Source organism: Rhagoletis zephyria, unplaced genomic scaffold, assembly GCF_001687245.7.
Source record: "Rhagoletis zephyria isolate East Lansing unplaced genomic scaffold, Rhagoletis_zephyria_1.1 Rzeph_scaffold_03854, whole genome shotgun sequence".
Classification (NCBI taxonomy): Eukaryota; Metazoa; Arthropoda; class Insecta; order Diptera; family Tephritidae; genus Rhagoletis; species Rhagoletis zephyria.
The window spans coordinates 1-57,311 of record NW_016160937.1 but is presented as its reverse complement, the minus strand read 5'-3'; the positions used below and the strand labels follow the sequence as shown (position 1 = coordinate 57,311).

The following is a 57,311-nucleotide window of genomic DNA, read 5'->3' as shown; positions in this document are numbered from 1 at the left end:
TGGTTAAAATATCAGGGATAATTCTGAAAATCGTAAAATAAGAAAAAATACATTCATACAATTTGTACGCGCATTTGAGTAAATTTTCGTATCTAATTATTTGTTTTGTTTTTGCCTTTTAGGTTAAATGCCAGACTCTGAATCATAGAGATTTTTGCTGATAATAAAGCCTGTAGTCATAAGCAATAACCGAGAAAAAACATTTTAAACATTTGAATTTTAATGTTAACCTTATGGCGAAACCAAAAAATGGTAATCTATAACTTCTTGAATAGCCTTAGGCGGTCACCGCTTATGATCACAGAAATTTTGTTTAAAGGTGGTTATTATTAATTATATTATTAATACGAAATTTATGAATATTATGAATGATTTAGGAATGAAGTCAAATTCACGGGTGCTGTGGCTGTTTTGTTGTTTCTGCTTCGTGGCACAGATTTTTTTTTATTACGTTAGTGACATGGAAGTTTTGCCTGAGAGAGAAATTTCCTCAATGCCCATTCTCTTGAACAGTTTTATCCTTTCACGACCTTCAATTTCGCTCAGACATTTAGTTTACCCATTTTTTCATATTTTTTTAAACGACTTAGGCAGGCACATAACTACCTTAGTAGGTCATGAAATAAAAATACGAATTATTTTTTGTCCGTCGAGTATTTGTCTTAGCAACGCACAGTTGAGTAGGTTCGCTCAGCTCAACAGTTCGCAACATTCCGCCATTTTTTCCATCGCAAAATTTTTTTGCTACCTGAACTCAGCTACCTGAACTGAGCTACCCAACTCAGCGTTGAATTGGAAGAATTATCGGCGCAACTATCTCTATTTATTGCAACTTCATTTGTTTACATTTAAGAGCTGTTCATTTGACAGCATATTTAACAAGCCGGTTCTAAGACGTAATTGTTGATAGCAGTTGAGCTAAACAGCTACGTCCTATGAACGCGCCCATTGAAAAGTGAATGAAAAAAATATAAGGGTTTAATTTTGATTTGTTTACTTATAGAAAAAGCGTGACTAATGAAATTTTGCCTTCGGTGTTATCAAGACAAAGTTTTAATAAATTATGTAGCAAGAAGTTGTGCTAGCAATAAAAATAGTTAGTTGGAGGTGTCCCAAGAAATTTTTCTTTAGGCATTTCCCGGCATTCTTTTAACCTTACTACAATAGTATCTAATTGAAAATACCCATAAACCTTTTGCAATATACTTACCTCGCAGTCCACCCTTGTGTATAGAAATTTCTTAAACTAAGTTCCTTTGCCTTTTTGCCTATCTGCAATCATAAAAATCACACCAATATATTATATCTACTACACAAGCGTCATCGGCCATAACAAACAGAAGTGACACAATTTGCAGCCAAGCAATTACGTCAAAACAAAAGTAATACTCGTAACATAAACAACGGTGAATATACATATTTATGTACGCGCTTTAGGGTGCATCACTTTACATAAAAAAAAAAAATCGTTACTGTTTTCCCATTCGAAATATAAAACTGATTATGTTTTAAGACGTTTGCCAAAATATTTCGTAAAAATATTAAGATTGTTGTTTATGAATAAAATTTGTTTTTAAAATATTTTAAAAAGAGATCATCTCAAATGATAGAAGAAGTTACTCTTAAAAGGTCTGTATAAAAATGCTTAAAAACTTTTTCGATATAATAAAAATATTGCGATTTTTAGATGTATTTTCAAATCGGTCTAGCTCACGTAAGCTTTAATGTTTTTCTAAAATACTTGGGGGAAGTTTTAAAATAAAATATAGATATTTTATAATTTCGTTGGAAAAACTGCAACAACTTTTTGGTGATGTACCCCAATATACCTACATTACGGTGGTCAAAAAAATACATGTGAAAGGATTGTTATAAATTGAAAAAAAAAATACTCTTGTTTTTTTTTAAATATCGTTGCCCTAAGTTTTTCATGTACTTTATATGGAAAAAACCATTTTTCAAGGAAATCAATATTTTTCGATTGGAATCCTTTGCTCTCCTCCAATAATAATACCCAATCATTTATTTTACCATTTTTTAAAACTAGCGCTTTTTTATGGGTCCCCTCATTGCATTTTTTTGGGGTTTTTAGGGGACGTATAAAAAACAGTTAATACCAAAAAATGGTTAAATAAATTAGCGGGTGTTATTATTGAAAGTCCCCTGAAGAGAAAGAAAGTTTTGCCATCAAAAATATTGATCTCTAAGAATTCAACACCGCAAAAAATATAGAAAAAAGGTTTTTTATAAACTGCGGTCGTCCCTCGGCAGGCAATGGCAAACCTCCGAGTGTATTTCTGCCATGAACAGCTTCTCATAAAAATACAATCGCCGTTCGGAGTCGGCGTAAAATTGTAGGTCCCTCCGCTTCGTGTGACAACATCAAGGCGCACGGCACAAGTCGGAGAAGAAGCTCGGCCAAACACTAACATATGTGTAAGCGCCAATCTATTATTATTATTAAGAGTTCTATACCATTTCTACGAAAAATTGGTTTTTCCCTTTGGGCGCTTTGAGCACCCTCTAAATATTTTTTGCTTTAAAAAAGGTGTAATTCGTTTCGGCATAGAAAAATCTTAGGGGCTGAACGCATTAAAATTCGGACTTCACTTATTTTGAACCGCCCTAATGCACCTAAGTAATTGTTCATTGAATAAATACGTATCTACATCAGTAAAATGTTCGTATGTGTGTTTGTATGTAAACAAGTATACTTACATACATATTTATATTTACTCAATAAATTTTATAATTACGTATTGTATTTGATAAATGCCATAAAAGCGATTTATGTCGTAAAAATATATTTTATCAAAAGTAAACATTTTACTTTATAAATGTTTATAACATTTTTATACATGTTTACACATACCTGCGCTTTACAAAAAACATACTCGTAATTATCTATGTGCATTCGAGTATTTGTGTAATAGTAATCAAATAAAGTACTATATTGATTTTAAAGTAGGTGAAGGTGATTAAAAACAAATGATCTTATAGCTCAATGAAAGGAAAATTAATCTAGAAACATTTATGAAATAGATAAAGTGGTAATTAAATATGGCTGTACTGTATTCGCATAGATATTAACAAGGGGAAGTCATTTATTAATTAGCTGCATACTAAATATTGACACTAGAAAGCAGGGCGCGTTAGTTATTATTATTTTTTTTTGTATTAAAACACAGGTGATAGGTAGGTAATCATTGTTAAATCATTATGAGACAATGAAAGTGTTTAGTTGCCGCTCGTTAATCATACTTTTTAATAAGTAATTATAATTTAAGCTTAAGCTTAGTCAGATTAAATTGAAACTCCCTTTACTATTGCTTGTTTTCTTTTTTCTATTGTAATTAATTAATCTGTGTTAGCGAGTGTGTAAGTAATACAAACATTAAACTAGATCACCAGAACAAAAATAAATACTACTCATCAACCGATATACAAACATAGATACTAACAACAAAGCTTTGAAATATATATTGTACACAAATATTAAATGATAATTCTTTAATTACAACAGCAAAAATAATTACAGTTAATTATCTGCTATATATATACTATACGAACACGCCACAATAAAATTTTGAAATACCTTTTTTGTGAAAAAAACGGTTAACTGCGATATATGTATGTGGCGCGTGGAATCTGACAAACAGACTAAAATGTGAAAACTAATATCTCTTAAACCAATTACGCTGGGGAACTAAAACGTTTGCCAAAAAGGTACAGGTATTGGGAAAGGATGATGCGGCATCCCCCATTCAATTAAAAAAAAAATGTCCATATCGATACGTACATACATTTAAATAGGGCAGCATCATTTATTTGGGAACCGTTTTCTCCTAGAATTCTAAATCGAATTTAATGGTTGTTGTTTTTTTGCAAATCCTCGCAAAAAATCGAAAATAATATACGGGCAGGTTCTGCAATTCACTTCCGAGTGAATTTCAACCAAAGCCACTTTGAATTCAAATTGAATGAGGTTGAAATTCACTCACAAGTGGACTGCAGAACAGACCACCTGATGACATGGAAAAATCCCCAAATTTCCCGAAAAGCGTAATACGAAACATTCCGCAAAAATCACATAAAGACCGAAGAAAACCTTGAAAAGGTTGGAAAAGTAAGCATTCCATTTTTTTGCCACTCTCTAAAATCCAAAAGCGAAAGGGTAATTTCAGCGAAGACGACGCCATAGGTACGGTGACCATCCGTCCTGTATTATGCGCGACAGTCGTCTTTTTTTGACCAATTCTCCTGGTAATCATTTTTTTTTAATACGGGACGCCAAATGTTCTGTATTTCTTTTAATGTCCTGTATTTGTCCGGTATTCGGGGTTCGGTATTTCGACGCCTTGAATGCTTATTAAAATGGCATGCTTTTGAACCAGTCTGGGTGCCTGTGCTTCGAATCGAAGATCACATACAGTGACCAAAATAAAAATTAGGATTCTACATTTTAGCAAGGTTCGGCTATTTTTCTTAAACTTACTTAATGTTTATTATATTTTTTTTAGTAAAGATCTTTTCCTAACAAAAACCATATAAATCAAAATTTCCGACTTTGTGCAAAAAGTGTGAGAATTAATTCTACGAATTGTCACCAAAATTTCAAACTTTTTAATCAGAACTTTTAGAAAAAAAATTTGGTTGCAGTTTTGTACCTCAATTAAAATTGAGTATAATAAAGTGCAAGTGCAACGTGCTGTTAATTTGCTTCCCCATCAACAAATTGTCGAACTTTGTATGAAAAAATGCGTAGCATCGTTGACAAAAAAATTGTCAAAAATTGACGATGAGTCCTAGCTACTTAAACATGCATTTTATAGTACTAAAATCAAAAAAAACTTTTGTAAAGAATTTTGGGGAGTAAAAAGCTCGAGGAAGATGTCTTACGAATTTGTGATGTTACTGTAAGCATGCTGTTTCAGGGTTAATACATACATCTAAGATCATTAAAGAAGGTGTTAAGATCTGTTAGCTTTTAGGGAAAAAATTAGCAAAATTATTTTTTGTCCCGTATTCGGATCGCATAAATATGGTCACCGTAACCATAGGTCAACAAACAAATTACATAGATTGCATTTAAATTTATGACAATAGTAAAGCATGTGAAATAGTTCTTTAGAAATCGATTTTCACTGTTATAAACAGAGCTGTAGTGCGACTATCTCTGATATGGTATTTTCTCATTAAGTTTTAAGCGCATTTCTCGTGCGTTGGATGAAAGTGACAATGCAAGTAATTTGTAAATATCTAAAATGAAAGTAAAACTCATGGATTTTAAGATAGTGCTGAGTTATTACAATACATTTATGAAAAGAAGTTGTTAGCTGTCCCACACGTCACAGCAGTTTTTTTTTTGACGTAGAATTCGTCCTATGTTTCGGTATGGATGCCTTGCTCACATGTTGTAGTTGTAAATTTTGGAGCTTCACAAAAATGCTATTTCACGAACTAATTAGCAATTTCAAAGAAAAGTGCGGCATTTCAAAGACAAGATCCCTAGTCTATCGACAGATTCATTCCTGTAAGTGATTATTTCGATTTCTGTCAAAGAAACAACAATAAATATTGGGAAGTACTGGTTGATATTTTATAAGGTGGTCATATGTTGGTGCATTTTTAAACAGCTTTAGCATAATCCAAAAAACAACCGTAAAATAACCAGAAAAAATGCGCTATTTGGAGAAGATTAAGGTTTACGCTTCTAAGCATAGTCCCATCAGCAGGGGGGGGAGGGGGGTGGACGCGAACCTTGGTTGATGTAAACATTCATTAATAGCGTAGTGTAGCAAGTGTAGTACTTTTAATAGTATTTTTCTTTGTTGCTCTTTGTTTTCTGAAACCATAATTTTTTTAATTTGAAAAAAAGAAATTAACTCGAAATAAATAGATAATGTTGGCAAATGGGTTAATACAATGACAAAACTGGTGCCAAATAAGCTTATCGAAAACAGATATGTCATATATTGATTTCACTTTGTTTATTACACTATGCATAAACAAAAATTAACTTCCTGTGTCGACACTGCGTATGAGTAACCAATAACTTTTTTTTACTTCGTTTTGGACTTTGATTTGCACGCGACTTGCTTGTGGGTTTAAAATGAGTGCAATAATTATATATATGTAGTTATTTATCTATCCTAATATACACTTTGAAAGCCGCTAGCGGCTCTGCCGACTTTTTTGAAATATCTAATAACTTCTTAAGACTTTCCCACGATGGTTATAGGCTAAAAAAAAATTGATATATCTTTGAATATGTTCATGATAAGTTACCATACTCATGGAAAAAACTTTGGTTTTTAGGAGTACAACAATGCTCGCTAATAATAAACTTGCGCAAGAAACTATTATCTATTACCATCCATAAGTAAAGCTTAAATGCACGATGTGTTTTGTAAGTCATTTTTCCTTCTGTTTAAAAAAGTGTGTAGGCAAATGTTATAATAACTGCGCGGTTGGTGTATTTTTTACCAATACCATATTTTGCATTTCCTTTTAATCACTTTTTAGTAAAATCGAAAGTGTGATAATTTTTTCAAATGATTCCCTACTGACGCATTTTGGAACAAATTGACTGGTGATAAGATAGGTCTTCAGCTACTCAAAAATGAAGTACTTCAAACCGTCAAAAATCGCGGAAATTCCAACTCGAGATAGTGGTTTGCCGATAAAGCGCTCAAACGGCTGATAAATAGTATATGAAAATATACTTGAATGTAAATATTTTGAGTAGCAAAACAATGTGTTTTTTGTCAGTAAGTGAAAAAGTAATGATAATCATCTCAAACTTTTGATTACAGTGCAAGATATGCAAATGTGTATTTATTTTTACGTATGACCTGTGTTTTGCTTGAACACACACGTGCCACCAGTACTCGTACAGAGTAAATAAAAGTTTAAATTTTTTTGGAAAACTTGCAGTGGGACTAAGTACTTACAAATATTTGATTTAAAGGAAAACTTACAGTTATGGTATGTGTATCTTTTTAAATCCTTTGATAACTGACACTTAATTAAAAATTATATGTTGATCCGACGCGCGACAGAAGTGAAAGTTCTTCTTCCGATTACCCGTATAGATTACCGTCACATTAATATGAAGAAGACAAACCGGTTTCGGCGTTGTACCTTCTTCAGTGTAATTTTTCTAGAAATCGTTAATTTTCATCTCAATTCTTATTTTAGTCTTAATATAAATTTTATTCTTTGTCTTAATCTTAATTTTAATTTTAATATCAATCCTTATCTCAATCTTAAACTTAGCCTTAGTCTTCATTTTCATCTTAAACGTGCCCAACCACCCCCGCCGCCCTCTCCCTTCTTCAGACACTTTTACGTTTCATTGGAGTAAGGACTTATAGCCCAACGCTTGAATCCAATTTATGTTACATCGATATTTGCTTTTAATCCAATCGAGTGCAAAGAAGTTACCTTTACAAATTTTTGAGTTGGAATGAGGATATGACCTTAGTGCGTTGCTTTGTTATGGTCAAAAACTGATTTTTTGAGCAATGAATTCTGTTCCTTTAACAGCTTTTTTTTATCAGGATTAAAAAACAAAAATCATTACTGTTTACCCAATATTCCAAGCCTAAACAGTTTTAATAAATCTAAAGGTGACCGGGAATGAAATTTAAAAAAAAATCTCTTGGCTGCATAATTAAATTTTGACACCGCTCGACATTGCACTGGTCACGCATTTACCATTCATAAACCATGATTGTATTCGGGTATTAAATATTGAATATATGTATGCACTTATCTATGTGCAAAATTAGCAACTTTTCTAAGTACTTTTTGTCGAGCTGTATTGTAAAGAACTGCACCTACAGGTATTTAATTGTTTTAAACGAAAAAAAAAAAATAATAATTTCGATCTATAAGATAGGCTGAAAGTGTGTTCGAAATAAAAATGCTTCAAGTATCAATAAATGATAACCCATCGTGGAATTATTCCAGGTGAAGTAATTGGAGTGAAGAGAAAGATTTTGAACAAAACAATTTGAAAATTTGCCTATAAAATTTTTTTATACGGCAGCCGAATGTCAGAAAATAAAGCACCAAATACTTCACCAGTTTATTGCGCCATATGATAACCAATATTGAGATTGAATTGCATGAATTCTATGATTAAGAGTAATTATTTTGAAGCATTATATGTACGGTGACTATATTTATTCCAGCCAAATACGGAGAAAAAAAATCTTATTTAAATTTTTCTAAAAAAGCTCAAAAATTCAAAATCTTCTTAGTTAAGCTACGTTGACCATATTGCTCAATACAAAATAAAGGAACACTTTCTTTTACATAAACTTAGCTGTAATCGCATTTTGGCCGCCTCATAAAAAAACAATCGTTTCTATATTTTTTTTTTTTAATTTCAAGTTCGAATTGCTGAGTGAAGTCACATCCTTCTCCACCCGGTCTTTCTTTCGCTGAGTAAGTATTCCTCTTCTTCTCCCACCACCGGACGTACCGGCTTCAATGCTCTCAGTTCAGGAGTTCGAAACTATAGAATTTCGGGGTACTATTTTTTTTATATATGTATACAGGAAAAACTTGAAAGTTAGCGTACTCGACCCTCCCGTTTCCTTTCAATTCCTGAAATGTGGGTAACATAAAGGACTGTCCTTTAAAATAAAGGACGGATGGTCACCGTAAGTTAAGCAGACATGAATATTCCAATTACACCAATAGACAAATAAATTCAGTTTCAAATCAGCAATACCCAGGTTTTGTCAAAATATACGCTTAATTCGGATGCTTGCCAGTAAGACGAAAACAGCCATTGTGGTCGAATGGTTAGAGGTGCGTACTACCACTCGCTAGGACCAGGACTCGATCTCTGGCCCCAGCAACAAATATATGTATATTTTCTAATAAGTAAGCTTCTAATTAAAGCCATTGGCCATTACGTCCCTTCCCTTTTGTGGTAGAGCTGAATTCGATCAATCGATAAAAAAAAATATAAACAAGTAAAGAAGTATAAGTTCGCGCTTTTAAGAAAATGCTTGTTGACCGCAATAAAATCAATAAAAGCGCGAGTACATACTCACAGCATGAATGTTCGACACCAACTCAATGCTCTCTACTACACTAACTACTGGCATCACTGCCAACAAGTGCTCTATCACACATACAATCTCACTATTCTGTTGACTTCGTTTTCCCTTTCCGATAACTTTTTCCTACCGAGCTTGCAAAACTTTGCACGCGCAGTCGCCTGCGACACATATGTATGTGCTGATTTGGGCATCCCTATTCTATGATATCAATCAATTATATAAATAGGCAATCATGTTTCCTTTACACCCCTTTTGCGGCTAAACTATACCTCTCAAGGTATAAACAATTATATATCCTTAGAAAGGTATTTTGATGCTGATGTGCAGGCAATTTTTCAAATTTCAAATTGGTTTAACATAAAGCGAAAAAATCAATTCAAAAGTGGCACCAATACTAATGCCGTACATGTACATGGTTGGGACGGAAATACCTCCTAAATGTATGCTTTAATATTGATACTGAATTACAGAAACGTACTAAGCAGCCGTTTGGGAATAAGATGTATGTATGTATGTACATGAATAGTCCACTTAACCCATTCCAACTAATTTTATTTCAGCTCAACTCAACTCACATAAACTATCCTTAATTTTAGCGGTTGAATTTCAACCGCTGGGCCAACATTAGTATATTGAAATAAGTGGACCAAGTTTGGTGGAAGTGGGCTGTGCTAAGCCCTTGTCCCAAAAATTTCCCTAAGAGGTCATTGCATATATCGATTTTGAATAAATTAGCTTAAATAGTTTCTAATTTATTGCAGCAATGTTCGCACCCAGAATTATGGGTATTTATTTTCCAAAATTTTCATAACTGTCTTTTTTTATGCCAAAATTCTACTTCGCATACCAATCTTCAACAATTTGGATCCAGTATTTGCGAAAATATCGTAGTTTTTGCATATTTCGAAAATACCGTTATATGGATAAAGAGAAACCTACTCACCATATTTCGTTGACAAATCTCAATTTTTTCGCGAGTTATCGTCTACGCGGACAGACGGACGGACAGACGGACATGGCTTAATCGATTTCTCTTTTCATTCTCAGAATTTATGTATATATTTGTCTACATCTATCATTTAAAAAAAAGCTAAGAAAGTATTTTCTCGGAAAATGGTACTTTGCACTGTTATTGTAATATTTCCACGGTAAATAGTAGTTTTAAAAATATTAAATTTTTTTATTAAGCTTAGGTACTTATTTTTATAGTTTCGGTTAGAATTTAATTATGAATATATTAACTAAAAAAGGTCAGAAAAAAGCCACGAAGCCAGATCTAAATTTCTAGGCTATTATATAAAACAAAATGCTAGGTATGCCTCAAAAAGGTTAACCTTGCCACACTGTTGCTCAGTAATAAATTTTCATTTATTAAAAATGTTGCTTTATAAGGTTAAACTTTACAAATTTAAGAATTGAATGTTCAAAAAACTGTACTTTGCCTAAATCCCACTGTGCAGTGCTCCAACAATCGCAACGGCCTACTCTATTTTTTTGTTTACTTTGGTAACTTTTTCTTGTAATTAAAAAAAAATCTTGTGGTAACACTGGTCTTCAAATTTGTAAGAAAAGCAATTAAGCAATAGATTGGCGCTTACACATAACTTAGTGCTTGGCCGAGCTTCTCCTCCGACTTGTGGCGTGCGCCTTGATGTTGTCACACAAAGCGGAGAGACCTACAGTTTTTACGGCGACTCCGAACGTCGATTTTACTTTTATGAGTAGCTGTTTTTCATGGCAGAAATACACTTGGCGATTTGCCATTGCCTGCCGAGGGGCGACCGCTGATCGCATAAGTTGTTCAAAATTGTCAAACTGGTAGGCCATCGCTTTAGCTCATACTGGTTAATGATCTGGTATTTTTACTGATTGGTTTGGCTTTTCACTGCAGGGCCTTTACAAACGTATGTATATATACATTACGTTCATTGACATCCCAGATAACCATGGAAAATTTCAATAATGCACCACATTAGCGCGTAAAGGGCCTTGAGATGATAGACACATTGTTTTTTTGTCTGTCTGTATGCATATAGGGCAAATCTTTCTTTAGGGGTGAATGAAATTGGTAGAATATGAGCCAGCGAAGGGAGGAGAGAGTGTGGACGAGCAACAACTGGCCAAAAAGCAAAACAAGAAAAAAAGAAGCTCACAGCAAAGCTTTGATGACATTTCCTAATGAAAAGGGTAAATAAACTATAAATACCGCATTCACACACTCACACACACACGCACAGAAATAAACCTGAGAGTTATTAATAGCTATCAAGTATTTTCGTATTCAGAAAAAATTTTATTCCAAATCAAAACGTACAAATGTATTGGATGTACATTAGGATGCCTTACCAAAAAAAAGTTGCAGATCTTCCACTGGGGTTATAAAATCTATTACGATTTAACGATGAGCTGTATCAGCTTTACAACGATATAGACATAGTCTAGCGAATTAGATTTCAGCGTTGGAAAGACCAGGTGGAGAAGGACTTGGCTTCACTTCAGTTGGCACATAAGAGAAATGACTGGCGTGCTGTTTTGGACTCGGCCAAAATCGCTTAGGCTGGGTTACAGCGCCAATAAAGAAGAAGAAGACAATGCACGTCGAAAATTGTGTGAAATGAATTTCTGAAGTCAATGTAAACAACACGAATATAGCTCACACGTGAAAACGTTCTGATTGTGTTTATGGTAAAATATATCAAACTTTCCAAACGGTAACGTAAGATGGCGCCTGACAACACTAAATGAACTTAAGGTCAGAGATATATGTAAATAGCAACCCCCTTATCACTTGCGGTGATTTTTTTAGAAAGAAATTTTCTTAAAAAAATTTTCTTATTTATAAAAAAAAACTCGTTTTGAGGTAGATATTTTCAAATCGGTCCAACTCACGCAATTCTCTATATTTGTCCAAAATATTTTGGCGGAAGTCATAAAATAAAATAAGCTTTATAATTCCGATGGATAATAGTACAGTTTTTTTTTGTGTTGAGCGTGACACACCCTAATGTACCTAGATAAATAATAATAAAAATACATGTTATTAGTTAGCGATTGCGCGTGTAGAAAGGAAAAAAAAAATCATGAGAACATTGGCATCTTCATCTTTGTTTTTCATTGTGAATGCCCACTGGGAGTGAGTGTCAGGCGGAGGCGCATTTCCCTAAATGGGATTGATTTTACAAAGTTGAAAGCAAAAATTTGCTACATTATATGAATTGTGGTAGTTCAAGAGTCCCACCTCTGATATATCTGTCGGACCGTTGATGGAGAATGTCTGCAATTGTTTCGAGTAGCCTCGACTGCGGGTACGGCCATCGAGCCATAAACTATTCAATTGTTTCTAATCAAGCGTGTAAGGAAACAAATATTTCCCTAAGCACTTTTCCATCAACAACTCCTAATATTTAGAGCAGTTTTTTCACTTAACAACACTACGCATCGGGTCGCGTATTTTTTTAAAACAACCCGGCTGAATTCGGACTTTGTATTGTTGCTTTGCATGTATTTCGTTACTTTACTGAGTGTGCTTTTGTAGCTCGGTTGCAAAAGAACGCAACTACCGAAAAACTTTTTTGTTTTTGGAGATAGCACATCCATATCTCGTGCCGCGTTCAAATGTTGAAGCTGTATTGATTTCACAGAACCTTTAATGTTTTGCTTATCTGTAGGTGCATATCGCGCCCTAGTTTCGTTTTTATCGTAGGCGACAAAAGGTTAATTTTACGGGAGGAGATTTTTTTTATTTCATCCTTAAACGGTGTAATATTTTATTTGGGTTAAATGTGACAACAGTATTACTAAACAGCTGGCTTTTGGATGGGACTGTTATTTTATTTTTTTCGATATCTTAATGTTTAAAGGTATAACGGCGCTTACAATACTTATCGTGAACATGATGAGAGGCAATTTTCCAAAGTTTTGGCGCTTGTGATAGTTTCTGTGTTGTGTATTCTAGCCATTTAAACAAAAAGGAATGCGGATACTTTAAGGATTGTTTGAACAAACGGAATTTTAAGTAAACTAAACGAATACACTGCCACTCATCAGAATAAACTCAACATGATTTTCAACATTAACTGATTGGTGGTTTTTGTAAATGCAGCATTAAAGCCAGTTCAATTAAAAAAAATAAAAATAGCGACATTGGCCGCCACTATTTGTTATTTTTTGACGTGTGTTTTAAGCAATGAGAAAAAAATAAAATTGAATCGTTCACCTGGAAAAGTTCAGTGCAAAAAGAAGAGGATTAAGAAAGAACCTGTTTTGAACCTAAGAATGCAAAAAAATTCCCAAAGAAAATCTTTTAATCCAGAAATTTAAGACGAACATTGCAATTTTATAAAAAAAGGCTGAACTGCAAAAATTATTATAAGGAAGAGTGGTAAAAAGTGAAAAAATAATACAATAAGCTCGGTTAAGCCGAGTTGTTACAAAAAGGTTATAAAGACTAGTTTTAAATTTTTACCGTTACAGAGAAAAAAATATATAAAATTTGCCTCTTGTTGCTTACAATGCAATTGAAAATAGAGCAAGGTGCACGCTTTTTATCTTCCACAGTTTTAAATCTTACAGACCCATGAGAAAGCAAGAGTCTCAGATGCAGTTGCATAATGATAAAATATACTTTATTTTGCTGCTTAAGCATTCAATTATAAGAAATTTTGAGGAAACCTTGGTTAAAACTATAAGTAAACTGCTATCCACAATAAAGCTCTGTACTCACAGTGTCGCTTACGATAAAATTGCGTGTACGAAAAAGTATAAACAAAGCAAACATCAAAATTCACTTTGCTTTTTATTCGTAACGGTACTCTGTGATTTTGCAGGATAATGTGGTAGTTTTTATAACCTATTCGCAAAAAAAAATTAAAAATTTTCGATGCAAAAAAAAAAATTAAAAATTTTCGATAAATTGTCGCTTACGATGCAATCGCAAAAAGGGCTAGATATTCACGTACATATACATAGCCATATCACATATCATCATCATATCATACATATCACAGGAAAATAATGAGTTACTCTTTTTGAAAATATTTGCATTCGATGTATGTAGGTATACATTTTAATATTTAAAAGAGTTTACTTTTATATGGTATACAAATGAACGTATGTACATATGTACTTACGTGTATTTAAACAAACGGATTTCATAAGGACATCCTAGCGCTGTCAATCAAACAAATTTAACATTAAGTGACGTGCCACTTCAGTTGTTTACAATGTTATCAATGCGATGGCGTACAATCACCCAAATCACATCCAGACTAGAGATGTCATTTTTAGATCGATTAAATCGAAGAACGATTATCCTAGCCCTACCGATTAGATTTTCTGTCGATTTTTTAGTTCCGATTCGATCGGTGAATCGATTCAAAAAATTTGACAATCGACATTCAATTCTTCCTCAATTGATGATGTTGATCTACGATTTACCTGAAAAAAAAAACAATAAAATTTTAAAGACATTTGTATTTCAGGCTGGTATAATAATATAACGGGGCTTAACACCTCTCAACTTTCTAACTTGACAGAACGAGGGCCAAAGAATTCATCTTTTGCTCCTTCGAAAAAAGGGCTCCTCGGGGAAGCCTCTTGGAAATAACTCTACATAAAATTATGGCTAATACTAGAACAAAAACACCGAAAATCGGAATTTTAAACGTTTGCGATATTTTCATAAAAATTTTACACTCATTAATTACTCTTTTTGGAAAAAATTTTAGTACGTATGCTGTTTTGCAGCAAATTTTTTTTAGAAAGTGTATTAGAGATTTAGCGAAAACAAAAAAAAATCTAACTAAAGAACGTCCGTATTGTACAATAATATACACATATACATACTTAAGCTTCATTGTATTATACACTTTGAAAACTAGTGGTTCATTTCGATGTTATTTATACAATTTTTTCTTATTTGTAATAAAAAAAAAAAAAAACAAATTTAAGCAGGGTTAATGATGAATTTCCTCTAAGAATCAAATGACAGTTGAGCATTACGTTTTTAAAAGAAGCTATTGGAACAAAATTGTATGAACGACCTATCGCAACTCCAGATTGCAAATGTACATTTTTTTTTGTTCAAAATGCAGCACATAAGCGAAAAAGAAACGTTTTTACCACTACATACTTTGGCATACATTTTTTGTCATTTTTATTTTTATTTTTTCAAAGTATTTACGAATTGTGAGCTAATTGATAGCTTTTGAACAAATCTGGATATTGATGCCGTTATGAAAAATGTATGTAAGTATGCTTTAAAAATTACAGTTAAAAAAACAGTTTAGTCAGATCGCCGTGTTTTGTTTCTTTGTAAAAATTAAGTAAAAGAGGTTATTTGATCAATATATGAATCAATGTTGGTAGATCGATTTTTATTTTCATTCGAATCGATTCAAAAATCGATTTTTTTATTTCGATCTGGCATCTCTAGTGCAGACAAGTAGAACTGCTTATCTATAATATGCATGTTGCGGATATTTTGCGCCTTTTGTAATTAATTGTTAAATTTTCAAGAAAACGCCTTTGCCTCTATGAACACGTACGATACACGGCGTATGAGTAACCTGCCTTTCAGGTCATAATTCATGCAAATAAATAGCGATTGGAATCCGTTGTAAATGCATGTTGTTATTGGGTATGTTCATTGGTAATCATGAAATTATTTCACCAAAATTGGTATCAAGTAGACACATTTTCAAACCCCAGTATTACGAATCCGGGAACGCTAATTATCTTTGTTTTTATCTGCAGAAAATAAATCCCGAACATTATTTTCAATGTTAACTGCTGGCGGCACCTTTATATCATAAAAACTAACAACTTTTCTTCTTGATTTTATGTTCTCCAAAAGAAATTTTTAAAAGCGCAATAAAACCACAATGGCTTTATTTCCATTTCCATTTGGAAATACGGCCGTATCGAAATTATGGTTTTATTTCCAATCGGTAAGCGAAATAAAGCCATTATGGCCTTTTTGCATTTGGTTTTATTGCACCCCACCGGATAATAAGCCATACCATAAGAATAGTTTCCTTTTCTGATTTTTTCACGTTTAATAGTTAAGTTAGTTTGGCCACATTTTCAGTCTCCTAGCCCACTGTGCAGGATGCAAGGCCATCCACTCGTACAATGTATGGACCACGTACAGAAGTACGCGTTTCCTTACCAAGATGATTCCCACACATCTGTCTTTATCCGCATGTGCCGGTGTATTGCCACGGTCAGTTAGTCGCGTAATCACGCGAAATATGTATTTCTATAATAACACTTTTTTCACTGAAACGCATCTAATGCAACCATACACTTTTCAACATTATCATACTTCTGTACCGTTAATAAGCTATTGCTTTTGAGCTGAAAGAAAGAAATCGTAACAAATATATTACAGAAATATTAAACAAAAACAAACTCGTGAGAAATTTATAGCCACAAAAAGGCAGCAAAAAAGAATAATAACGAAAACAATCACTGCATGAGAAGAATAAAAAATCGGCAATAAAAGGAGCCGAACAGATACATACATACATTTCTACATACACACAAATATAGATATGTATTTAGGGTGGTTCAAAAAAAAGTAAAGTCAGAATTTCAATACTGCCACCACTGGGATGGTTCTAAACCAAACAAAATTATCCGCCTGTTTGAAANAGTGTATTGCGGCGGTCAATTAGTCGAGTAATCACGCGAAATATATATGTATTTCTATAATAACTTTTCAACCTTATCATACTTCTGTACCGTTAATAAGCTATTGCTTTTGAGCTGAAACAAAGAAATCGTAACAACTATATTACAGAAATATTAAACAAAAACAAACTCGTGAGAAATTTAAAGCCACAAAAAGGCAGCAAAAAAGAATAATAACGAAAACAATGACTGCATGAGAAGAATAAAAAATCGGCAATAAAAGGAGCCGAACAGATACATACATACATTTCTACATACACACAAATATATGTACAGATGTGTGTCAGGGTGGTCCAAAAAAAGTAAAGTCAGAATTTCAATGCTACCACCACTGGGATGGTTCTAAACCAAACAAAATTATCCGCCTGTTTGAAATCACAAAATATTTAGAGTTTGCTAAAAGCGCTCAAAGTTTTCCGTGCATTTCAACGTGCAACAGTAAATATTACACCAAAAAAACCAACAATATATGTACATATTTGCGGACCATGGGACCAAAAATAGTGAAACTGCATTTTTGGGTTTTTTCCCCTGACATCAAAATTTTCTTAAATACTTTGAAATTTNCCAATTGTTTTTTTCCATTATTTAATAAAAAAATTTTTGTATGGGTCCCCCATTGCACTTTTTGGGTTTTTTGGGGACTTATAAAAATAGTTACTATCATGGTAGCGTTAAAAATTCGACTTTACTTTTTTTTCAACCACCCTTATGCACATACGACTACGCTGATAAGTGACTCGGCCAGATTCGATGGATGGCCAGAATGTGAAGTGTTTGTGAGTGTGCACGAGTTTTATTTACATTGCATATGGTTGTCACGATACGATATTGTATTGGTATGCTGATGTTGCTGCGATTATCTGTTGCTGCCGCTTTAATATCGACGCGAGTATGAATGTCAGTCATTTTCGAGTACCGCCTGATATGTCGTCTGCGGAACGAAGTAAATTAAATATAAGTATAAATGAAATAGTTATGGCAACGTTTCGCTTAGTTGGCTTGAAATTGTCGCATGGAATACGTCCGTAAATGGCTAACCAAAAAAACGGATTTAACGCAACGTTATAACATAAAATTATTTGAAACGCAACGATTCGTTAATAAAGTGAGTGTTGATGAAAGAGAATAAAGAGGAAAATAAATGAAATTTTATGGAAACTGTATAACAGGAAACATGACATTAAAATGAAACAAAAATGAAAAGCTAATTTTTAAATAAAATAAATGAAAGTAAAATAATATATAAAATAAACTAAAAAAAAATTTATAATACATACATAAAACAACGAATCATAAGTTTTTTTAACTATAAAAGCATTATGGTGGCCATTTGGAAAATTTTTTAAATCAAAAATTCAATGAGTTCACGGTATTTATTTCTTTAAAAAGCTTCATTTCCCCCAGAAATACAAATTTGTTCTGAAATATTACACTAAAGTTATATAAATTTTGTCCTTAGAAAGCTGTTCACAATTTTTTTTTTTGTTAAGAAAATTTAGTATTTTAATATAAAGTTTGGTTTCATAATTTGTAGGCGACTCTTTGAAAATCATAAAAATATACAAGTAAATTTAAAAGTAAATAAACAATTTCATGAACTCTGAAATTCAAAAAAAAAATATTCAAAAAATTTAAAAAGCCTTATAAAGTGATATTTTCATACAAATTATCTATTTTTAAAGCATTTAAACACTTTTTTTTATGACTTCATAAAATCAATTTTTAATCTCTAATCTCGATAGTCTATGATTTTTTTTTTTTTTAATAAATATATATATCTGTGGACTTTAGACAAACAACCTCTGTGCTTTTTGTAGGTTGGAATTTGGAGTAAATTCTAAGGAATTTCCATTCAAACATTTTACATTTTTATTTAATTTTCATTAAGATATTCTCTTGAACTACATAAAAATATTAATCGAGGACTCAATGAATTACTGCTTTGAAGAGAAAATGACCTCACTCGAGAGAAGTTGTTTTGTCAAAAGTCCACAGTGTACTTTTCCCACTCTGTGCTCTGTTTTTCACATAAATTATTTTTCACGCTTCGCATTTAAACAAAAAACTCAAATTTCGTGGAAAAATTTACTACGGCACTCATCGTCGCGCTGTGTACACTCACTTTTTCTCGAAAATCATCCAAAATGGTCATATAGGGAAGAACATTTGCTGTTGGCTGTCTGGCTGGCTGGCTGTTGACATTTGTGAGCTACACGCAACACAACAAACATGCGATTTTTTTTTAAAAAGCTTGCTAATTGCACACAATGCAAACAAATGTCACAAATCAGTTAAAAGAAATAAAAGGAAAAGAAATAAAAAAAATGTTTATAAAAAAAAAGCAGAACAAACATTTAAGTCAGGCTGTCAGACTTGGCTACATAGTATGTATGTACATGTGTAGACAATGGCAATTGGAGAGCGCAAAAAGTCGAAGTTTACAAGTCGGTCGAACAGTCTGAGCGGCAGAGTGCATCCACTTGTTGCTTGTCGCCACCGCCGTTAGCGGAACGACCGGCGTCGTCGTCGCTTTGCCAAAACGCGTCCGCATTAGAAAGTCGGCCTTGGCACTGGCGCTCGCTAGCGCTTTGCAAACCGTTCATTAAGCAACTGCATGTGCAACGATAAGCGGGCGAGCAGGCTCGAAATAGCAAAACGAAGTGGTTAAAAAAACTCGACTCAATAAAACAATAGAAAAAGAAATAAACTATTTAACTTAAAGCACACATACATATAAGCACGTAAAAAATTGTGTTTGCTGCTTAATTGCTATTTGCTCGCTATGCGTTTAAACAAAGAATTAAATAATAATTTTTAAATATGTGTTTTTTATTAATTTTTTTCCCATTAGTATAAACGGCGTTAAGTGCAACACGACGAAATAAATTTTTGCAGTTAAATATTTTTTTGTGTGAAAAAATATATTTATAGAATCGACAAAAAAGAAAAAAAATCAAAGCTCTTACCTGTACTACAACTAAACAAAAAAGCCAAACCAAATAATATAATATAAAATGACGGTGATAAAAATTCGGCCAACCACTGGCAGTATGAATGTGGATACACCAACAACGCCCAAGGATGAAAATGAAGCGTTATCAAAAGGAAGCTGTAAGTAGCGATTATTTTGTTGTAATTTTAACAACATACATAAGCTTATTTTGAGAGCACATAGGACATATTTTTTTATTTTATTTATTAACTACTTCTTATTCTTTATATTAATTACGTAATATTATTCATTAGTATATATATGTATGTACGCATTAATGTATAATTTTATTTTATTTAGTATTATTTTTTGTTATGTTACTATTATTCAACAATTAAAAGGCCATAAATATCAAACAAAAACAAAGTTTATTATTATTTTTAAAGTAAATTTCAGTCCATGCTGAAATTTTAGTTGGTATTTAGTGGTGAATTTATAGTGACGATTAGTTTTCTTCCAAAATTAGGGCTGCAAACCGGCTTTGATCCGAACCGTCGCTTTTTTCGGGCTTCGAACCGAACCTTTTTTTTAAATTGAAATGCCAAAACCGAACCGATTCGGTACAGAATTAAAATCCACTAAAGCATTTTTCAAGTTTTGTAATACACAACTTGGTCTAAAAAGCAACCCGTCCATTGTTTTGTTTTTGATGGTAACTCCGTGAGTTATAATTTCGTCCATTATAAAGAATGCTTGATTTGTACATATGAAGTTAAGGCCAAGTGTAAGCTCCAGCCTACCGAAAATGAGGTTTTCACCGTTAAGCCAAAATTTTGAGGGTCAATTCAAAATTCTGAGTATGCTGTTTTAATCTACATACTCGACTAGGCTAAGTTTTCTGAGGTAATTGGTTGAGCTATGCCGTACTGCGAACTTATGGCTAACTTATGATTAAAGCCGCTAATTGCGATCAATTATACAAATACATATGGTGGTGTTGATGCTGCGTGATCAGCCAAGCGGTAGCCTATTTCACAATCCTGGTCACAAACAATCCGTGTGAAAATTTTCTTTTAAATACGTTTATTCTTTTTCCGTGATCGAGTGACAAACATACATACAAACTTCTACATGTATAATTTAGTAGTAAATAATTCTAAGTATTAAGATAAGATGAGCAAAATTAATTTTTATTTAAAAGAAATTGCGTAAAAATCTATCGAAAAAATAAAAAATTCTTTTCAGTCCCTTAAAATTTGCACTTTAGTACACTGAAATTAAACGAGCCATACAACTGTGTACTCAAAGAAATTAATGAATATTAAATAAACAAAAGGAGAACTGTCAATACTGAGGATCAAAAGACTGCGCTATTTAAGTGGCCAACACTGTAGGTCCCTGTAGAGCACACTCTCAATGCTTCGCACTTAAGACAAGCAAGAGCGAAGCAATAAGGAAGTACGTACATATATATGTAGGTATTTTAGTTAGTAAATATCGTTGAAGCTCTTTTCAAAATATTAGATTAGAAGTATTAGAAATCACCTAGTATCACGTTTTTAATATTTACAACGTTTTTCAAATTCGAATACAATGCAAATTTACTCCAAACTTGCAAATAAACAGAAAAAATTAAAAAAAAAATCCTTAATTACATGTAGAATCCGTCTGAGCTACATATATATACGCGCTTAGTCGAAAAAAATCGCCCATACAAATATTTTCTTTTAATTGGTGTGCATTTTTTTTTAATGTTTTTCCTTTTATCAGCTTTTATTGTAGTGCAATTTTTAATACTAATAATAAAAAAAAAAATACTAAAACGTTTAAATACCTTTATGGGCGCCAACAAATACCGTAATTCAGCCCTTTTTTAATTCGGAAATTACGCCACGATTGCAAACTGGACTGGGTTGATTAGGTGGATGTGTTTTTTTTTTCAATTAATCTACATATCAATTCATAACTTACATCGGTAAGACATAAAGCACACTTTCATGAGGCACTTCATTTTATTTACGTAACTAAGATTAATCTAATATTTGCATCTTTCTAGTGTAGTGATAAAAATCAAATTCAAAGTTAAACAAAAACATGAAACCAGAATCGAGAATTGAAATTTATGTACAGTTTTGAAATTGCTAAAAATTTAAGCTTTTTTTTACGGGACCAAAAATGTGTGACCAGTTTTAGGGGATAAGCAACTTATGATCGAAAATGTTGTCCACCTTTTTATCATCAATCGAAAATGGCCAACAATTTATGTCCAGTTTTAAAATCACTAAAAATTCATGCCTACATTTAAACGATCAAAAATGTATGCCAATTATCAAATGAAGGACGAAAAGGTGACAAGTGTTGATTAGGGCTTTGTGAATTAAAGTAACAATATATGTATATGTGTATGTACATATTTTTGCGCTCACGAATGATTTCTTGAATAGCAAGGTATTTAACCTAATCTAGCGTCATGCAAAATATTTGCTTAACTGGCAAATACTTGAATTGGTTGAAAAACATGCATTACACTTAGTACGTATGCTACTTGTATAGTATTGAAAACAAGTAACAGCACTTAAGTTCTCAGACACTTCAGTTTTAGAGTTTTTACAACAACGACACTTGCTTCCAAGAACAACATTTCATTCACAAGCATTAGTATTTACATGCTATACTTAGTAATTTATTTAGTAATTGTTGCAATGCTAAGTACGTGCGAAATTGTGACAAAGCAAAAATTACATTAGACATATTAAGGTATGTTCATTAGGGTGGTAAAAAAAGCAAAGTCGGAATTTTATTGCTCTCACCCCCTAAGATTGCCCTATAGATGCCCCTGTTTTTTTATTTTGTAATCGAAACATTTTTAGATATCGCTCAAAGCTCTCAATATTGTCCATGTATTTTATATGAAAAAAAACTATTTTTCGTCAAAAATTTTAAAAAATTTTTTAAAACAAATTTTTTCGATCGGAAAACTCTGTTTCTCTTCAAGAGATTCCAATAATAATACAACATGGTTTATTTACTTTTATTTATAGGTCGCCCAAAACAACCCTAAAAATATGCATAATTAGGGATCCATAAAAAAACGTTAGTTAAAAAAATTTTAACATAAACAATTGGTTATTATTATTGAAAGTCACGAGTTCTATACAATTTCAACGAAATAAATGGATTCAACGAATATTTTCAGAAACTTATGACGAGTTATCTTACCCCACCACAATCAATGAAACTAGTTTCCGGTGTACCACAGGGCTCAATTCTAGCACCTGTATTATTTAGCCTATTTCCTAATGACATATTTTCGGTGTGCGAATTTGTTTGTATGTAAGGTGTATTGCGCGCTACGTAGTTTAAGACATTCGTTCTTGTTTACCCCTGCTACCTAATTTGACATACTCTGCACTCATCTACATAAATACAATAGACTAGATTCACAGTCTGCTCGTAAGGTTGATGCCGTTTTTAATAGTATTTCAGTCGGTATGTGCATAGCTTGTGTAAACATATCCCAGTGGAGATAAGATCTGTTAGGCTGTCAAATCCTGGACTGTATATTCCTTTATCGGCTTATGCTAACTAAAAGGCCTTAATAACTTTATGAGAAGCTGAAGCTTACAAAATCGTCCGGATTATACGATTTCATTATCAAAAAATTTGTATGTGAAAATTTTTTCAAGAAAAAGAATTTATTTTCATAGAGAATTTTGATGAGTGTATGTGTGATTTTTTTCAAATTTTTTCCTCACCACGTTCTGGAGATATTTCGAAAACTATTAAATCGATTTGTTTTTGTTTTTGTACTGTAAAGTTTTTAAAAATTTATTAATCAAGCTCTAATTTCATATTTATTTATTATTTATGTTTGTCTATCTACCCTAAAAATTTGAAACAAATGAAAGACATGAAGTGTGAACCCCGTCCATTTTCGTATGGAATGCCCCATATACATGTGTAAGCCTGCATTTTTAATATCAACATAGTAATGTTTTTGTATCTGTTCTTCTATAAACAAAATTCAAAATCTTACTGTACTTGTTCAATGAATGACAAATGAAAAACACCTTTTTTCCCCCATATAAAATACATGGATAACTTTGAGCACTTTGACTGACCTCTAAGTATTTTTATCATATCTTAACCCTTGTATATTTCATCGATATACGTAGAACAATACTAAGGGGTGAGAGCACTAAATTCGGACTTAAATTTTTTCACATGCATTTTTGGACTACCCTAATGTACATACATATGGATGTGCAGGTAATACTGTAAGCATTTAGAATTTATAAAACACCTTTGCTTTTTTTTTTTCTTAACGCCACTTCAGGCTATTACCTCACTGCTTAGCGGCGACGTAAATGAAAAACAATGGGTTGGGGTAGCACGTGAAGAGTAAGAAAAAAAAGTAAATACAGAATTATATAAAATAAACAAAAATTAAAGGATTTTTTGGTAAACAAGTAAATATTATATATTTACTTAAAGATAACTAATAAATAAATATAATATATATACATATATATATATTTCTAAAACAAAAATGTAATGCTAAAATAAAATTAAAAAAAAAAAAACATTTATGTAAAGTTTAGATATTGGACCATTTTAGTTGAACTATTTTTAAGTCAGTCACATTACTTAGCGGGTTTTACTTTCCTCACCGCTATGAGCTCCGCCTTGAAGTTGCTGCAGTTATTTATTAGCTTGAGCCACTTTTTTATTTCTAGATAGACATCTACTCCAATACCGTCTAGTTTTTTTTGAATTATGTGTGACCACGTGGATTCGACTATCTTCGATTTACACACCCTCACACCACCCATCCTCCCCGGATGATTATTTCAATATTTCCTTCAAACAGAGGAAAACTTACTATACTCTTTCCTTTCAACAAAAAATTTTGCCTTTTTATTGCCCTCTGCTTAGCATTTGTGCAAAGAGGGCACTGAGAAGGCAACATTTTTCGATAGGAAAGAAAACGCCATTATATGAAGCCGCTGAAGAATTGCAAAGGCCTTTCTTCAATCTAAGCATAAGCAGCTTTTCCGATCTTAAAGAATAACTTATAGATTGTATGTTCAAAAAAGTTTCCGTCCCCGTTAATGTCTTAAGTGTTTTGTCAGACAATAACAATGGCAAGTAGTGAACTTTAGTGCAAACAATTAAATAAATTAATGCAATTCATAAAATTTTTAAGGTTTAATTTTAAATATTTGCATACTGTACTTGATTAAAAATTATTTTTTGTTTTGTAATTTGTTTCACCTCACTAGACATTTACTTCGCTAAGCGAAAGCGATTTAAAAGCCATTAAGCGTATATCCATAAATTACATATTTAGATAATAAATATGCAAATAATTTCCACTAACGTTATGTCTAGATATATGTACTAACTTAGTATAGAAAGCAAAGCATAAATCAATTGACAAACTCGCACACACAAGTATAACATGACCTGGAAAAACGGTTTTGTACTTGGCCTGGAAAATTGTCAAGCTAAAAGTTTTTTTTTTTAATTTTTTTTTTTTTTTTTTTTAAAGCGGTATATGGCGCCTACGTAGACAACTTTTGTATGCATTAATACATACATACATATACGCAAATATATTTCATTGAATATAACATTTCAAACTTTACAAACATTGCTATCAACGGATCTTAAATTTCTTGTTAAGTTATCGCAGAATTTTTATTTGGGGAATTCCTAAAATGAAGTGTATTTCTCAGAAATATTTTCATAGGTTACTTATGCTGCTAGCTGTTGTGACGCTGTCGAAGGTATGATGAGTGAGTACCTGCTTTTGCTCTTTTCCCTTTTTGTTTTGGTCTAGCTGTCTGCTTTATAAATTTACTAGGTGATTCCCTCGATTTTGCCGGTGGCTAATAATTGCGTATGCAAATTATCGCTAAAATATCGTATAAATTCGGCCAATGCCGCTTTTTTCGTGTTTTTTTGTTTTTTTCTAAACACACTCAGATACTTTACACATTTCATTGCTCGCCAGAGGGGATAAATAAAACCGGTTTGAAATAGATACGTAATTTAAACAGAAATAAATAAAAATAAACTGCTCCAGTTTTATTTTAAATACTCAGAGAAAAACGTGAATGATCAACAGTTCGGAAATGTTGCGTCCCCAATGTGTTGACTTAGACAGGTTTTAAAGATACTCGTACACTATGATGCATGACCGGTAAGAAACTAAATATTTCACGATTCTAATTAATATTTATGAGCAAACGGTGGCAGGAAGCAGTCAGTGAAATAAGCAAGTAGTAGTTTACAACGTCTCTCTAGCTTAGTTGTTGTTGTTGTTGCGCCGCCAGTCGATAAATTTGATAATGTGAATGCAAAGGAAAATTGTATGAAGAGATTGTGCATAAACGCGTGAGGCAAATAAACTTTTGAAATTTTTATGGCTTTTCATTTTAAAGTGTAGCTTATAAAAGTGAATGGTATTTATGTAAAATATGTAATAGCGTTTCGAAAGTGCTTATTTACTTCTTTTTTTAGCAAATCATCCAGAAAGCCGAAATTTGGGGCCCGACATTTCATGGGGTGCATGGATCATTAGATATTATATAGTCTTAAAACGGGTCCGTTGAATTTCCATGGCATGGAACGACTCGGAGTTTGGCTACCGATGGGCGCATGTCTCGGTGATGTAAACCAGTTTACCAACGCTACCAACGGCGACAAGCACAACACGCAGACCATCACGCGTATCTCACGCTCCGATTAGCGATCAGACTGCCATGTAAAGATCTTGGAGATAACCGTGCTGATCCAAGAGACGAAGCTGCGCAGCAACTTAACCTGGTTGAGCTGCACCGAATAAAATGTGCACTGTCGCAATCGCGAGTGAGATAGTGATGGCAGATAAGGGTTCATCACTCATCGGACCGTACAATATCGTCTCATCGAAGTAGGCAACGTCCGCAGAGATAAGTTACTAGATTGTCACGATATTTAGATCCGACTAGGCGATGTCCTCCACTTCCCTGCAGGATATCTCCCTGATATAGATGCACACCTCGGAGGAGAAAATAGTATGGTAATAGGTGACCGTAGGGGAATATACTTAGCTAAGTTAGAGTAATCGCTATCTATAAATCTGCCGACTTCTCTTCCGGAGAACTGTGCATGTCCATCAACTTTAAAAAAAGCTGATTGGGGCCGCTTCGCGGAAATTACCAAGAGCACCTTCGACGCTCTCCCTACACTAATAGATGTTCATATTAGCGAACGCCAATTCCGTAAGTTAGTCATTCCCCCACCGCAACAACTTGCTTCATCCCTGCTGGACGTTTAGCGTGAAAATGCTTTAAATATTGCTTTGTAAGAAGACAGCCACAACGCCTGAGTACTGCAAATCACATTTACTACCCTTGCGATTAGTATCACAGTATTCAGAAAGAAATCAAGAATGAAGTCCTTGAAAAATGTCGTCACATGATCAGCATTCAACTGTGACTACTGACTCTACTGAAAGTAAATAAAAAATATATTTAAGTTTTTCATTCGCGTGGCTTTAAAAACTCTTCCACAGTTATCACGATCAATCGATATGTGTATATAAATCTAATGCGCACACTCAAAATTAAATAAAAAAATGTGATTGATGTCTGTATTATCGGATAGATAAAATATATCTTTTTAAGCTATTTATATCTTCTATTACCTAATCAAATATAGACTCTGCGTTTAATAAACCAAAAATATCGAAAAATTGGTGATAGCAGGTGCTAATTGATGGTACCTACACTCCTTCTCGCTTCTGATAAGCAAAAAAAAAAAAGTCGTACCACACCCAAAAAAAATTAAACTTTAGTAGCTTCAATAGTTATTTGAATGCAGACGGTAAGTTATCGGTAGTCAAAGCACATGCAAAAAACATATATACACATGTGTATTTTTAATATTTTATTTTCTTTATTTTTTTGTATTTATTTTTTTCCCTGCTCATATATATGTGTACTAGGGTGGTCCAAAAATAAAGTGAAAATCGATATTTTGAAATAAGAAGACCGTTTTTTTATTTTGAAATCGGTTTATATTTAAAGTTGTTCTTGTATTTTATAGTTAAATGTGGCGAAAATAGTATATTCAAAGTATATTTATATATATGTATATTTGCTATGAAATCGTTAAAAATAAATATTCTTTGGTCGACAAAAACATTTCTCTTCAGAAATCTGCCCACAATATAATTCTGATGCAAATTCAACTAAAAATTTTTACAAGTTATTTTTTTAAACGTGCGTAACGGGGTTACGAACACATAAAATAAATAATTCTTGTAAGTAAGGGATAAGATTATTGGTTATGGAAAAGTAGTTAGCCAAATTTTAAAGTTAAATTGGCATAACAGAGGGTAATATGTATTTTCATTTGATCGAAAAATTGTTTCCCCACAAGGAATATATGAAAAATTTCAAAGGTCGACGGCATTGTAAAATGTTAGCCAATTTCAAAAAAAAAAAAATATATTAACCTTTTTATTTTTCATATTCTGCTGTTCTGGGGAGGTGGCTGGAAAAAAAATTTCCACCACCTTAATGTAGTATAAATATGACATAAAAAAATAGGATAAAAAATACCGCATGTATGTACACAAATCTTTATGGAAGACAGAAAGGTATTTTAATGAGGAGTACAGCGTCGAAAGCTGTCAACAATTTTTTTCGTTTTCATTTTAGGAAATTTGGTTTGAACAGATATGTATATGTACATATGTATCTACAAACGTGCATACGTACGTATATTTATTATATTTATTATGATTGATATGTACACTTGCGGTCAGCTGATTAAGTTAAATGACATTTCGACCGCTTTTTGCTATTTTTCTTTTGTTTATTTAATTTTTATTATTCTTGTTTTTTTTTTATAAAAGCCCAGCACCTTACTGATATTTCCAGCACCATATAAATATACATTTCAAACTTTGTATAAAAATTCAACAAACTTTATTGAAATTCTTTCGCAACTTCTCTATGTAATTCGCTCCCATAATAGATAGGTTTATTAGAATCAGCAAACGCTTTTTCTGCAGCTAGCTGGCTTAAAGCCTCTCCAAAAATTCCGAAAGTCATTTAAAATCGCATTGTTTTAGTTATTTGGCGAAATCATTTACTTCAGTTATCACTTGTTTATGGACATCTGCATTTAAATTTAATTGTTGATAGTGGAATGTTGAAATTGTTGGTTAAAAAATGTAATAACTAAAATTCTATTAATTGATTAAAAAAAATATTGCACATTGATGTATGAGTACTGGCTATTAATAAGGAAACTGGTACTGGTACTGGTACAAGAGAAGTACGAATGCACCAAACGGCAGCGCACTGTGGTTCAAAACTGGCATTTAGTGTTCGTAATTTACTGAAGCCTTGAATTTTCAACAAATTTGATAAAGATTTTTAATTTTTATTTGTTTATATTAAACTTTTTAGTACAAGGTGCAGAAAAAGTAGCGATTTTGATGAGAATCGATTCTCCCGTTCCAGTTAATAAATGTTACATAATAAAAGCTAGTTGAAAACAATTGTAGGCTTCCTCTAAAACGAAAACAAAAATTGAAATGCTATAAGGGGAAACCCTTCAATTGTTTTCAACTAGTTTTTATTATGTAACTTTGGAGAATAGATTTTTTTCATAATTGCTACTTTTTCTGCGATTTGCACTAAAAAATTTAATATAAAAGAGTACAAATTTAAAAATCGGGCTCAACTGGTCTCTAGCTGGTTTTATAAGCTTTCATTTCGCAAAAAAAAAATGAAGGCTCCAGTGAATTATGAACACTAAATGCCGGCTTTGAACCACTGTGCAGCGCCCGATAGCTGCTCAGCGTGAAACCTTCTCTTTTCAATGGAGTGCTTTACACTTCTGTAAACAAATTAGTATACAGTATTCCTCGCTTAATTGACCCCCGTTTAATAACATCCGTTTAAAGTTAAAAATATTATACAAATACGTATCATTAAAAAAATTTTATAAAAATCTAAAATGCGTGCGGTTCAATTAAGCGAGTATGGGACCCAGTAAGGGCGAGGCTTTACAGATTTATGGGAGTAGAGGGCATATACATACATACAAACGATTAATTCCTTGCTGAGTGAGACAAGTGCGATCCATATTGATTAGGTCATTGCAATTAAAACTTCATCCAAGTATAATTGATTTGTTAAATTTTCGATCACGGGCAATACTAATAGTTAAATACATCGTATGTATGTTTTTAAAATGTGCATGCAAATTTACAGTTACTAAATATAAAACTGTCACTCACGCGAAATTGGTACAGTGCAAATATACGCCAACCAACGGAAGTACAACTGCAAATGTTAATTACGCTAAACATTATTATCAACAGAGCGTGTTTTGAGTGGCAGGCAAATGCTAATGAACCCACACACAGAAGTATGTAGGTATGTATATAAAACCATAGACAGACGGCAGCGTTGATCCAGATTAAGTCCTGGTGTTAATGCTCGTTTTCGATGATCAAAATGCAGAGAATTACATTTATCATATCTACTAATGAGGAAAGGAATCCAATTTTATGTTGACTGCGCTGCCATCGATGAGGCTAGTTTTGTACTGTCTCGGTACTCTATGTTCTCTGAGCACATATGTATGTAAGTAAGTAAGCAGAGCAAACGTGTTTGGCATCCGCCGTAGCCGAGTGATAAGAACTAAGTACTAAAACTCAGTGAGACCCAGGTTCGATTGCCACTCTGAGCAATTATTAAAAATCGTCTTTAATTTTTTATTAATAATTTAATTTGTTTTATTATTTTTTAATGTTATTTCAAAAAATTATTTCGAGTTAATTTAATTTATTAGAGCTAAGTTTATTGAAAATATCGCAACAACTATTATTACGTTAAAATAAAAATAAAAGTGATAACTGAACGAGCTAACCAAATGTTGGTGGATTCGAATTCAATACCTCTACGCTCGCTCAATCTGCAATACTGCCATTAATGCGTATTAAGGTTGCCGTCTGTCTATGCTATAAATATATGTATGTAGGTACTTGTATAACCTGTATGCATTTAAATATTGTCACACGAAGCGCATACATACGTACCTCTTTACACATGTACGGTATATATTTATTTTAATAAATGTTTTGATTAATAAATTTCCATAAATATTCTGACATACTACTTTTACAGCTCGACTGTTAATATTTACATATATCTGACAGCTAACCGTTCATTGTACTTTATCATTATAATATAAACAATAAATGTCAACAATAACATAAAATGCTTGTCAACAAAGAATGTCAACCAAGTTGTAACAAGTTGTCGACGACAGTTGTACTGCACAACGATCAATGATCATTGCAAAGATAATCAATCAGAATTTAGACAGCACGTGGTCCTAATCGATAAGATTTGTGCGCTGAACTACACTCAGAAAAAAGCATTTCCTTAACACAGGAAACCAGTTTCCCTATTTTAGAGTAACTCTTTTTTTCCTTAATATTACGAAAAATTTGCCCAATTTGAGAAATCTTTTCATAATTCAGGTCCATGCTAAAATTAGGGTTTCATTAATTTGAGGAAGTAAATTTCCTCAATATAAGTAATAGTTTCCTTAAATAATCTTGAATTTTGTCAGTGCTATTAAGACAAATTTAATTGCTTACTTAATTAATTGCTTACTTAATTGTTGTTAATTGTTACTGCTTCTTGTTGAAGGTGGTTAGAGTAAGGTAAGTCAATTATTTCAATTTAAATATAAATTACAAATTGTAAAATTTATTTCATATATGAAAAAACCTAAATACTCAAAAACCAAAAGAAAAAGAAATTAGAAAAATATTTGTTTAATCCAATAAAAAAAAAAAAAAAAAAAATAAAAAAATATTAAAAAAAAGATATTCCTGCTGCTCTGGGACTCGAACCATGCTTCTCTGAATAAGCACTCTAGAGCTTTGCTCTGTCGGCCATTGCCACTGTTTGAGCGCCACGAGCAAAATGACATACTTATTTCTTTCACGGGGGATGAAATGGCAAGTAAATTTCTCACTCATTTTTCTGAGTGTAGTTACAAAATTTTTTATCTACATATGCAAAATAGTGAGATGATTAACGATGAAAACTATTTTTATTAACGATGCTGAGAAATAAACACTTCGCGCGCAAGTTGAAGCGAAGTGCAGTTTGGTAACATAGACTTAGTAGAAGCAGAACAGAAACAACAAAAAATACGCTTCTCGCGATAAGTCCTGCTTGAAGCGGTTCTCTCAAACATGAGGGTCGTTTTTCACTCATCGTCACTGGACTTTGTGACAATGCCTGTAATGCTGCCCTCAAGGTCTCCTGCCCAAGTATCCTCGCGAAGTGCAAAAATAAATCTCTCTAGTGGAATCCTCAGATTTCAGCCCCGGAGAAAAATTGTCGGAGAATTTTCAAACCATCCAAAAGTACAGATTTTTGATAATCTTACAAGGATGCACTCCAGTTTCCCAAGAAGGCTTAAAAAAGGTCAAAACGCAAATATTTGCAGAACTTCTGCAACAAAATGGAAGAAAACTCTGAAGCCAACAGGCTGCAAAAAGTTTCGTCGAATTCTCTCTATCCAGAAGCCTAGCTTTCGTGTAGCGAAATGTTGGATATCCTTGTGAGCAATCACTTCACGGTGTGCTCCTTCGAAACTTTGCCTGACCCAGACCACTTGCCCCTCGACAACACCGTTAGGGGCATCGTAAATTATGATAGGGTGGTATGGGCTATAATGCGCTTCCAACTTTAAAAGTATCAAGGGAACCTTCAATAATGTCAATCTAGAATCTGTTGTGCAGCAGGGACTGGTGGATTTTGCTGGGCTCTTACTCGAAAAAAAGAGATTTTGATATCAGAATAAGGGGCGGCTCAATAGGTATGTACTTCTAACCTACTTTAAACGCAGATTTGAGGCTGAACTCCTCGAGCAGGTAAATACGTAATTACCAAATGGGCTGTGGCAACTACCCGCCATATTTACTACGAGGTAAATTTGGCCAAAAGTTGATGTGAAGCGATCTATAACGCTCACATTGAGCGCTCTTCTCTCAGGTTAGTAGTCGAGGGTAGTAACCGACTACTGCCTTATGGGTACACATGGAAAGACATTGCGATACCCAACCAACGGTTTTTGTGGCAGCTGCAAAGTCCCGTCCTAGCCAAGATGCGCAACGACTTCCCCAACTTTCACTTTTTAGATTGCTTAGCCGACCTGTGAAATTTTCTATTTTTTGTGCTTTATAAAACGAACTCGGTGGTTAAATTTATATGGAAATGGCTTCTGGCACTGGTTTCTCAACGGGATTTTTCAGCCAACGTGTGCGTCCGTGCTCTAGCACCTAACCTAACCTAACAACTAAAAGGCTCTAAAACTTACTTATTTTAGAAACCCATTCAGGTCTGGACTGTTTTTAACAATAAATTCCAGTTGCCAAAAGGACTCCGAATGACCTGTGAATTTATATTTCAGATAATATAACTATAATAATTTTCGTGTCGCATTTCGAACGACAAACCAGAAATCCTATTTCTCTGGGTTTTACAGCCTTCACTGGAGTGGCGTACGTGTACGACTTTAGATCTTCCATTGGGCAAGTTCTAATTGCTCCTGTAGTCTCACGGCGCCTGCCTAGTTTGAAGTGATTTTACTAATTCTATAACGCTGTTCACCAGACCAGGGAACGGTAACATAAGATGGGACATGACGAAAGTATACTAATTTACAACGCCATTTTTCTTTAGTTTTTACTATATATTTGTTTAGAAATTCACCTTGGTATCTGATATGATTCCCAAATACTTCGACTAAGGTTTAGTCGGGAAGACTCCATAGTTTATTTAAAGCTTCAAGCTAAAGTTAAGTGCGACCTCCTCCGATTACATCCGATTGTACAGCTTGTTGTTTAACACTGAGCCAACAATGAAAAGGTGAAAAAGCCTTTGAACTAGAAGAACTAAGCCTCTTCTTTCCTCCACTGAAGAACTATTTTTCAAAGTAGAGTAGTAAGCCACATAATCCAGATGTGGATTGCGTTTAATTTATGTAGTTACTTTACTGTGGACTTAGAACCTTACCGTAAATGTATACCGGAAGCAACTTCGAAAGCAGAAAGAGGGTCACTGTGCTGCTCGTAACTTGCACTAAAGTCGGTCTTCAGGCAGTGAACTCATAAGACATAACGGTTTGAACAACCGACGTAACAATGCAGTGAATTTTAGGCTGTTTAAGAAATCTTACTTTACTTAAAGCCACCTTCCAGGTGATGACGGCTTTTGTGGAACAGTTCTCGAGGCTCCGTCTTTTCCCAGAATATAATTTAGGTGGGTCTGCTTAATTGAATCCATTCTAAAAGGCTTACCCAAGAAAGTGCTTCGCTGCTTGCCTTTGAGAAAGGCTTTAGTATTTAGCATTACAAATGAATTTCAGTATGCTATAAGAAATATTTAATATGAACCTCGAATAAATACCTAAAAAAGGCAGATTTTTATGCATAAAAGAACAAGCTATAGCAGAACTCCTTTAAAGGGAGTAGCGAAAGCAGAAGCCTTTAAACTTTTGCAACTGTACATAAAAAATAAACAAGAGAGAAATTAATGATAAGTCGAAGCGCTCCTGGCCTTAGGAATGCCGTTTGATTGACTTTTAGCTCGTAAATTTACCTATTGGGCTGCCTGGAGTTATACCGAAATTTACATTCCACCTATGTATACTCTTTTATATAGATGTGTATGTAAAAAGCATAAGCAGAAAACGGAAAAACTAGTACAGCATTTGCACGGTTAAATATAATAAGGCTGCACTGCGGATGTGGCATTACAATTAACTATATCATTAAGGTCGATATATTAATTACTAATTTATTAATTTTTTATACCCGCATGAGCACGTATAAGATAATATAACAATTTACATACAAACTTGAACATAAAAATGCAATTGTCATTTAAAGTATAACATATTACACTTACATATGTATATATGTATATAAATATATATACTTCTCCTCCAAAGTCGGCGTGATTCTAGAACGAATTGGTAATTTATGCCGAAGGTTAAGAGATGGCGCCGTATATAAATATCTATGTAGTATGTATGTTGATACTACGGCCTTAATACATACCAATATACATTATACTTTATTGCTAGTATTTATTTTTTTACAGCATAAAAATATTAGTCTGTTCCTTTGAACTTCGGACTAAAACCTGTGGAACTGTCAAACTACAATTTTACTCTCTCAATTGAGAGTAAAAGGAGAACAGATGCAGAAGTGCATAGGAACGCAAAAGGCACTATTTCCTGTAAAAACGTCAGTCGGTTTGTTTACATGTCATTTGTACAACACTGTTTAGCTGAAATATCACTAAATAATTATTAAAATCTTTAAATATTCAAACATTTCGTTGTTTACTTCCATTTTTTTTACAAATATAAGGTACTTTGCTTTCACCGCTGTTAGTTTTTGCTTGCACATGCAAATCAGCTGATCGTTTGACACTTTTCATGAACTTACAGGAAAAGAAACTCCGGACTAAATCCTGTAACTTCTGACTAGGAACAGTTGCTCAGTTACTCTCTCAAATGTGTTCCCACTTACAGGTTTTATGTCAATAGGAACGACTTCCTGTAAGTTCTGACTAAATCCTGTAAACCGGACTGCTATTGGAACAGACTAATTATATCGTTACCTAAAGGTGAAAATGGGCAAAGTCCATTTTTGAAATTGTTCCGGAGAGACGGAAAATCGATGTAGTTTCCCATTATCTGTCATTCTGCATCAAAAACTAAATTTTGAAAAAAAAAACAGACTGCACTTTTTCACCTTTCGCTAGCGATATGTATTATGGAATTGGAAAATATTTGATTGGAAAAAAGGTGAAAGAAAGTTTAAATTTGGAAACGAATTGCACTTACATACTATGTAAGTCTGCACATACTTATATGTGGTACTTATATAGTTCCCCCAAAACGGAAAAAAACAAATAAAAAAAATTGAAATGTTAAAATTATTTTTTTTTTTATTCTTGGAAAATTTTGGATATGTAGTTTAATAGATCATCAAATTTTCTGCATACCCATAATTTTTTAAAAAAAATTTTTACTTTAGAGATTTTTTTATTTGTTTTTCTTTTCGTTTTGGTGAAACCTTACAATTGTTTTTAACTAGTTTCAATTATGTAACATTTATTAACTGGAACAGCAGAATCGATTTTCTACAAAACTTCTACTTTATCTGCGCTTTGCACTAGACAAATTTTATATAAATATTAGGGCGGGTCAATTTATGTGGGATATTCTTTTTCCTATGCGCGTATAGCACAGAAAGATTCTACGTGTTATTCTAAGCAAATTTTCCGAAGTAACCATGGGCCTAAGATCCATTCGGAGTTTGCCAAATTGCGAAAATAGGTTTCTTAGCATTTCGCGGTGTTGTCGTAAAAAAGTGCTTAAATTATGTATAAAAAGATGCTTTAGGGGTTTTCTTGGTATTTCTTCATTTTTATTTTTCTTAAAACTCGCACCACAGGGCGCAAAAATGCACATCTTAACATTTTCTTCTACATCTATTTTCGCCATTGGACAAATTCCAAATTGATTTTAGACCCAGGGTTTCTTCAATAAATTTGCTTCGAATTACACGTAGAATTATCCCATGCTAAACGCGGATAGTAAACAAAATTTACTCGCCCTAACAAACATATAAAAATTCTAAGATCCGAATCCACTGGTCTCTTCCTAATTTTCTAGGCTTTCATTAAATAAAAATAATCAAATTTTTTGAGAAAGTAAGGCTCCAGTGTATTATGAACATTAAATTCCGGTTTCGAACCACTGTGCATCGGCTTTATACTTACATACATACATAGCAATAATTAAGGAGTAGATATGTATGGATGACATTTTTTTTCATTCCAAAAAACTCTAAACAAATATTTGTCGCAATGCTCAACGACACAAGTTTTTTCATCGTTAGCCTAGCGACAATTATAACTTTTTCTGAATTTTAAAATTCCTAACTATTGTTTTCTAAATAAAATTGCATTTCCTAAATTTATTTATATGAAATGCATTTTGAGTTGCGCGTGCCTTACAACGCTAGAATAAATACATAAATATATAGAAGCCACCCTCGCACATCTGCTCACTCGAAACGCCTGGTAGTGCCAAGTCAAACAACGAAAGGGATTTTTACATAAAACTTATATATGTACATAAATGTGCATTTTTCACATAATTACATTTACATATATTTATTTGACGACGCTGTAAGATCACTGGAAGCGTGAAGCGCTAGTCACAAAGAGTGCGTCTGCCTATAAGCATTTCCCCACTCTCGACCCTTCACTTGCAAAAAATAAAAATAAAAACACAAAAAAAAAAACACCAACAAAAAACCCAATGAAACTCATGTGTAATTACGCTTAGCTGCACTATTGGTTTAATTAGATTTAATGTTTGATTTTTAAGTAACTACTATGCAATTAAAGTTAGCTTGCTTTGTGTTTATTTTCTCGCCTCGTTGTTGCTTTTATTCACATGTGCTAAAAGTTATATTGTATTTATGTATGTACAATTTTTTTTGTTTATAAGGCAAACATTTGCTTTGTGCACTGTAGCGGGCATGAAAGCCAACTGTAACTAGCCGCCTGTCTGTTAGTCATTGGCTTTTTAAGAAAAAAGCTTCTGTTACAAACAGCAGTGATAAGACGCAATCGAAAGCTCCTTTAACTTGTTTACTGTTAGTTTGGGAGCTTTCCATTTGAAAGGCTTTTGAGCAGAACTTTTAACGTATTACAATTTAAAAGTTTAAGGCTGCCAGATTCAAAGTGAGCTAACTCAAAATTCAGATCGCGAAATATAACTGCTTGAAGATCCTACAGATTCAGCGCAATTAATACAAACACAGGTATAACAGTGGTTTTTTAGTTAGTGTATACAAGAAGAAGCATAATTTCATTTATGCAAAAAGATTGTAAACTTTTTTTTCCAGTTGATCTATTTTAGTAGTATACCGTTTATTTTAGGCAACTTTTTTTATTAAAAAACATTTTTTTTGCGAGCGCTAAGGAAAGGAAGGAAGGTAGAGGGCTGAAATTTTCCAAAAACTTGTTTTTTGCGACTTTATAAAAACCAAAGTTGGATACTTAAACAAATCTTTGAAGTTAATGCATTTAAACAAATTACATCAGTGGCGACGAGAGTAACGAATACGTCTGCAACGAGTTAATCGGCTATGTAGTATCAAATTCGCCTAGTACAGCATTTCAAATAGTAGCAGACTATAAAATAGGTAAGTATACAATCAGTGTTGCCGTTGAGAATTTTCAGAAAGTCACAAAAAAGGGGTAATTGACGAAAAAAAGGGTCACCATATTATCCATGCCTTTCTTTACTAGTAAAATAATAAATCTGAGATCCAAATTAAAAATCAAATTTACATGTATTATAACGTCTTTTCGCTGCTAAAACGTCTCGCGGTTGAATTTAAAAAGAAAATAGCTGGACAAGCTCTGCACAGAACAGCGTTGCAAACGTACAGAGAAATCGAGTTTCTGCAAGGAGAAGGAGGAAATGCAACTCTCCTTTAAAAGTTTTAGGCGATGCATTTTTTCGTACTTATAGGAGAAATTATTTTTTAATAACATGGTTCTGTTAATATTTCCCAAAAAAAAATTTCTGTGAAACGGGTCAAAAGTCGCACATAATTCTGGAAAAGGATCAAAAAATCAAAATTGTCAAAAAGTCGGTTCAAAGGGCATTGACTCCTAACAAGGGTCAAATTGTCCCCTTAGTCGCACAACGGCAACACTGTACAATCACTCAACGATAGCTAAGAAAATTATTGTTTTTCAAAAAATAAGAAAAAAGTAACACTGTTATATGCGACGGAGTCTCTTCTCCAATGCAAAAACAGCACGGAATTGACTGTCGTTTACATTGAAGCTGCAGCATACGTCGCAAGGTCCCAGGAATTTTTAGCTTTGCGCCGGTAGCCGCATTTTTGGGAAAGCGGTGATGCCAGCTTTTTTCCTTGCGAGAACATACATCAACCAGCCGGGCAGAGGCAGTCTCCCGATTAAACTTTCTAGTAAATTTTTAGCTTTGAGAAATCAATCTGAATAGATAGATAGCCAGGGTTAACATAAGGTGATATCACGTACATACATACATACAAACTTAGAAGATTAATAAACCGTGAGCCAAAACAATGTGCCACTCCCTCTAAGAAGTACATATGTAACACGGCTAAGGTAAACGAAAACACAAACAAATACGAGTGTAAGCAAGCATACATAAATACCTTATGTACATTAGTGTATGTATATAATAAAATTGATAACGAATTTATTTGGCATCTTCTAAATAAATATCAGCGAAAAATATTAAAATTAAATGCTTTCCTGAGAAGCTATAAAAATTCGACAATTCGAGTCGAAAGTACAAAATAGCAAGTGTTTTAAGAAAATGAAGTAACTTATTTTATTTTCAAAAACAAAAACATTGTATAATTCATCACATTGCATTAAATGCTGTGTACGTTTAAAAAAATTAAGTCGAATTAAACGCTTTTGCGAAAAAAGCTTGAAATAATAAACATTGCGGTTCATACATGTATAGATTAGTGATGTTGCTAAAATTTGCATTCGCAATCGTTATGCGGAAGATTCGCATCATTTTATGCATTCGCATAAGACATTCGAATTCGCATCAAATGATACGAATGTTTTGCGAATGCGAATGTGTACATGGGCAGAGAGTACACTCTAATATTGTTAAAATTGCGCTAAGTCTGTCTAACCAGGGTACGGACAATAACCGGCTTTTAGCTTCAGGCGCTAAACGTTTAAGTAGTAGATATATCAAGCAACATTGATGGGCCTTCAACAAGTACTGCTTAAAGTCTTATAAGCAACCTAGAAATAATTTTAGATTCCTCCAGTGAAATCGAAGGGTCGGTTGTAGAATTTGGAGATATTAAAAAATGTGAAATTAAAGAAAAACGAGCTTATATCGGTGAAAATCCTCTCGATTGGTGGAAAACTAAACTAAAATAGGACAAATTGACATGGGAGCAAAGGCAGCAAAAGTACTTTTTTTTTTTGAAGATAATATTCCCCTTTTGAACTTTGACTACTAGATCAAAACACAGTATAGGTTAATAATTTGCAAAATTTTTCAGGTTAAAAAACGAAGACTTAAGTTGATTATAGCTTTTTTAATGTTATTCCTAACATTCGCATTCGCATTCGCACATGTGAAAAATATGACATTCGAAACATCCCTAATATAGGTTTATGTATTTTTTGTTTTCTACGTTTAATGACCATTATAGAAGTGTCTTAAAATATGGTCATTGCAAATATATCTGTGTTAGGAACTATGTGGAAGGTATGGCCTGACCTAAAGCTCAAGAAATATCAGTAAAAAGTCACTGCTTTGATTTGAAATAATTTATTTGGTGCGATGCTAGAAAACGAATTTGTCCGACTTCTACCGCGACTGAAATAGAGGCAATCTATTTTTGTAATTAAAATTTTTTAATAAGATTATATATATAAATAAAATATTTATACGTACGAAAATATATAGAGGTCAGCAAATGGCCTTACGCGTGGCAGAATTGAAGTACATATGCACATACATAAATACGAAGCATTCAATCAAAAAAGGCATATTTTCGTCATTCGACTAACTAGGATATTTACTTTAAATATAAAATTAGCACACAAATTGAGGATTACTTGATTTGGCTTAATGATATATATATATAAAAAAAAAAAAACAAAACAACAAAAAATCACATACCGCTATTTCAGCGGAAATGTATTTTAAATATTTAATTTTGCAAGGAAATCGCTGTTTCAATTAATTTTACCTAATTATAGGTATATATTTTATCTATATATATATATGTATATTATATATTTATTTTTGCCAGCATTTTTACAATATATATTTTACAAATTTTTCGCAACATTCGACAATTTGTAGTTATTTTTTTATCATGAACTCTGAATCAAAAGCACCGACAAATTCATTAATGATGTCAGTGAGAGAGCTAAAGGCAGATTCCTGCAGTAGACATCGCGCTCTGTGGCTCTTAAATTAGGGTAATTGTACTTATTTACATACATACGTACATACATATGTATATTGATATGAAATAACTATAAACAAGTCCATTAGCGCCTTCATTAGAAAATTTTTATAAGCAAATAAATCTTGCTACTTATTAGTTAATTAGGTGGATTTTCCTCAGTCGTGTCAACAACCTCAAAACACAGCTTACCAGCTAAGAACCTAGCAACAAATTACGTTCAAATATTCTTACACACTTATTTACTAGCAGTTGTAAATATATATGTAATCGTATGTGAAACATGCAATGCGCATTAGAACGATTGTGATCCCCGAAGTGATGATTATTATAAAATATTGGTAAATACGCGGCGTGCTTCACTGCGTCTTAAACGTAGTTTTGTGCTGTATGATACCCGTATTGCAATATTCACTTTATCTTATCAATTAAATTAAATTAACATTTTCAAATAGATGGAAACCTTCAGCAAAAATCTTTTCGGCAGTAAGGCTCCGTAAATCTCTTTCTTTTGATATCCATAGTACTACTTACTTAAGGTGGCAACTCTCTAATTTTTTACTTTCTATATTTTACGTTAGACCTCTAGCAATACATCGGTGTAAACTGCATTCAATTCCATGCATTAGTTTTCGAGTGATGCGCGTACAAACATACATACAAACAGACAGACAGACAGAAATTCTAAAAATTGTTGATCTGGCTTCGCCGCTCTAATAAAGACGCCCCATATACGTTTTTCTTTAAAATCTACAATGTTTAGACATCGGCCTGTATCGGCCGCTATGGTGTAGTGGTAAGTAAGCAATGCGCACTCAGCCGCGCCTGGGTTCAAGCACTGGTCAAAGCAACATCGCAAAAAATGCAGAAAAAAGGTTTTTTCTTAACAGCGGTCGTCCCTCGGCAGGCAATGGCAAACCTGTGAGTGCATTTCTGCCATGGAAAACAGCTTCTCATAAAAATACAACCGCCGTTCGGAGTCGGCGTAAAACAACGTGAAACGTACGCCACAAATCGGAGGAGAAGCTCGGCCAAACACTAACGTATGTATGTGTGAGCGCCAATCTATTATTATTCATTATTTATATGTAAATATATACAAATACCAATATACTTTTTTAATCCATTAAATAAGTATGGGAATGACCAGCAAATCCTAGAAGTAAAATAAAATGTTGTCAATCACATTTTTTGAACTCCATGCACTTTATGGCATATATAAGTATGTATGTATGTATATATCGTCTTTACTAATAAAACTCATTTATACAAATTGATATATATATACATAAGTATAAGCATAGATGGTCCTAAAGGAACAGTTTAACCTATACAATAACATATTTTTTTTTTTTTTTAATCTCAGACACAATTACAAATTATTTCGAAAATTTCGAATCAACGTTGGAGCCCAATGGTGCAAATGCCGAGCAGCAAAGGGTCACCCACTGCAACACCTCGAAGATTTATTTTCGGTGCGCTCCGAATATGAAGTGGAAAGGCAGTCAAAGTGTTTTTTGTTATTTTGTCTTTGAAGTGAAGCTTCTTAAGTTAGTTTGGAGATATTTGCGTTAAATATCTGCATAACGCCACCGCGAAGGTGGCATGTATATTAGAGCAGCCAAAGAAAAAAAAAATCCAGCAACGCGACTGGAAACTGACTAAAATTTTAGTATTTTTTGTAATAATGCCGCGTCGATCGTTTATTTTTCCCGTGGGAAAAACATGCAAGAAAATGATTTTTTTTTTCCTTTTGAATCAATATAATTTTCTAGGAGCGATCAAAACGTTCGAAACTATAAGAACACATTAATTATATGCCATTTAAATATTTCGCAGTCGCAGATATTTTAAGTTCCTAGTTTATCATTTTTAATCGGTTTTATTTCTCTGTTAGGGTAAAATCAGGCGATTACAAAAAAAAACAAATTCTGAATATAGATCTAAAATCTTCTTCTTTTTTGGCGCTGTAACAAACTATGTACCTATAAAACACTTTACCCAGTATGTCTGGTAGGGATATTTTTATACATAAAAACATATGTACATACCTGTGTATGTATGAGTATATAAGATGTGGATTACAAACGTCCAATGTTCATTTGCATACAGACATCTAAGAACGGGTACTAAGGAAATGCTGTAAAAGTGTCATTCTCATCGAACAATGTTATCAGGATTTCATTGAACTGCATACTCGGTGAAATATGTACGTACGTATGTATGTGGAAGTCGCTCTTTATACATACATATAGGTACTTATATCTATGTATATATGTATGTATGTATGTATGTATGTATATACATTCATACGTGCACGTTAAGTTATTAATACTTTTAATAAGTATATCCAAAGCATTATTTTCGATTATTTATCTACGTTCTGCTGAATAGAACAGATAGCTTATAATTAATAGAGCTACATAAGTACTTGTTGTTTTTTCTTGCCGCTAAAAAGGCGTGTCCTATACATTATAAATTTATATAACCACACGTGTATAACTATTTGGTGGGCTTGTCGCCGATTTGTAAATATGTATGTATGTATACTTGTATATTAACCAAACACTCGTTTCTTTTGTGTAGTTATAAATAATTAATGTTCATATTTACATATATGTATGTATACCCAGCGAATTGGACTGTCTCCAGATCTCTGCTAACTAGCCGCTTTGCTGAAGATGGAATTTTTTTGGTACTTATGCTAAATAAATTGTTTAGGGAGCGAAATGAAAACTCAGGTAGAATCTTACAGGAAAGTTTTGGCCTTTTAAGATTTACTTTGAATGCCAATTTTGGAGAAATTTATCGTTCTCACGTACTTGTTTTTAAATTAACGACACAAACATGAACGCACTTTTAAAATTGTTTGTTTAAATTTACGCATATTAAGAGAGGTAACCAGTTTCCTCTCCTAATGTGTGCAAATTTACACGCCGTGCGTATTATATTAAACACTGTCTGTTTAATTTTACATACCATATGTGTGGCGCAGAACAAATCTCAAAATTATTTATTGAACTCTAAACACTTATCGTTCACAATTTCACAGTTTACACGTAAAATGTTTAAAAATTGCTCTAACAATTTCTGATTTTTGAAAAAAAGGTCCACTCCAATGTACATATCCGCACATACGAGGACCTTCTCGGTCGGATAAAGTACAAGCGCTTCGGTAGAAGCAACTCCATGTATGCATATCGACCTCAAGGAGGTTAACCTAATGCGCCTTATTTCGATTCAGAATAGCGAAGTTCCACATAATTAAGCTGCATAGTTTCCGGAAAGCTTAGGCTATTGGTCAATAATGATGGCCCACGAGCCATCTCTCTCTTCTTCCCTGTATACAGTTTGAAAGCCACTGAAGGTTAGTCATGAATTAGTCAGGTTGTTGCCAGTTTTCTTATAAGGCTGTCTTTTGTCAGAGATTAATGTGCATTCATCAGCAGTAAGCGTGCGTCGCATCACTTTGCCCTATTCACTTCATTGATTGGCGGCCGCTGATAATGCACGGCATCTCCATACATACATACTACATATTTATGGTTAGTATAGTATGGAAAGGGCGTAACTCACATCGTCGCCGAAATACAAAAAGCCGTAACTAACACAAAATCCAAAATTCACTATTTGGTTGATTATGATGCATTTTATCGAATTATAATTCCCCACATCGTTTTATGCAATAAATCAATTTAGTTAGTTGTGTTCTTTTTGCATTTCAGCGACGATGTGAGATATGTATGTAGCTATACACTGATAAGACGACCGGTAGCGTCCAGCAATCTACACGGCAGGGTGAAATGGAGCGCGCCTGTCTGTACATTACTTTATGTACAGATATGTGTTTGTGTACTTGCATCTACCCTGCAGGGAATGCTATTAGTTATACCTTTCATGAGCATGAAATGGTATTCTAACTTTGGTCCGATGTCTGTTTGTATGCAATCTAGTGTCTCAATTTTCGAGATATCCGGATGAAATATAACCTATAGCACCCATCGAACCGATTTCTCAGATATAAGATTTTTCGCTATACCTCCTCCATTTATGCAGCTAGGAACATGCAATTTCTCTATTCTCACACATGATCAACAGTATACTTACAATGAAAATGTCTAGAGGATATTTTACTTTATTTGTTTAAATGCCTTTTTAATTTAGGTTTTTATTGAAATTTTTAATAAAATTTTTTTTTTAAGAAAAATACTTTTTTTTATGTTTTTTTAATGAAATTAGATTTTCAAATGTATATTTTATTTTGAAATGGAAATAATTATGCATATTAACTTAATAANACACGGCAGGGTGAAATGGAGCGCGCCTGTCTGTACATTACTTTATGTACTGATATGTGTTTGTGTACTTGTATCTACCCTGCAGGGAAAGCTACCACTAGAAGAGATAGACCCATTAAAATTTATACTTATACGATCAGAATGTCGAAGAAATTGAAAATAATTGTTTTTTACTTAATTCAATTTTTATCCCATAAGTATTTTTTTACATATGTTTTTTTAATGAAATTAGATTTTCAAATTTATATTTTATTTTTAAATGGAAATAACTAATCATACTAACTTAATATTAATAGATTGGCGCTTACACATAACGCACACCTAGATTTAAAGTGAGCTAACTCAAAATTCAGAGAGTGAGATTTAACTGCTGGTGTATCGTACAGATTTAACACAATTAATACAAAAACAGGTATAACAGTAGTTTTTTAGTTAATGTATATAATCGCGAACAAAAAAAAATATTTCCATTTATTGGATGTAAGTTCTATGAATTGACTTATGCAAAAAAGTCGCCCAAAATTTTATTTTATTTTTTTTTTTTAATTGATCGCACTTTAGTTCTAGGTGTGCCATATGTTAGTGTTTGATTTTGTCACACAAAGGGGAGGGTCCGAGCAGCGATTTTATTTTTATAAGAAGCTTTTTTTATGCTATAAATACACTCGGAAGTTTGCCATTGCCTGCCGAGGGCGACCGCTCTCAGAATTTTTTTGTTTTCTTTATTTTTTGATGTTGTGTTGAACCGAGCTGGAACCCCGCGGAATGGTAGCGCGCACTGCTAACCACTACACTATTGATTTAATTTGCAAAATATTAACCACCTCTAGAGCCGACATTTGCAATAAAACCAATTAATTGCGTTTTATTTTTGAGTTTAAAAATTGAGAAGCAGATGTCGCTAATCGCATTAGTACATACTTCCAAATGGTCGAACTGGCTTTAGCTCAGAATTACTAGTTAATGAACTGGTATTTTTATCGACTAGTTTAGTTTTTCACTGCAGGGTATCAATAGGGTGTATATGTACGTAGCCATTTGTGCGCGCGTATATGTTTGTAGGCACTTGCAGTAGGAAATTTATGAATTCGGAAAAAAGTGGCATTTATGTAGGTGTCAAAATATTAATGAAAAAAAAGCAGAAAAAGCAAAAAAAAAACAAAAAACAAAAATATAAATGAAAATGAGAATAAAAACATCTAATCTTACTCAAATAATTAATTTTATTTCTTTAGTTTGATTTAATTTCGCTCTTCAGGCTATAACCTTATAGCCGGCTATCACTTCGTTAGAGAAGCGTAGTCAGTAGTCAGTCTGTCAATCAAAGTGTAGGCATACACAATAGTAAATAGACAATAAAATATTAAACATATATGCATACATACACACGGACATACATATATGTATACATATTTAAGCAAAGAAAATAATAGAAATTGTCTATAATGCAAGTAAATATGTACGTAAAAGCATATACATACATACATACATACATATAGTCATATACATACATTAATAAATACATATGCTTGTATGTATGTATGCATAGATGTGCGCTTGTCTTTGCGACCGCTTTATAGGTTGTTGATTTTCGCTCACTGGCTTGGCCTATCGAATATCGATCAGTGTGATCAGTTTGAGTGCAGGTCTTGTGCGGATAGGTTGTGTATATGCATTAACTTAAATTCCGATTAGACAGTGCCTTCACTTTTGGAAAATAACAATCAAACAGTTAGGAGGGAATATTTAAATCCAACAATATGCCGAAAAATCGACGCTTCGATAGTGCAAATGGTATGAGTTGCATGTATACATATGTACAAATGCATGTACTTACATATGTAGATAGTGAATAAGATATTAGTAAAATAATAATAATGGATAATATTTATGTTAACCGAAAATAATAACAAAAAAAAAATTGAAAAATTTTTAAAAACTTTAAAAAAGTATTAATTTGACAATTATAAAAAGAGAAAAATTTCAATAAGGAAAAGTAAATTTCGATGTAGTTAAAATAATAAATCAATTAAATTGAAAACTCTTTTATACAAAACACACAATTTTTTATCAAAAACGGCAAAAAAAAATCTTAAGGACTAAAAACCAACAACCATATAAGCAAATGTAAATAGCAAAAAAACCGTTGCTCATTCTTAATTGTAAATACATAGTTGGGTTAACAAATGGAAAAGTGTAACCAGCAACAGCAGTTTACATTGCGAACATTGGCTTTGTAATCCGAAGTTGCTGCTCCAAGCAGTGAAATAGCAGCCAACACTTCTACCGCGTATAAATTATTGTTGTTAGTTCCCAATATTTTTCTTTAAAAACGGCCTAAAGTCCAATAAAATTGTTGTTTTTTGGTGATGCGCCCCAATGTCGGAAAAAACCAATATAAACCGAACTATGACACTTTTTCTGTAAAGCATTAAATCTTTGAATTTACAAGCAATATTTTAAATTAAAATTAAACGCAAGTGTGGTTCAATTTACCTTTTTATTAAAAGCTTAGTAAAATCATAAAAACTTTGTTTGAAATTTCATAATTTTTTTACATTACCTCAAGTCTTCTTAAACCACGTAAGTTTTATCTAAAATCCACCGTTACATATGGTATAAATTTTGAGTCATCCGAAATTTTTATTAGTTTTTTTTTAAATAAAGCATGTTTCTTTGCAAAAAATTCTGCTAAATTTTGAATAATGAAATGAAAATGCGCTATGAGCAGACACGTAAATACTTGTGCATACATGGCGTATGAGTAACATTCTGCTGCTGATATGTCCATACAAACAACACCGGATACAGGTCCGTAATCTGCGTTTTAAAATTAAGTTAGAGTGAGTCGGCCTTTTTGTAATATTTCAAAATTTTAAACCTTCCCTATAGTGTTATTAAAAAATTCTGAGTTAATAACCTAAAAGCTATAAAATATTTTAAGCATAAATACTTTTCATAGTAAAGTAAATAATATGGGTTTAAATGTGCTGCTTATCAAATCGAGCGAAAAAGGTATGTAGTATGTTTATTATGTTCAGTCATTTGCCCAGCAAAGAATGCGACCAGTTCAAATTGAATGCGGTATCTCTTGCACGTAATATGCGACTAATAACTTATTTGAATTCTTTGTAAGATATTAATATGGGACTAAATGCTTCCCTTTGCAGCGAAACGGGTTTTAAAAGCAATTTAAAAAAATAAAGAAATAAATAAAAATTGTAGGCAGATTCAAAACGAGGAGCCACACGAATACTGTGAATTCTCCTTCATACTTCATATATATTATTTACTCGTTAACTGGGCCCGTAGCAAAAATTGATCTCCAATTGTACCTGCATTATACCCGCATGAGATAAGTTGCGTTTGGTTAGCGCTCAATTATAGGCCACGGAAACTAATTCGTGACTAGTCTCTATGGAGATTAGTCGCATAATTTTTCGCAGGTTTACTGCAGAGTGGGACTTTCCGAATTGAGTAAATTCACTTGGCTGTTTTCCAATATCCAATACACGTTTCGAACTCTGGAATTAGAACACTGAACTGTAGTCAGACTCGAATCGCTCAATGCAGCTAATAAATTCTTAGCTTTGAAAATCATTTCAGTGAAAGAGCTGTATGTTTTGCAGTCAATCACATACATACATGTTCATATTTTTTTCAGACCTTTTGCTAACAAAAACGTTCTGCCATAAAACGAGTCAAGAATTTTGCTTAATGATTCCAGGCTCAGGTCTGAGTTAAGCCGTGTATATCGCATGCAGGCAGCATCATCTGGGTTCACCGTTCCTGGCCGACCTTAGGGAGGTAGTTTCAAATACCGACATAAGATGCCTGATGAGATTCGTCAGCGACACCAAGTGGTTCATCAGGGGCTTCTATCTATCACCTATGTGTGCCCCTAAGGCGGTAGCCACTTCAACCTACCTTACGACTCTGGTACTAATTTACTAAAGTGCTAACTATGCCTACATATATGTATACTGCAAACAGGCGCATCATTCTGACAATTGTGAGAAAGTGAAACGTTAATGACAATAACAACTTTCCAAAAAAATAATATTTTTAAGCAAACATATTTTGCCTGTTTTAATTCGTTTGCATGCAAATGCTCCCCCTGTAGTGGATATTCAAAACACTTGTCAGTAACAATGTTATGTGTTATCCTTTTGTTGGTTCTTTGTTTATATTTATGCACAATAAATGTAAACAAACTAAATGTTAATATTAACGTAAAAGTTAGTTTTTTTACCTTATAAGTTTTTAGTATACTTTTCGTTAGGCACGAGTGACTACATTGTTGTAACCAAATAAAAAACGCAATACTAAGTATTATTGTTATGCTCTACGTATTCCTTAATTAGGTACATTTTCTAAATTTTAAAATCTATCAATTTCAACGTCTCGATAGCAGAGAAACGTTTGGCACCTCACTGCCTTGTTGAGTAAAAACCCTTGAAAGTTAGAACTACCAGTTATGGACTAGCGTTCGAGAATAAGCACCTACATATGTATAGTGTATGTACTTAGTCTACGGTAGCGTTTGCAGCTACTACCGTAAATAAGATAAAAAGTGTGTTATCAATTTTTTTTTTTCATAATTGTTTACACATACGCTATACTAATTGAAATTAAAAGATTTTTAAAGTCATTTTTAGATGATAACAAAAAAAAACTTTACATTTCAGTTGTTACATTTAATAACTATTTATTATAGTGTCCAGTGTTGCCTTAAATTTTTGGGCCGACCGGTTAAATTTCTTTCAATTTTATATAACACAGTCCGATATGAACATTTTTTTCCGAGACCGGATAAGTCTAGCCGGAAAACGGCTAACTGGCAACGATGAGTAATTTGTATGATTTGCATTTAAAAATTTAGTACTAAGGAGCCCGCTAAAGCTAAGAAAGAGAAAGTGCCTTACAACATTATTAAACCTTAAGTATTAATCAATTTTTTTACAATTCTGTATACGAAAGTAATCTCCTCAAAAAATAAAGTAATCCGGAATAGTCCATAAAAAGTAAGAAAAGTTCTATGAAATTTCACATAGTTCTCAAAAAATTGCGAATAGTAAATGCGAAGATTCCCGAGAAACCACAACAATGATAACAAGAAGATCCTAAAAAAAAAATCGGCCTACACCCTGAGTCCAGAGTGTTTTTGCAAGGCAAATTTGAAAATATTTTTTTTTTTTTTTGGCGAGACGTAGATAGGGGCGCCTTTAATATATTTTCCTATACCTTCGGCATTTATAGTCGCATCTTAAGGTTTGATATATCGATGTTTTCGTCTCGAGCAGAGCATTTTTTTTTGTTCCAAAGTCCTTTGACCGCAAGTACTGCGTTCTAGTATTTATTAACCAGATCTTAATTTCCATCACCCTAACGTACCATCCTAAAGTAAGTAAATTAAAGCTTTCCAAAAATCATTATAAGTAATTTTGCTAAGGAAGTTTTTTATTATTTCTTTTGTACTAATTAAACCAGTTTTTTATTGCCGAATGTATGTAGGTGTGGCTGAAAAATGTAAAAATAAAAAGGTTCGGTAAAAAAAAAAATTATTTTCGAAATTGTCTCGCAAAAATACTTAAGACTCAGGGGGGTAAGGCGATTTTGTTTGTTTGTTGTCAAATATAAAGTTATTTAAGTATGCGCATCACTGGATACATACGTATCATACATACGTACATATATATGTATTACAATATATTTTTTTTCTGCGAAGTCACTATTGGGGCAAACAAGTTCAACAACTGCTACTACTTTTATACTAAGTATTTACGTAGTTTGATTTTGATTATTTTACAAGAAGCAATCAAGTGCGCAACTAACTTACTACGTATATAATGCATACATATACATACATACATACATGTAAAGATGTATTTTTGTAGGAATATATGGAGATGATATGTAGTCGTTTGTATGAGCTCATCTATGTTAAAAAGTATATTAACTTTTTGACCAATATACACATAATTAAGAACGACATTATGTATAAAACTGCGACTTAGGTAATAATAACTTCTCACATATTTAGTCGGTTATTTTTGCGGCTTCAAATAATAATTATTCTTTATACTCAGAAAAGAAATTTAGTAAGTGCATCTTCCGCACTTAAAAAAAAAAATTTCCAAATATTGTTTACAAATTGTTGCTGTGGTGAACACTTCTATTAAATTTTCATATATAAAATATGTACATACATATGTATGTCCACAATTGCGGCTTTCGCTTCGCATTGCTTGTAATTTCATCATCGCTACTAACTAAATAATTTGCTTCCCTGATATTGTTTACAATCAATTACTGCAATAAACTAGTTTTAAGCTTATTGACGAAGCGTTAAAATATGTATTATAAAATAACTTGTAAAATTAGACTGAAATATTTGTTCTATGCAACTGCGAAGTAAACGTATAAATATTTGCATAAATTTTTCGTTATACAAAACATATGATACACCCAACCGCATAACTACTATAGGAAGTGTAAGCCCAGCGGTGAAAAGCTATGTATGTACGTATGTAACTAATAGCTTACATAAGGATAGATTGAGCGTTGTGGGTGACGTACTAGACATAGAAAACAAGGGAATTGCACTGAGTAAAAATCTAGAATATAATTTAAGAGTACGAAATTTTCATTTCATCCGTCAGTGGCGCTAAGTTCAAACCAATTAATTTACTGCATTAATACAAATGTAAATATTATTCTACTGGGTATATTAGTCACGATGCTTTTTTACATTACTGTCACATGTTACATGCGTTTTACACCAGTTTAAAATGCAAATATTGGCATCTATTACATATGCACCCGTTTGAATACATAATTAGGTAATAAGGTGTGACCGATTACCTCTGAAGTCAATTGTTTTTAGTTATGTACATATATTTGCCTTTTCACTTTTAGCCAATACCAACTTCTAGGCAATATAAATACGTAGATAGTTTTGTACATTAGAGTGGTCCTTAAAAGATTCAACATTCAAATTTTTTTATGGTACACCCTTTTATTTTGCTCTACGCTCAAATAAAGACATCCACGAAAGTTTATAAATTAAAAGAGAAAGAAAAATTAAAAGAATTCAATTTCGTAAAAGAATCGAAGTTTGCACAGTTTATTTTATTTTAGAAAATTCAGCAAAATATCGGATGAGATCTTTATTCATTATATAAACTTTCTCTACAACCCAGAATACTGTGAAAAAATGGTTTGCCTGGTAACCACTGAATATTAGGATGCCGCACAAAAAAAGTTTATAATTTCTCATAAAATTCGGTAAAACTTTATAACTCTCAGCAAAATAGCTTTTCCCCAGTTCAATGCAATTCGTGACTAGAGTACTTGGAAAATACTTTAAAGTTGTTTTGTATATTTTTTAATTTTTAACCTGTCAACATGTTAGCTGATTGCTTCATTAAAAACTGGGTGTATACTGGAAGAACTTTTTTATCACGGTGGTAATTTCTTTTAAGACTTCAGCCAAAATATTTCGAAAGAGTAGTAAGATTTGCATTAGCTGGACTGAAAAACCCTCTTAAAATTAAGTTTCCCATGAACAAAATTCCGCAGCGCCAGCTCAAACTGATAAATTGAACACCTTATGATCTTTTAAGTTTATTGCTTCCCGAAAAGAAAAAAAGCCTAATCTAATTGTTTTAAATATATGCATGTATGTATGTTTTTTTTTATTTTTCTAAGTTCAACGAGAAAAAAATTTCAATATAATAATACCTATAAAATATTAAACTCAGAAAGACACGTTTGAATTTTCGAGTTTGCCTCCTATCAACAAGCTTGAGTTATCACTCAAGTTCGCTCTGAGGTATTTCATTGAACTTACTTCTCTACTGGTAGTCAGTCATGCACTTTATGCGAGCCATAATTAAGTTACTAAAGTGAAATATGTACACCNTTGAGTTATCACTCAAGTTCGCTCTGAGGTATTTCATTGAACTTACTTCTACTGGTAGTTAGTCATGCACTTTATGCGAGCCATAATTAAGTTACTAAAGTGAAATATGTACACTCACAAGCTTATCCACAGAGAATTCACAGAGCACACAATCAGTTCTAGGGCCTTGGCTTGTGTATGCTCGTCACTTTACTATTTTAATTCATTGTAAAAAAAAAAAAAAAAATCTGTAGTCAGTGGAAGATTTCAACAGCCTCTGTTGCAGTTCTTTTTGATTGATTTACTTAAACTAAAAATAGCATCTATGCTAAACTGTTGAGCTTATTTTTTTGACATCGGTTCAGAGTATNTCTAGGGCCTTGGCTTGTGTATGCTCGTCACTTTACTATTTTAATTCATTGTAAAAAAAAAAAAAAAAAAAATCTGTAGTCAGTGGAAGATTTCAACAGCCTCTGTTGCAGTTCTTTTTGATTGATTTACTTAATACTAAAAATAGCATCTATGCTAAAGTGTTGAGCTTATTTTTTTGACATCGGTTCAGAGTACTGCGCATTCAGATTCCGGACTTTCATAAAAGGTATATTAGTGCAAAATTTCCAATTTTTTATAAAGCCGAAAACAGTCTCTAAGCACATAAATCACACATCAAATAATCACAAATACTGTCCCAGCCTTTGTTAAAGGGTACTCATATCAGTTTTGATATCCGATAGGTGGCGCAGGAGTCGAGATATTTGAAAATCTCGTATTTATAGTCCTATTTGATTGATATTTAGAACGTATATTAACTGCATGAAAAGGAATAGCTCCAATAAAAATTTTACCGACAGGTGGCGCACGAGTCGATATATTTGGTATTTATGGTCTGATTTCGTTCACAGTTAGGAAGCTTGCCTTAAAAATATTTGTTTTTACAATTAACTTATTTGACTCTATTATATTTGACTTTATATTATTTTATTTTATTTTTTCATTTTACTGTATTAGAGCTAATGTTATTTAATTTAATTTAATTTAGTTTAATTTTGTTTTGTTTTATTACATTATATTTAGTTTAATTTTATTTTACTATTTCTTTTTATTTAATTAATTTTTTTCTATTTATTTTATTTCATTTCATTATATTTTATTTTACTTTACTTTAGTTATGCTTTATTTAGTTTTATTTATTTGATGTCAGTTTGCTTAATTTATTTCATTTCATACTTTTTATTTAAGTTTTATTTTTATTTTTTATTAGTTTTTTTTTTGTGATTGCATTTTAGTTTATTTAATTAAATTATTTTTTTTTTACTTTTTGTTTTATTTCATGCTTTGTTATATTTTGTTGAATTTTATGCATATAATTAAATAATGTACATATATAATTAATATAGTTTACTTTTTTGCTTTTTTATTTAAGTTGGTTTAGTTGAATTTGATCTATTTGATTTTGTTGTATTTTTAATTTTGTATGTTCTTTATTTTAAATCATTTTACTATCTATACATAGTATAAAGGAAAGTCGAGATTCTTTGTACGCGGTAATCTCGAAAACTACTGAACGGAGTTTGACGAGATTTCCTCTAATATACACTGTACCGACAGGATAGTGACCTTTTTTACTTAGAATTTAAATAGGGTTGCCACCTGTCTAAAAATCTGTAAGATCCGCACCGTTCGTTGGATTACAAAAGATAAAATGTCAAATGAAACGGATTGGCCTCTAGAAAAGCACTAATGTTATTTTTTTGTGAATGGGATTGCCACCTGTTAATAAAATTACTATATTTGATCATAATAATCGTGGGCATCAGTTCTGCACCGTCACTGTCAAATGAAAGGACTTAGCCTCTAGATGTGCAATAATGTATTATTTTACTGAGTAGGGTTGCCACCTTTTAAAAAGGTTAACGATTTTCGCCGTTCGTTGGATAACAAAATAAGATACCAAATAAAAGGGCCTGGCTTCGCATGTACAAAAGCTTCATTTGTTAATAGGGCTGCAACCTCTTTAAAAGTTACTGTCTTCTATACATAGCATAAAGGAAAGTCAAGATATTTTGATCCACGCTAATCTCAAAAACTACAGAACGGATTTATACGAGACTTTTTAAGTATAATGTGTATGGATAGGAATATTATCTTTAGTCCTTATCCTTAGTATAGTGTCTCAATATAGATCCCCATTGTTCGCTGGATTACCAAAATTGAGGTGTCAAATAAAAGGGCTCGGCTTTTAGATGTTCAATAATGTATTCCTTTATAAGTAGGGTTGCCACTTTTTTAAAATTATAAGATCTATTTTTTTTTGTAAAAACTGAGGTACCAAGTGAAAGGATATGGTCTCTGATGTGCAATAAGTTTTAATTTTGTTGTTTGCGTGGGTGGTGCCCCCACCTATTTAAAAATTATGTATGTATAATACTCGAGGGTATTTTTTTAATCACATTAGATTTGCACATTTCATTCCATTTAAAAAAAATGAGGTGTAAAAAAAATGGTCTGACCTTCCGATTTGCAGTAAGGTTTTATTTTCCGAAGAGGGTAGCAACCTGTCCGAAAAATTAAAAATTGTGGGCTGTTCGTTAGATTACCAGAAATGAGGTATCAAATGAAAGAGCTTGGCCTCCAAATGGGCAATTATATATTATTTTTTAGTAGGGTCGCAAAGTGTTTAGTTGTCAATCGCATCTTATTTAATATGTACACATTCAGCGTGTGGCGAAGCCTCGCGCATATGTGGCCGGCTAGTATTTCTATATTTTAATAATTTAGTCATATTTTAAATTACTCTACTTTGTTTTCTTTTCTCTAGTTTGATTCAATTCACTTATATTTCACTTTGAATGTATTTTTCTACATTGTATTCAATTTTACATATTTTAATTTATTTTCTTTAATATCATTATTTTTTTTAATAATTTTCACCTTATTTTATTATATTTTTCTTTGTTTACTTTAATTTGATTTTCTTCTATTTTATTTCATTTTATTGTTTACATAATGCAATAAAAATAACATTCCAATAATTTTTTCTTCAAATCTTCTCCGCTTTTAGGTTGCCTGGGTATGGGCATTCGTCATTTTGAAACCTTCCTTCTGTTCCTCGCCCTCTCTGTTGCCTATTCGTTGCGTGTCAACTTATCGATGGCCATTGTTGCTATGACTGACAAAGAATCCGCCAATCCAGATTTCGAGGTGAGTATTCCATATGTACGTATAAAAGGGTGCTTCAAAAAAAAGTGCGGGTTTTTCGAACGAAATAATACAATTTATGTTTTTTTTGGACTTCCTCCAAAACATTTCGGTAACAGATTAAGATTTAAGTGAGCTAGACCAATTTGAAAATACATCCAAAACTCTTATTAGGTATTTTTTAGTTGTAAGAAATTTTCAAAATGTTTACGCAGAGCTTTAATATTCAACTTTTTTATCATCTGGGAAGATTTTTCGAAAAAACTATCTTACGACCTATATCCTTGGAAGTATTTTCAAATTAGTCCAGTTCACGTAAATCTTACTAAATTTTTTCGGAAATATTTTGGCGAAAATCTTAAAAAACAATACATTTTATAATTCTGATGGAATAACAATATCGATTTTTTTCGCATGCAGAGTGATGCACCCTAATGTACACATACCTATTTTACAATGAAATGAACTAAACTCCCTCTCTCTGACCTTTGCAGGAGTTCAGCTGGAATGAAAAGACAAAATCCCTTTTACTCAGCAGTTTCTTCTGGGGCTATGTCATAACACAGGTGCCGGGTGGAGCTTTAGCGCGCAAATTTGGCGGTAAAACTACGCTGCTCTTTGGCGTTCTTATCTGTTCCATACTGGCTGTACTCACACCCATTTGCGCGAGGATTGGCGATTGGCAGTTAGTATGCGCACTTCGTGTTGCACAGGGTCTCTGTCAGGGCATGGTCTTTCCATCGACGCACACACTACTATCGCAATGGGCTCCCATCGAGGACCGTGGTCACTTTACCACCTATTGTTATTCGGGCTCGCAATTCGGTACGGTAGTTATGATAGCGACAAGCGGTGTGCTCGCTTCCTCATCGATGGGTTGGCCAAGCATCTATTACTTTTCGGGTGGCATTGGCATTGTATGGGCGGTAATTTGGTTCTTTTGGGGTGCCGGTTCCCCAGCGGATTCTAAATTGATTTCGCCCGAAGAAAAGAAATTCATCGAACAATCGATTGGCAACAGCAGCAGCGATGATCATAGTGTGCCGGCCAGTGTGCCATGGTTGAAATTCTT

The 57,311-nt window shown here is 32.8% G+C and overlaps 1 protein-coding gene across 1 annotated transcript; it reads left to right on the top strand.

The window, feature by feature from the left end:
* Window positions 1-19,766: 19,766 nt before the first annotated feature.
* LOC108369804 (putative inorganic phosphate cotransporter) lies at window positions 19,767-57,306 on the top strand (the record flags this gene model as incomplete). The annotated part of the gene is made up of 3 exons (XM_017624995.1): window positions 19,767-19,886; window positions 56,103-56,242; window positions 56,734-57,306. Coding segments are annotated over exons 1-3 (810 nt in total), but the record flags the coding sequence as incomplete, so codon positions are not given.
* Between the last annotated feature and the right edge of the window lie 5 nt (window positions 57,307-57,311).